The 72089-nt window shown below is 38.2% G+C and overlaps 1 protein-coding gene across 1 annotated transcript; it reads left to right on the forward strand.

The window, feature by feature from the left end:
- Positions 1-30329: 30329 nt before the first annotated feature.
- On the forward strand, positions 30330-56892 carry SLC38A4 (solute carrier family 38 member 4; the record flags this gene model as incomplete). Its single annotated transcript, XM_081084261.1, has 15 exons — positions 30330-30500; positions 35222-35312; positions 35825-35940; positions 38677-38750; positions 39208-39300; positions 43145-43226; positions 43317-43399; positions 43497-43555; positions 44430-44705; positions 44838-44917; positions 46172-46272; positions 48140-48264; positions 53762-53906; positions 55239-55336; positions 56791-56892. Exons 1-15 carry the CDS (start codon positions 30382-30384, stop codon positions 56890-56892), a joined length of 1644 nt encoding a protein of 547 aa, XP_080940387.1. The 5' UTR covers positions 30330-30381.
- Between the last annotated feature and the right edge of the window lie 15197 nt (positions 56893-72089).

The raw sequence follows: 72089 nt of genomic DNA on the forward strand, positions 1-72089 counted from the left end.
TTCAGAGATGTATTGTCAATTCATGAAATCATATCAATCAGTCTGGAGCCCTTACTAGACCCAAGTCTAACCGAAGACACTGCCCTAGTCTTCATTTTAGTGATGTTTGTTATTCGAAAAATGGCGCTTGTCCCAGACCCTTCCAGAGGATGGAGGGTAGGTAGGGGAAGCTGGTCCAAAGTCTAAACATTCGAAGAACTGACATAGCTAAAGTAATTTATAACTCCTTTCATAGGCAAAATTGCTTCTCTGAATCTTTGGAAACGGAATAGAATCATATGTGCTGTCTGTGTGATTTGTTTTGTGTAAACATTAGACACCTCAGGTAACTTTGCAGGCTGTTCTGGGTCCTCTCCCCCGGCTGTGGGGTGTAAGATCCCTCAGCATGTGGTGGGGCAGATGACACAGCCCTGTCATCTTGAAGGGCTGAACAGTTCTCTGTAAACCGGCGACTGAACAAAAGACCCCCTGAATTTTGTGGACCTCGCTGATGTTATGCTGTTTACCTATTTGACTAATGGTGATAGTCAATAGCGGGGGTGGGGGTGGAGGTGGGGGAGGGTGACAGGAAATGTAAACATACTGGTTATGGCTTCCAACCTCACAGGCATTGTTTTTGTAAGGGGTAATGAGAAGGTTTATTTGCCTTTTGAACTTTTTCTTTAATGAGAAGAAATAGAGTTTTTCTGAGAGAAAAGTGAACTAGAAATGCCTTATGTACTATATCAATGTAGACAAAAATCAAGTCCTAGCTTTACTTTCAAACAACTGGGTAATATTATAGCTGTATTCACACTTGCAAGAATGAAACCAAACACAATGCTTAACACTATTTTTTTTTAAATACCAGAATTCCATAAAGTTTAAACTCGTTTACCTGGCCGTCAAGGTCAACCTCAGCCAGACTCTCTACAAACATGCCATCTGCGCTAAAGCCAACTCTAGTTGTTTTGTGGCCAAACTTCTGCTCCCGTTTCTCCTGCCCAGAACCCTCTCCTCTCTCTGAAGTCATACCATTCTTCCTCCATAAAACCTGCTGTTTGCCCTCGCTCTCACGCTGAGCTCTCACTTCACTCCCATGTCTCCCAGGTGGTGCTCCTGTTAGGAACCATGTCCAGCACAGAGAAGGTTCCCAATGGTAATGGAATATCATTAGGAGGGGGCTCTGCAGTCAGATATGGGGGTGTGAGTCCTAGCTCAGCTATTCGTTCACCAGCTTTGGTTTTCAGGCAAGTTACTCAATCTTTGAGGGTTAGTTGCCTCATTTGAAAAATGCGGATAATAATTACACTTCCCCGAAAGGTGAGGGTATTACTGATGTGATACATGTGAAGTGCTTGGCACAGTGCTGGGCTATCATGAATATGATGATTACTCAAGAGAACTTTAAAAAATGAGATTTCAGACTTTACAAAATTAACAGCACTATGGTCTGAGTGGAGGATGCAGATCATAAAACTTGATTGTTTAGGCTTCTCTGTGTCTGTCAACCCTAATTGCTGTCATAAGAAGGGGCAGGGTCCTCTACACCCATCGACCTGGAAGAGAGAATCTCCAGTTGCCACCCACTGAGATTGGACACAAACAGATTGAAATGGAATGATTCTTTCCAAATTAGACAGAATAGAAATATGTGTGGCTTGGCAGCGATTTTATTTTAGTAAGAGGTAATCAAATGATGAATGAGTTTCTATAAAGAAGGGAACAAATGCTAGATATTAGCATCTAAGAGTAATTAAAATAGCTTCATGATGAATCCTCTATCCTTGAAGTATTTACAAGCACAACCTGAAGGCTTAGGAAAGTGAAAATGTCACTTAACTGGTTGTTTGATCTACAAATACAAAATCATAGGTTTTCTGCGATTTCCCTACAAACTGGTTGATGTTTTACTGAAGCATGGCTTCAATCAAACCAAGGGCATAACCATTAGCAGTTTTTTGGTAACACTGATGTCTAAACAAATCCCTTTTGTGTTTTGAATTACAGATCTAAAAATGATTGTCTGGGCCACAGCATGCAATTGCAAACAGAACAGGCGATACTGTAAATAAATAGCGAGGCGGCTTGGGTTTGGGATGAGGCGTGCAGTCCCATGCAGCTTCTGATTTCATCCTGTCCCAAGGCCACCCTTAAACAATCACTCTTTGTTAGATGATTGGAGCTTTATGAGCAAGTGTTTCAGAACTTTTCAAAATTTCAGTGAGGTGCACATGTGCACATGGATATGTATAAATTTTACAGGCACAGAAAAGGGAAATTCTGCTGAAAAGTCTCCCTTGTCTAGCTGAGGATATAGAAAAACTCGTTGTTACATAATTTTTGGAACACAATTTAATCTTTTGATGTTTCAGAGTGCCTTAGGTTCACCATTGTTAAAGTCAACTATAATGGCAAAACTCAAAAGTGCTTGTTAATAGAAACTTCTAGTTGGCTGAAGGAATTTATAGGATCTTCCTTCTGCTTTTAAACTTTTGGGAGGAATATGAAGAAATATATATGCTCTAAACTAGGAAGCTTAAACTTTTTTAATATGAAAAATTTCTAACATACTCCAAAGTAAAAAATGGTATGAGACTCCATCTTCACCCATCTTTCACAATTATTAATACTTGTCTGTTGTATTTCTTCTCTACCCACACCTCTCTTCCCTGCTACTCCTATGATAATCATTACTAGATTATTTCTAAGTCACCATATAATTTGATCCATACATGATTCAGTATGTATCTCAAAAAGGTAAAGAAGTCTTGAAGAATATGTAACTAAAATATTATTACACCTTAAATAAACCAACATTTCCTTAATGTTATCACATTTCCAGGCAGTGTTCAAATATCTCTGATGCAGTCTCTATTTTTTTTTGTTTTACACTTAGTTTGTTTGAATCAGAATCCAAACAGGGTTCATAAACTCATTGGTTGATATGTCTCTTTTTTTTTTTTTTATATTTTATTGATTTTTTACAGAGAGGAAGGGAGAGAGATAGAAAGTTAGAAACATCGATGAGAGAGGAACATCGATCAGCTGTCTCCTGCACATCTCCCACTGGGGATGTGCCCACAACCCAGGTACATGCCCTTGACCGGAATCGAACCTGTGACCTTTCAGTCCGCAGGCCGACGCTCTATCCACTGAGCCAAACCGGTTTCGGCGATATGTCTCTTAAGACTGTTTTAATCCGAAGGTTCAACCAACCACCCCTCCTCTCTCTCTCTCTCTCTCTCTCTCTCTCTCTCTCTCTCTCTCTCTCTCTCATTTTGTTTTACAATTTACTTGATGATGAAACCAAGTCATGTGTGCTATAGAATTTCCCATATTCTGAATTTTTCCTGTTTATACAACCTCTAAAATGTCATTCTCAAACTTGAATATTGTGTTCTTCAATCTCATAAAATTGTTTCTCTTTTAGAGAAAAATTGTACCTTGTCATTCCTTTACCTGTGTCCTTGAGGATTTTCATTTTCTTGAGGGCCTACATTTTGCCCAAATATCCTTCCTCCTCAGTAAATCTTCCATGACTTACCTAACAGTTCTTCCTGATAGAACCTGACTGACCTGGAATGCCCCTTCAGTCAGGTTTCAAAATGTGAACTGGTCTACCCAGTGCTTACTCAGCTTTCCCTAAGATTGAAAGGCATCACCAGTAAACAGTAGGGTTGTTTTGATTTTAACAATTGTGCCACATGACTACTTTTTAAAAAGTACTTTTTTGTTCCTATTATATAAGGATATATTTGCTAGGAAATTATATATTTGGAATTTGCTTTAAAATAATGGTGGGAGGAGTGGTAGTTTAGATGTAATAAAATTGCCATGGTTAATAATTTTGAAGCTAGATAATACATATGTGAGGTTTCACTATAGCATTCCATCTACAAATTTCCATAATAAGGAATAGAAATGAAAATCTGAAAATATCCATAATAAGAAATAAAAATGAAGTTTATCATTCTATCTAAGCTAAGTAATGAAGCATTTCATTTTGGGGTTCTATATTGTAACACTTTTGCCAAGGATCATCATCAAAAAATTATGTCTAAGGTGGTGAACACACAATAAAACATACAGATAATATATTATAGAATTGTACACCTATATAATTTTACTAAATGTCACCCCAATAAATTCAATAAAAAATAATAATGTCTAAGGAACAACAAAGCACTTGCTTTTCTCATTTTGTAATTCTGGTTTGCCTAAAAACAAGTCAGTTTTGAAGTAAAAAAATTCAGCATGCAAATAATATTTTATGTTAAATATTATTTTCATTATTTTATATTATTCTTATTATTATATACGAAATATTTAATATTTGGGGAAATGGTTTGGAATGATTGAAAATACCAGCCTTGTAGAGGTGCTTCATAGGTTTTGTGATCTACCCAGGCTGCCTTTAAGGTTCTCATGTGGCAAAACTCATTGACATGCACCTGTAGTCTACCCATAGCTGACAAGACTCCTAGAAGAGGAATGACCTAAACCCATGGTCGGCAAACTGCAGCTCGTGAGCCACATGCGGCTCTTTGGCCCCTTGAGTGTGGCTCTTCCTAAGCCTTAGGAGTACCCTAATTAAGTTAATAACAATGTACCAACCTATATAGTTTAAGTTTAAAAAATGTGGCTCTCAATAGAAATTTCAATTGTTGTACTGTTGATATTTGGCTCTGTTGACTAATGAGTTTGCTGACCACTGACCTAAACCATTCAGTTATCTCATAAGAAAATATGCTAGGATGGACTATGAAGGTCATACCTACAAGCATTCCCTGCTGTTCTGTCAGATGAACATGCAGGCCCTATTTTCCAAGGTGAAAGTCTACCAGCTTTTAACTGTAGTCTGAGTTCTTTTTATTCTGTTCCATCACTGAAAAGACAGGAGAATTTAATGACTTATGCTTACACTAGCCATAATACTAGAAAATAAATTTTAAGGATCTTGACCTTTGTGAATTATTTTCTATTATTTCATTAGTGTTGCATTTAAGTAATTTATTTAATAGTAATTAAATTTTAACTGCAGTTAGCTATGCAACAGCAAAATTTAAGACTCTAGAAACATTTTAGTAAACTAAAGGTGAAAAGTTGAAATTTAATTGTATTTCTTATTACCAATTTAAAATATGTAGCAATATCATTGGTAATATTTTTCCTTCTATGAATGTAAAAATATTTTACAGATTCACACAAGCTTAGCCCCAACCCTATAACCATATCTCCCCATAAGCTGTTAAGTTACTCAACCTGGAATTCTCTTGTCATGGACTTTCAGGAATTTGATCCTCTCATCTGGTGAGAGGTTATTCTATATTCCCCATACCTTTGAGCTATTATTACCTGCACATAAATTTTGATCAGAATTGAAATAAAAAGTTAATTTGTGCCACTTTGTATTTTTTTCAATAAAACTAATATTATATATACATATATGAATTTCTGAGTTTCTAAATTTGTATGTATTTTAAGTTTTGAAATATTTAGAAAAGCAATTAAAAAACACATGTGAGTACTTTTTTTACTCCTTCATTCTCTATCAGAATTAACTGAGAAAAATAAATGAAGGCAGCAACTTCTTGAATAGAAAAAGTAAGGAAATAGTCAAGTGTGGTGAGCTTCAAATTTCATGGGATTTAAGCCACCAAATATACCAAACTAGAGGCCTGGTGCACGAATTCGTGCACCAGTGGGGTCCCTTGGCCTGGCCTGGGGATCGGGCCTAAACCAGTTCTCTGACATCCCTCGAGGGGTCCTGGATTGCGAGAAGGTGCAGGCCAGGCTGAGGGACCCCACTGGTGCATGATTGGGGCCGGGGAGGGACGCAGGAGGTTGGCCAGCTGGGGAGGGACCACAGGAGGGCTCCAGGGCATGTCTGGCCTGTCTCGCTCAGTCCTGATTGGCCAGACCCCAGCAGCAAGCTAACCTACCGGTTGGAGCGTCTGCACCCTGGTGGTCAGTGCACATCATAGTGAGCAGTTGAGCAGCCTTAGCATATCATTAGCATATTATGCTTTGATTGGTTGACCTGATGATTGGACACTTAGCATATTAGGCATTTATTATATATAGGATATTGAGACTGAAAGAAGACCTAGTCACCTGCCCACCTGATAATAGAATACTAACCATTTTGCACAATAAAAATAGAAGAAATGTTTCATACTTGTTCTTTAGAAATAGGTAGCTCAGAGTGGTTTTGTTTCAGGTTCCTCAAGGTTCAATTTTAACAAACATATTCAGAAAACATTAAGCAAAATAAAAATAAGGCATTATATTTACATATCATCCTATCTAATAATAGACAAACATGGTAATTGACTGTACCTTCACTACACCTCCCATTGGCTAATCAGCACAATATGCAAATTAACCCAACCAAAATGGTGGCCGGCAGCCACGCAGCTGAAGTGAGCAGGAGGCTTGCTTGCTCCAGTGATGGAGGAAGCCAAGATTCCCTGCCTGCCGCGGCCCAACTCTGAGCTCCAAAAGCAGCAAAGTTTCAATTATAGACGCTAAACAAACCCCAGATACCTGCTTTCAGCAGGCCGTGGCCTCAGAGCTCGAGTGAGTAGGAGCCGGCTCTCAGCTCCAGTGACGGCAACAAAGTTTCAATTATAGAAGGTAAATAAAGCCCAGAATTAAAAAAAAGAAAAAAAGGAGAGGCTGGGAGCTTCAGCCGCCAGCCAGCCTGAAAATGGCCCTCAGCCCCTCACCCAGACTGGCCAGGCACCCCAGTGGGAACCCCCACCCTAAAGGTGGTGTGGCCAGCCTGAAAACGGTCCTCAGCCCCTCATCCAGGCTGGCCAGGCACCCCAGTGGGGACCCCCACCCTGAAGGGGGTGTGACCAGCTGCAAATAGCCATCAGCCCCTCACCCAGACTGGCCAGGCACCGAAGCAGGACCCCCACCCTGATCCAGGACACCCTTCAGGGCATACCAGCCAGCCCCCAGGCCTCTTTCCTATATAGTAAAAGGGTAATATGCAAACTGACCCTAACAGCAGAAAGACTGGGAATGACTGGTCACTATGACACACACTGACCACCAGGGGGCAGACGCTCAATGCAGGAGCTGCTCTCTGGTGGTCAGTGCACTCTCACATGGGGGAGCTCTGCTCAGCCACCAGCCAGGCTGATGGCTGCCAGTACAGCGGTGGTGTTGGGAGCCTTTCCTGCCTCCTCAGCAGCGCTAAGGATGGCAAGTGGACATCCCCTGAGGGCTGCTGGGCTGCCAGAGGCATGTCTGATTACCAGCTTAGGCCCAATCCCCCGGGGAGCAGGCCTAAGCCATCAGGTGGTCATCCCCCAAGGGGTCCCAGACTGTGAGAGGGACACTCCCACCCCAAGTGCACAAATTTTTGTGCACCGGGCCTCTAGTATTTTTTATAAAGTGACAGTCTTTAACCCACATTCTTACTTTGCTATGGTTGTGCATTCTTTGCCAGAGTCACTGTTATGCATCCTTAAGATTCCTTTTGTAAATAATAATAAGTACTTAGAAACATTATATTTACAAATATTCTTATGGTTTTTTATGGAAATGTTATTACCATACACATTTTCATTTTGCAGAATATCTAATTTGTACCTTTATAATTAACATATTTCTGTATGTTTCTGTTTTTAAAAAGGTTCTTTTTAACTGAAAAACACATATAAGCCCATGTGGCAGTGGTTGCTATGGCAAGTTTGTATATTTTATTGAGTACCAGACCAGAATCAACAGACATTGCATCAGACTGAGGTAGCACTGGAGGTATCAAGACCGTATCATTATTTCTGCTATAAATATGTATATTTTCAGGATTCCATATACATGGAATGGTAACTTCATAACAAATTAACACAAGACAACAAATACTAATGTCCATGTGGATGAATATTTTAAGGGGCCCACTAAAGGAAGCTATATCTCCTGGGAATCTGTGAATATTGCAAATAACAGAAGTTTTGGAACCATTCCTGGAATGTTTGCCTAGGAATTAAATTTGTCATCTAGTTTTCAGCCAAGAATACAAAATGAAATTTTTGAATTGTGGTTTAGTTAATATATGATAATTATTCTTCTGAATAAAAACAACTCACTGTTTAAGAATAGGTTTTCATAAAAATATTAAGTATCTAGGCTATTTCATGCGGTTCACTGATTTAAAAATATACATATAACCAACAACAGCAATTAATATTACTTAGTTCTTACTATATCCCAGGCCCTGTTGTAAGCTCTTTACATGTACTATCTGACTTGCAGAAAAGGAAATAAAGAATACACTTTCCTTCTTTAATATGGTGCTTTTCTGTGCAAAATTAAGAAAATAGGAAGGTTGAGGACACATTTGTAATACCTTAACTAATAATAAAAAAAAGAAAATAGGAAGGAAAGGAAGGAGGGAGGAGGGGAGGCAGGGAGGAAGGAAGAAAAGGGTAATAGAATAAAAAATAAAAATAGGCCTTAATTTATCAATCTACTCAAGATTCATAGAGCCACATATAGAGAGTGAGACAGATACCTTCTATCTACTTAAAATTCTTGAAAAGTTATCCTCCCACCCCACCAAAATGTACTCAATACAGGTATACCATCTCATGTACATCTGTGTCAATTATTCTCAAATAATTTCAGCGGTAACAACATAGAATACCTGAGCGTGATTAGATCATGCAGAGCTTTGAAAGTTATTTCTTAAACATTTTAGAAAACTCATGTGCCAGGGTCATGTGACCTCATCTATTTCTACACATTGAAAAGAAATAAATATATACTTAAATATTTCTCATGGGTATATCTAAATATTTGTGATAATACACATGAGCACTTTTATTTGCTGAAGTTCTAGGGCAGTGATTGCGAACCTATGACACGCATGTCAGAGGTGACACGCGAACTCATTTTTTTGGTTGATTTTTCTTTGTTAAATGGCATTTAAATATATAAAATAAATATCAAAAATATAAGTCTTTGTTTTACTATGGTTGCAAATATCAAAAAATTTCTATATGTGACATGGCACCAGAGTTAAGTTAGGGTTTTTCAAAATGCTGACATGCCGAGCTCAAAAGGTTCGCCATCACTGTCCTAGGGGAAAAAGAATAAACAGAGCCTCAAATTTTTCACTATAGCTGGGGTGACTTAGTTTACTGAGGTAATCCTGAGGTTTCTCTGTTGAGAGGACATCTTAAGATGTGTCTCATCTTTTTGCCACATATTTCTAAATCCTTATATTAATGTGATAAAAATTAGTAATGCTGACTAATAAAGAAATATTTAAATAATGTTTCCTGTGACCAAACTATGACCAGATAACATGGAGGAAAATCCTAGGGGGTGTTTCAAGGGCCCACTGAAGCTCATTTTCTCTATTTCATACGCAGTTCTTGCTCCTGTCGATTGGGAGTAATAAAAATCTTGTTTACTTAATGATTGCCTCAGGAAAACTAGTCTAGATGATTACACACTAGACAATTGAATAATTCATCAGACTAGTTATTATTATCCAACCACCAAATCGTGTTACTGACTTTTTGAAACCAAATTTGCCTTATACCAATTAAGCTGGATTGTTGAGACCATGAATCTTAGTACTCTGGATAGGTACTAAGCCTAGAGACATCTGTATCTCCGTAATAAATGTACTTCAATATTATTCTGTTTAGGAGGAAAACAGGCACTTATTCATGTCCGTATATTTACACTCCTGAGAGAACAATTCAGCATGTCAGCAACTACAAGACCAACTGTTTGAAAGGGGAAGAGATGAAAATGATGTAAAATACCAGAGTGGACATCACCAATGTCCATCCGCATTATATTTATCCCCATTTTTACCCATACCACCTAATAGGTAAATAAACTGCTATATTTCTCAAATAGCATAAAATATTTTATAACAACACTAAAGGTTTTTAAGTAATGTTATTTTTAATTTCTATAAAGCTTCCTATTTGAAAACACCTGCATATGTGTCTCCTCATTTCTAAATTTTAGACAATGAATCGTGCTGGACCTAATAAAGGATTTAACACTACAGACTTTCAGACGTCAACTCGAATTCTAAGCAGTGTTGTCCAGGTTAACCTCAAATTAATGAGAAGTAGTATATATGCATGCTCATAAGACTTCCTTATATTTAAGATACCTAAAGATGGAAAATGCCCATCAATTATACAGTCCTATTTGATCAGCAAGCTGCCTCAAAGAGAGCCAGTCATCCATTCATATTTCCAGTTTATCCATTCACTAATCCATGGATGATTCAAAGGGTTTTACACTTGAATAAACTATGATTAGATCAAAATTATGTGGCTGGCCAAGTTGAGAATGAGTACTAAAATGCCCCGCAATCTGAAATCCTAGAATGTAAGCAAAATGTAGCTCACTTACTTTGGCATTTGGAAAATGTGCCTTGGTACATCTTTGGGTCTTCGTGTTTGTCAATCTGACTGAAAAGAAAAATAACCATAGAGAGCCCAACCAAATCCCCCCCGAATCTGCCAGCACATTTTCATGTTTAAACACTGGCTCTGAGGACAGGTTCAGGGGTAAATATGCACCATGGTGCTGTTCAACTTCACAGTTTGGTTAACGTTAAGCAAACACATTGCAAACCATGTCTTATTACGTGGTTGTTTTCTGAGATTCCATGGGTCAGGGTCAAAATCTGTCGTTTTTCTAGCCTTTCTACAGCACTGGTCAATAGTTTAACAAATGAAATAATGGTCCACTGAACAGTGGCACTACACCTCCGGAGCAAAAGGCTTTGAAACAAATTTAATTCTATGACCAATTTTGCTAATGTCATAATGCCCTTATGAATGAATGGTAATGAAAATACCTTTTATGTTTACAATGCGTAAATGTCCATGATCTCATTTAACCCTCACAGTAACTTTGTATAATGGCTTTTATTAGACCCAATTTTAAAGAGAAAACTCAATTCCAAAATATTTATATGATTTTACTTACTCAACAAAAACTTACTAAATCGGAACCATAATTAGGTTTTGATGTTAGAGACAATTCTTTAAATACACACGTGTAACAAATACATAATGTTTACTGTGTGCCAGACACTCTTCTAAATGCTCTACAAATATTAACTTAGTTAGTCCTCATAATAGCAGAGTGAGGTAGGCACTATTATTATCTTCTTTTTACTGATGAGGAGGACACGGATGTGCAGAGATGGCAAACAACTAGCCCGAAGCCAGACAGCTAATAAGTGATGGGAATCAGAGTTAAGTCTAGTCACTTGAGCTCCAGAATCTATACTAGTTGACCCCGTGCTATACTGAACAAGACACGGTGTCTGTTCCTGAGGACTTCAAAGTCTAGAAGGCAGACCTATAGGCAAATGTTAGTTCAGCATGTTGCACAACAGCAAAGCGTGCAGGGGAGGGAGGGATTAATTCTGTCCTGTTTAACGTCTCTCAGTAGGCAGCAGGATGAGAGTCACATCTGTACCCTTGAGTTTGAACTCCAATGTGCTCTCCATTTCATAGGGCAGCCCCATATTTGATAAAAAGAATTTGGAATCATAGTGAGAAAACAAACTGCACTTATTGGAACATAGCATATGAACCAAAGGATAAAGGCTGAGCTTCTTTGAATAGGAAAGTCCCCCACTATGACTCCTAATAGATATAGATGTAGACAACAGTACAAGTATGCAGATCTCTTTCTTCATATATGTAACATATACTATATAATATACTGTATACGTATGTAGATGTGGACAGAACTCTTTTGTGTGTCAAATCAACTTATAGCTCCCCAGTTATTCTAAAGCTTACGGCCAGTCAGAAAAAAACAGAGGCAGATGTCTCCAAGTAGAAGGAAATCCTGAAGTCATAGAATCATCATACCGGACATAATAAATGCTCAGTAATTACTTATGGTGATTACTTGCTTGATTAACTGATTGAAATAGGAAAGGGAAAGAAAAAAAGACTAAAGATATTTCAGTCCATTGTTCACCTTTTAACTTTGGTGAAAATATTGATGAAGAAATATTTAGAATCAGAATTTTATGACAGTGTTATCAGAAGTGTATGTCCAACATGCCTCTATTGGACAACCACTTTGCTGATTCTTTTACCACTGTTAAGTGTAGCTATCACCTAATTACATTTTTAGATTTTGTAGTTAAACAGTGGCAGAAGAAGCTCTGCATGAATACAGAAATGACTATTTTGCCAGTTTGACCTATATAGTGTTTATAAGTGTATTTTTTGACACATAGTAGATCCTCAGTAAATGAATGAGTGAATTTCATTTCTTTCTCCCAATGGTCCTGTTTAACCTAGGAATTATATACTCTATAAATAATAAAATGAAGGCCCAGAGAGTTGACCAAATTATTGATAGTTCCACAGCTAATGAGTGACGGAGTTAGAACTTGAACTCAAATCTGTGGACTGGCCATCTACTGCTAAATGTTAGCAGAACAAAGGACGAAGGCCCTGTTCAGCCACTTAGAGCCTTTGGGTGTTGGAAGATATCGATTAGAAGGGGTGAATAGAGAGACTTTCAATATGGAAAAGTGAGCTCTCAGGCTTCCTCTGAAAAAGCTAATGTTAAAAATCTTAAGCAAGCTTCAAAGGATGTGCCATCAGCCTTTTAAACTCTAGGCAAGGGCATTAGCAAAACTATGTGTACCAATAAGATTGTCTTATGCACATGTAAAATCATACATCATTATAAAGCAAATACCTTTATAATGATGTATGATTTTACATAAGCATCAATCAGACCGTCAATCCTCAGAGGGAAGGTAGGGGAGGGTGGGGCTAAAGGGGAGAGATCAACCAAAAGACTTATATGCAAGCATATAGGCCTAACCAATGGACACAGACAACAGGGGAGTGAGGGCATGAATGGGGGGGTGGGGGGGTGGGGGGTAATGTGGGGATAAGAACACATATGTAATAACTTAATCAATAAAAAAATAATATAAAATAAAGCAAATACTATTTTTCCAATTGTGACTTCTACTACATTAGACATTATAAAAAAGGTTTAGAGACTATAAATGCTTGCAAATTAAGACATTAATGTTATTCAGTAAATTACTCATGATTTACTTAAGCATCAATCTTTACTTAGATGTATTTTAAATCATGAAGAAAAGTTTAAATATGTTGAACCTGAGAGTCTAACTTAAAAATAACCTTCAAATATCTAGGAAGGACTAGAGAAAGAACCAAGATTTTTGTAGTTAAAAATTCATTTTTTTTTAGTCTTGTAATTAGCTCCTTTTTCATGTATTTTACATTATTTGAAGCAAAATACCTCATGACTTGAACTTTTCTGTCCGTAGCTAAATTATAATACAACAATTCTAAACGGCAAAGCACAAAGTAGAGACCCGGCCCATATAGATACTCTCTCCAAGGACTCGATGCAGGCAAGAATTGCCTCTTGCTACCCTGATAATTTTTAGTTTGCAGTATTGTTTATTATCACAGTTGTTAACAAATAAGCATTCTCTTCACCTATCTGAAATTTGGAGCTCTGTGTGGCACCCTAGCCTGGTCTTTTTTCTGAACTGATTTGAACTGACAGAACAAAGACAAGACATGGCACCCAAACACCCCGTGGTCCCGCCAGGGACCTCTCCAGTCGCGTTTCTCAGCATTCCAGGAACACCAGGTGGCCAGGAGCTGCTTCCTTCTTCCTTGCCTTTGCTCTGCTGTCCCCCTAACATTTGATCTGCTCCCCACCCCTTTGCTCCTGGCCAGCTCTGTGTATTCTTTTAGTCGGAGCCCAGCTGTCACCTTCCCTGCAGTCTTCTCTGCCCTGTTCACTCCGAGTTGGGTGCCACACTTCCTCCCCGACAGTTCCCACAGGCATGTCACCCACCACACTCCAGCAGAGTGAGAGACCAGAGTTTCTTGAGAGCAGAGACTGAGTCTTATTTTTTTTTTTTATTGTCTATTTTGCCTTAGCCCCTCCGGTAAAGCCTGACACATAGGTGCTCAATAATACGTATTGAATGAATAAATGAGGATTATTCCTTATGCTATCATAAAAATTGATGATCTCACAGCATTATGAACAAATATTGAGGCTCCAAATATATTTTAAAATCTCCATTTTTCTCAACAATATTTTGAGATCTATTAGAGTACCTCTTGCTGATGGAAAAAACAATCCATCTTCCAGAACAAACTGGACATATATAATTTTATGTAGATTTTAAATAACTCATAAGTGCCCACTCAGAATTGAAGATGTTTTAAGAGAGCTGATTGTTGTTGGTCAAACATGTGAAGCATTCTCATTAAAAATAGGGATTTAGCTATTTGCTCATGTCTAGGATTGATTAACAGTTGTTATAAAACCTAAGAGAGGAACTCTTTGGTTTTGCTACTTTAAAAAAAAATAACACTGTGGTTGTTTTTTTTTGGAGTAAAAGCAATTGATACTTTTTAAAGGTTAGTTGACAAATAAAGATGAGAAAAAAATAAAAAATTATCCACATTTCCACAATCTGGAAATAACCACTATTTATATTTTGATATGTGTTCTTTCAGGCATTTTTCCCTTTGCAAATGCTTTTATATATCATATGCATAATTTTAAAAACAGCACAGCAAAATCTATTACTATTAGATTTTGTATCTTGCTTTTAAAATCTTACTATAATTATAATTTTGCCATGCTTTTGTTATTCTTTGAATATACTTTGAACACGTGATTGGTAATTACTGTTTAGGATTTCGGGAAGGCAGGCCTCTATACAGGCACTAATGGCTCCTTGCATGCAGCATGAACTTTCACTTTACCATCTCACAGTGGGCCCTGAGCCTAAGAAGGGACTACTTATACCAGGCAGGATCCACCAATTGGGATACTTATTAGAATGTTTCTTGTTGAAACCCTTAAATAAGTTCTAAAGAATTGTTTTGGAGGTACAGGTTGAATCGGTGCCTTTATTAAAGACTTTCATTATTCAACGTTTATAAAGTACCTACTATGAACCAGACATGGCCTAATGCTAATCAAGGTAAACAGACAAAAGATATTATTCACCACTAATCTAAATGGGCTGTCTGGAATGCTTGGATCCATCCCAAACCTACTAAATATACCCTCTGCCCAGACATCCCCCCTCTGCTGTGGTCCTCCTGAATGAGGTCAAGACATTTACTTTTTCTGAGTCAGCTTTTCTATATTTAAAGAAAGAGTGTGCTACCGACTTTATCCCCAGCCCTCCAGGAATTGTACTTCCCAACTCGTGCAACCCATAGGCAACACAAGCTCAGTTAACCTTGCCATGCTGGGCACTGCTGACGCTTGTAGCAAAGTGCCCCGGAGCTCTGACTACAGCAGGGCCCAGCCTTGGAAGTGCTTACAGACCAGCAGGAGAGGCAAGCACCCCAGGCGGAAACCTACCTCCTCATTTGGAGACCTGACTCAGGAATCCTTCATTGCAGTCACCAAAAAGTCCATTAAGAAGTGTTCATCTCTAATATATATATACTATCTATTATATATAGCTCACTCTGCTCAAATTCCTTTGAAGACCACTTTACAGTCGACATGCATTCCTTATTTCAACATTCTGAGCAGGATACTGAACATGCCAGCCTAGCAGACCACTCATTATCAGTGACACCGCTTCCTTCCCAGCATAGGCCTGTGGTATCACCTCCTAGGAGCGCCTCCCCTTACAGAGCCTGCTGAGTGCTCTTCGCCCTCGCTTGTGCCCTGTCTCATCCCAGTCTACCCACTCAGCCTAGTGGGTCACAGCTCAAGATACTGTTGGGGGTCCGAGTTCAAGCAAGATGACAGGTTTACAAAATACAATCACTGATGAACCTACAAAATCAGAATGCAATGACACCATTCTGCTCGGGAATTTGTTTTTAAAGGAAAGGGATGGGTAGCAACATGAAAGAGAGCAATGGAAATGAATGTGCCGTGGCCCAAAAGGAGGTAATTTTTTAAAAAATCATCAATTGCTATTATGAATTAGTAAGGCAGTTAAATCAACCCAGCACTGCATTAATATTGCATTTTATATGAAGAACTCAACAAGATGATTTGATTGTTTAGGAATTTTTGTTATAGTTATCATTATAATTATATATCTCTTAGTGGTGCTATTTTCTCAAGCAGGCATTTTATTTTATTTTATTTTAAATGAAACATTTTTTAAAAATATATTTTTATTGATTTCAGAGAAGAAGGGAGAGGGAGAGAGAGCTAGAAACATCAATGATGAGAGAGAATCATTGATTGGCTGCCTCCTGCACACCCCCAACCGGGTATCGAGCCCGCAACCAAGGCATGTGCCCTTGACTGGAATCGAACCCGGGACCCTTCAGTCTGCAGTCCAACGCTCTATCCACTGAGCAAAACCAGCCAGGGCTCAAGCAGGCATTTTAAATGGTAGGAATCATTCTTTAAAGCAAGCTTCTAAAAGCTCTAATTTAGCGTTTAGAATCAGTACATTACTTCAGCCATGAGGCTTACAGACCTTGTTTTCCTTCTTCACCAGGAACTATCTGCTTAGGCAGAAGTTGGGCATGAACTTGTGATACTCATTCCTCTCCATCCTTTCGTTGTGGGATCAAGAAATGGAATTGACCAGAAGGATTTGAGTTGCTTGAAAAGGGAAAGGCAGAGAGCAGAGTATCATCAACAACATGAGCTGTTTTGTTTGTCAGCTGAGGCTAAAAGAAATTTTCTATTTAGGTCTGTGGCAAAGTCAGTAAGTTTGTCAACCTGCACCAAACTTGTTTGCTAATTGTGCAACATAGCAGTTGCCTATCCAAACATTTCCCAAATGCACCATTGTATAACTGTAAAGGTGGTGTGGGCTGGGCTACAGGGATGGGATGCCATCAACCTTGCAATGTCCTCAGCACCCCTGGGTCATCACTTTCTCTTAGGGAAGTTTACAGAACAGAAAAGCAGAGCCTCTCCCAAGGGGCCTGGGCAGGGAACCCCTTTGGAGCCTCATATTCAGGAAGGTCCCAAGTTTAGACTTTTTGAAAGTATCATCAAATGAGGTTATTCATAAAGTCATTTGTAGTATAAGTGTGTTAAGGTGTTGTTTTGTTATGTAAGAACATTGAAAATGTACTACAGCTTAGCAACCCTGTTTTGGATTTTCCCCCCATGGATTTTTAAAAAGAGTGGGAGGGAGGGAGGGAGAGAGGGAGAGGGAGAGGGAGAGGGAGAGGGAGAGGGAGAGGGAGAGAGAGAGAGAGAGAGAGAGAGAGAGAGAGAGAGAGAGAGAGACATCTAGGTGAGAGAGACACATTGCCTCTTGCACTAGGCTGGACCTGGGCCCTGGGGTTTGAACCTGCAACCCAGGTATGTGCCCTTGGCCAGGAATAGAACCTGTGACCTTTTGGTGTGTGAGCTGACACTCTAACCACACTGGCCAGGTCTGGATTTTTTGTTATGTAAGTAGTTGAGGTTAATACCTACATAATCATGAAGAGAGATACCTCTTAGCATACTAAGCTTTTATCACTCTGAAAATCATATAGTAACACAAGTATGTAAGTACTCAATTCACTTTCAGAATAACATGGGATTCTGCTATTTGAATGATTTGGGAAGATTTCTGTAATATTTCTGTATGGATTTTCTCCTCCTCCTCCTCCTCTTCCTCCTAGTCCTTTTTGCCCATATCCATATTAAGAGGGATAAAATAAAGGATTTGGAGTGCCAAAGTAGGTCATTAAAAGAGATCACAAATTCTCTTCATCACTGTAAGTCTGAAACCCAAAAGGCCAGAGGGTAAATCCTAGGATAACAAGGAATCATCAAAATATTGTTCTTAATTGCAGTTGTGCTAGTGTCTTCCAATTTTAGGAGTAACTTGGTAGGTCAGATAGACATTTACCTATCTATACTAATAAAAGGATAATATGCTAATTTGGGCAGACGTCTTCCAGGCGTCCATCCGGACAAAGCCACAGCGGCTGCGAGGCCTGAGCTCATGGCAGCCATGGGCTCAGGCAGCTGCGAGGCCCGGGGCTCAGACCTCACAGCTGCCGTGGCTGGCAGTGGCAGCAGCAGCAGGGTGATGGGGGTGACGCCTTCCCCTGATCAGCCCGGTCGCCTCCCACAGAGACATCAGGAGGACATCCCCTGAGGTCTCCTGGACTGTGAGAGGGGGCAGGCCGGGCTGAGGGACCCCCTCTCCCCCCGTGAACAAATTTTCATGCACTGGGCCTCTAGTAATACTATAAAAACAGTTGGATCAATGTAAGTGTTTTTTATATTGGGAAGCACTAATAGGCTATAGGATGAAGACAGACATATACTCTTGGAACTTGATTTACTTCATTAGATTCTGAGTTTATAAATCTGAAGGCTGAACATGATAAAAGGTAACTAACTCTTCTTGGAGAATAAGGCATAATAAAAGCAGGGTAGTATAGAAAGGTTAAAAAGAAACAGAAAGGAGAAAAAAGGAAGGTGACCTAACGGGTATTTGAAGTGGGAACAAAAAAATAAATAAAAAAGCAAGTGAATGCAGGTACAAAGGGAATATGAGATTTCTAAAAATTAGGGAATTTGGTTTCTTAGTTATCACTATTTCTACCTGTTTTCTTCTAATTTGCCTATAACTAGATTCTATTTCCAAGTATTATTTTGTCCTGTGACTAAAATTAGAAATTTGGGTACACTCATCATTAGAACAAGAGGTTATCTTTCCCTGTGTCATTGCAAAATGCCATGATGGTCTGGCTAAGGGATTTTTTTTTTAATTGTTGACTCATTTTGACTTGGTCCAGCTGGCATGTTCTCTTTGAGGACATCATTGAAGGTAGAAATTTTAAACAAAGATGATTAGTAATTTTTAAATATGGGCATAATTATGATCTGAATCACTTTGTTTATTTTGAGCAAACAATTTTGTACATTCAATAGATAGTATATTGGAATATACCTTCTAGGACCTTCTCTGGACTATGTGAAAACGACAGCCACAGACAGAGGAATGGGGTGATGAAGTGCAGGAATCATACCATATATTCTCTTTCTCTATGTCAATAAAAATGAAGGTCTTATTGCAAGTTTCTGTTTCTCATTGAATGATTACATAGAAGTTTTTATAGCATGTACTAGTATTGCTGGCTAGTGAGAGTGATAAACAGAAACAGTACTACAAGAAAGAATCAAACGACCTTTGACCCCAATTAAAATTCTTTCCATGTGCCTTTTCCTCGGCCCGTCGTTCTCAGACAGGCAAACATTGCCAAGGCCAACCATCAGTCAACCTCCTCACTGTCCTCCTTATCCCGGCCTTCGTCTCGAACCCATCATCCCACTTGCACTCCTTCCCTGCTGATTTCCCCTAGAAGCTTTCAAGAAGAGATCCTCATGACTAAACACCTGGGTTTCCTGGACTTAATGCCTTTTATGGTCTGGATGATTCCATTTGGTTCTGTTTTGGTCCAGAAAGTCTCCACTGCAGCCAGACTGGTTCTCTTTGTTGCCAGAATATCTTTTTAGCATATCTGCATTTTTCACCCAGGATGCCTCTCTCTTTCCTCTCTGCCTATCGGAATTTCACCTGGACTTTAAGGCCCTCCTCAAGGTACATGGTCTCCCTGAAGGCTTTGTGAATGGCCTCAGCCCCTGGGGACTCTTTTCGAGTCCTGGGCATATTGTGCAATTCTACTAACATTAATTGTTATAGTTTGAAAAGCCAGCTATCCCTGTATGTGTATATCTCTTACCCCCTACAACCTACTGTGCCCCTCTCTGGACCAAGTCTCATATACCTATTCTTGGTGGCACTTACATGAATGCCTTATATGAAGGATCAGTTAAAGTGTTGTCATCTCATTGCTCAGACTTCCTTCTTTGTTCACTACTGACGTATTTTTCATTTTGTAATGGACGTATTCTGGTCCATTACCTCTTTCTACATTTGCCATGTTTTAAGTATCAAAAGAGCATACACCTATTACCAAATGTATATGAAATTACATTATGGTATAATTTTAAGAAATATTCAGAACATTAAACTATAATGTTTTAGCTTGTGTTTTCCTTATGGAAGGAAAATTACTGTGAGTTTTGTCAAGACCATACCTTTCTTCATTAATTTTGGCATATCTAAATAAACAAGTTCCTGAGCTATTTTAATTGAGCTAACTTTTGTCAAGATAGTTTTCATGTGTATATTCAATTTTTGAGTCAGAATTAGGCAAGTTTTATGATAAAAATTTTGCAATTAGAGTAGGTTCAAAAGAAGTAGAAATCCCTTTGTGTGCTTTTTATTTTAATCCAACATGCCAACTTACTATAATTATTTAGTACACTTGAAGAAGATCAGAATTACAAGGAATTTAAAACTTTAAAGAGGTAAAATTTGAGGTATATATACATTTATCTCCATCCTATTTTATATGAGGGTATTATAGTATGAAATTCACATTTTGTAGTACATTCATTCTTTTTCAGTCGATCCACTATCAAGTGGGATTTTACTAGGATAAAAGTATTTAATTTTCTAACAATTATTTCAGGACTGTGCTTGATTAATCGTATACTCATCTGGTAACTTTGCAAACAGAAGGACATTTTAAGTTGAAAAGATCACAGTTAAATGACAAAAATTATTTGAAAAGAAATATTCTTCAAATTTCCTATATATTAAAATAGGATATTTGTTATTATTTTTCCCTAGACCATAATACTTTTCATCTGATAAAGAACAAAACTACAGGATAACTCTGAAAAATAAAGAACAAGTTAACTAAAAGACAAATAAAAGGAAATATATAAAACTTAAGACCAAATGGGCACACTTGATAAGGAAAAGAGAAATGGGTACTGGGCATTTTGTTTACTGTTTAATATCTTGCATTAACTTAATAATTTCTTGCTCTAAGAACAATGTTTAGTTGATTTTTTCTAGAAACAGGGGATTAATACAACTCTTGTAATGTAGCATTTCTTCTAACAGCTTATCAGATTGTTCATTCATGTTATAAAAATTGATTTTCATTCTATATATTTTCAATTTTTAAAATTGAAAAAATATAACATTTTTCAACATACAGTATAAAGATATATTGAAAAGGCAAAATTTTTATCATAAAACTTTCTTAATTCTGGATGATTTGGGGGTGTTGTTTTGTTGTTAATCCTCACCTGAGGATATTTTTTCCATCGCTTTTTTTTAGAGTGAGTGGAAGGGAAGGAGGGAGGAGAGAGAGAGAAAGAAACATCAATGTGAGAGAGACGAATTGATTGGTTGTCTCCTGCACTCGCCCCAACCAGGGCCTGGATTGAAACTACAAAGCAGGTACCTGCCCTTCGCTGGGAGTTGAACTCACAACCCCTTGGTCTATGTGTGGACCGACACTCTAACCACTTAGCACACTGGCCAGGGCACAGATGATTTCTAATACGTTTTTCTCACTTTACTTTCAGACCAAGTCTATTTGATCCTTTTTCATAACAGAATAAATTACTTGCCAACACATTTTAATTCTTTCTCTGATAGGTGGAAAGCTAAGTAGTTTTTTTAAAAAATGTCTGTTAAAAAATTCTTTAAAAACTCCAAGTAGAGTTTTGCTTACTCAGCACACTTCCTTTGGAATGGTAGCAGCAGTGACAGGGCTTACTTCCAACCTCAGGGCACCTTGAGTGATTTGGTGTGAATTGGAAGTGTCTGTCATTCTACTACATTTTCTCTAAATAAGTCAACCATTCAAAAGAAAACAATTCTTCTGCTGTGTAATTAATTTTTTCTGTGTATTCGGATTATAATATTTCATTTAACAGTCTAACTCCACAACTATAATTAGTGTGTTGTTTTACTTTGACTTCAGTTCACAAACCTTTTGAAAAATTAACATTGCTAGATTTACCAGTCAACCAGAGTACAGAATCTTGATACAGAATGACACCGATCAAGGTAGAACTTTTAGTAAATGGGTATTTTGTTGAATAAAAGCCAAAAATCCTAAAAGCAAATAGAAATTGGTGTAACTGATGTTTAATCCAAATGAAAAACAGTAAACTGATTTAGCTTTTCTTTTTTTTTAAAAAAGAACTGACGCAAGTTGGACAGAGGGAGGTGTTGGGGCAAGGTGGTGGTGGTGATTGGCTTGTCTCCTTTACGCCCTCTGGTCTTTAAATCATTGTCTAGATGCCCAAAGGTTCATATAAGTCAACTCTGTTTCAGGATTCTGCATTCCAAACAATTCTGGAAAGACTGCCCAGGACTGGATGAATAATTAAGGTAAAGCTGTTTTTACATGAATATATGCAGTGTTGAAATAATGCTGCCTTTCTTCTTTTTATAGTGTTTATTGTTTACTACAAACTTAAAAGTTTAAAAATACTATTTGGGTCGCTTTTTTCTCAATATGAAAAAAAGGACCAATTTAATATAATGTCAGACATTGGAATTATTTACTCGGATTCTGATTGCAGTTTTCTTTCACAGATAATTTTAGGTTTGAGCATAAAATCAGGACAGTGGATACTAGGAAAGGAAAACAGCCCAAACCCAGCGGTAGAAAGGCTTAGCTATTTACATATTTTGGTTAATCACTGAATAAAGTGAAGGGTTAACATAATTTGTTTTAGGAAAAATATAAAGTTTTAAAAATATGTTCTCAATTTATAACATTGAAGATTTTATCTTGAAAAACAAAAAGAGTAACCGAGAAGGAACATCACATGCAGCAGATGGGAAAGGCTAAAGGTTTGGGCTGTGTCACTGTTAAGTATAAAAGAGAGAGTGTGTCTCACCTTGTCTTCTTGTGTGATCATTTTAATATAGTATTTTTAGAGCTATTTACTGGAGGAAATGGATAAATTGAATAGAATAGAAGCACAGCTTTAGATTGTGAAGGACTGAAATTAATTATCTAAAAATAGAGCTATATTCACATTTATTAATTAGACAGGGGGAGGATTCTCAGGGGATGTGGGTATCCTTGCATTTGGGGCATCTTGCAGTGGGTATCCTTGCATTTGGAGCATATGGTGATGGTTTTTATTAAATGCCCAGGTGATAAGATGAACAGTGCTTTATAAGTTAGTGAAAATTTAATTTGACTGATGACATAGATCATATTCATGGACAGTTGGTTGAGAGTTTTATTTTTGACAAACTAAAGAAATTTAGGTGTGTGTTCTAGAAAAAATTGGCATTTATTTTACAGGTCAACCTCTTCTAGTCATTCAGATTTATATTTCAATAATGTTTTGTTTTTTTTCTTGACAGTCTTTCTATTTATATTTTTAAGAAGTATAAACACTTCAATGTTTAAGTACTGAGACATGTAGTATTGGGGCTAAACTCTTGAGTTTTCTTTAACCATGTTATTTAATTTATTTTCATAAAGAAAAAGTACCTCTAGGGGTGGCTCACTGTCAATTATATACAATGTACACATTTTGGAATTTACTGTACCCACAATTCATTATAAGTTATTAAATATCATGCATTAGCATGTATAGCATAAAGAGGTCACTATGTTAATATCATATATGCTACATATCCCTGTACATTTATGGAAACTACTGTTTGGGGTAATAGGAACTACAATTAAGCAGGAATTTAAGATGTTTCTTCATGTTTAAGATGACAAGAGAATCCATGTTTCTGAAGAGCAGAGCTAGAAAGTTCGTAAGCAAAATAACATATTCAGATTTTATGAAGAGTCCTTTATACCTCTTCATAGGTTGCTTTAAATCTTATATTAGCAAGCATGTAATATTCTTAGCAAAGAGAAAAGACCTCACTATGGGGTTATTTTAACTTCTCTAGTTCTCCCTAGATATTATTTCTAAGCTGTGTCTAAGTAGAGGAAAGGAATGAAAATGCTATAATATTAGCACTCGCAATAGGGAGTAGTCAAGTAAACACAGTTCTGCTGTTACTGGCCGTCATTCCTTCTAAGATGTACCTCAGACCGACTGTAGTGAATGTTTCTCTGGAAGTTAATTTCTGTGAGAAATCATGCCAGAGACTAAGAAGCTATCTGATTACCAATGTGCGACTCGAACAGTATTGTTTGGAAGGTTGTTTAAGAGAATTTAATAAAAAATGATATTAGATTGATTTCATTGCCAAAGCTATGTTCATAGATCTCAGATACATTTTGTATGTGGATTTAAATCAGTTCCTTGGATCCAACATAGTTGGCTTTTAGAAGTTGCATGACCAGCTACACCCTGTTTGCTCAACCAAAGGGTACATGGCATGTGAGGCTATCTGCTACCTTAATCTAGATTTCAGAGTAGATTCGTCAGAGCTGGTTGGCATGAAAGACAGAACAGATAGGGATGGTGGGAAATGCTCTGACCATGTTAGCTCCCTTCTCACTCTCACTTATCAGGCAAAATAAATGTTTGCAGTAACTAGGGAAGGTCATAACTTTTGTCTCTTGACTCAAGGACAGTTTTGCTTCCAGGTTGTTGATGTTCTTCTTTGAACAACATAAGTAAAAATTAGAGAAATTTGCTTTTTTGAGAATCTTCTATACTGAGTTTCTTAGGTACATTTTCAAAGAACAGGATAGTATAGTGTTTAAAAAACAAGAAGTTGGATATAAGGAATTAGCTAGTTGGAATATTTAGACATCTCTTAATAAATGTCATGAAACAAGATCTTCTAATGCTGATAATATTCTAAATACTTTTTTTTCAAGTTTTGATTTTGCATCTTCGTGAATGAGTGAACTGAAGCAATAATTCTGCACTGGAATATGTTCTGCAAAACATCTTTGTATCACAGAATAACAACCTCATCAGAAAGAAAGGCTAGACTACACAAAGTTCCGTCAAATCAAATTTGATTTTTCTTTTAGAATAATTTTGAATATTCATTGTGCAACAAAGCTATTCTTCTGGTAACCAGAGGAACACTTTCCATTTCACTTTGAAATATTAACCCATGCATACTTGTATCTACAAAGGAAATCATATAAAGGTGCATTGGTCTCAGTAGAATATAACACCAGGCAACGTGGTAGATGTTGGGAATATGTAGAGTCTACAAACTGGACATCGTTTCCGTCTTCATGAAGCTTTCTGCCTACTGGAAGAAACAGTTTTGTTTTGGTTTTTTTTGTGTTTTTTTTTATCAAACAAGCACAACTAAACATGTAGGTGCAAAATGTGACAAGTACTCTGAGGCAGAGGAGAACATGCTGTGTGAACATGTAACAGGGGAGTTAGATTTCATGTGGGGCCTCTGTGACCACATGACATTTAAAGATTTTCAGGTTTTTTAAATTAACTCTGGGAGAAACCTGGGTTCAGAAGAGCATCCCAGGCAGGGGGGACAGAATGTTAAAAGGTCCTGAGGTGGAATGGGAAAATCCAGTTTCTGGCTCATGTTTCATTCTCAATATTTGTTGAATGAATGAATAAATGCCACCTGCAAAATACTTCTGCATTGAAGCAGAATAGTGTAATTAATCATGAAAATAAATTTTAGCCATTATGATGTAGTGTAAATGCTTCAAAGCATGTACTTTGTGCTGTAGGCAAATGGTTCAGAATATCTAGTTTCTCATAATGTTCAATTTTTTTAAATTTTGCTTTTAGCTTTTGTTCCCTTAAAATAGATCAGTAATAGAATCTTCAGAGCTAAATATGTGAGCTCTGCAAAAGTGTTCCAACTTTTGTGAGAAGATGTCTCTTGACTGGGGCCAAAATTAGGTTGAGGGGCCCAGGTCTTAATATACTACAAGGGTCATAACATCATGTTATATCACCTCAACAGGGAGTGGAATAAGTATTTTAGATATGGAAAAGTAGCTTTAAGTTTAGTCTCAATTTCCTTATTTGTGAAGGGTACCTACCTTTCCTACAATGTTTGCAGACTTCTGAGAACTATAAAGTTCTCTTTTGTAATTGCCTAAGGTATACTTATATGCATGTGTAGATATGGGTATAAAATACTGATTATTGGAAGAGGGAAAAGGGATTTAAATTTATTAAGGGCCCACTACACACCAAACGTTGACATGCATAGTATAATTTAAACCTTCATGGTACTGCTTCGTGGTAAATGGTATTTTCCTCATTTTACATGTGGAAAGACACAAGTAAGAAGTTAGCTAATTTGGCGAGGATTTATACCCACTTTTATCATCAAAACCAGAGTTTCTATTCCCCATGTGGGCTTGAGTTCTCTGTAGCAGAGATAGCAAGCAGTCCAGAGGTGGCAGAGCATGCAGGCTACTTAATCTCTCTGTGACTCCATTACCTCATCTGTAAAATGGGAATAAGGACAAAAATAGTACCGGCCAAGAGTGATGGTGGAAGGAATTCAAGTAGACTAATTTAAGATATACTTTAGTTATTTGTAAAGTCAATCAGACTTTGTAAAGGACTGGATGCCAAGGGGGAGAAAGAAAACATTATAATGGAAGACTGACATTTCTTGGTTTGAGTAGCTGGATAAGGGGTGACAATATTCTTTGGATAGGAAACATTGGAAGGAGAGGAAACTGGCACCAGTTAGATTTTGGACACATGGAATTTAAACTACCTTTGAGATATGCAAGTGTATACATCAGTTAGGCCACAGGACACATGGAACTAGAGACAAGAGTAGAGGCCTGGGCTGAAGATGACCTTGAGGAATCCTTGGTGTATAAAATCTTAGGAGTGGATTGGAAGAAGGGGGCTCAGGGCCTAGCCTTGAGGAATTCAAGCAGTGAAACTTCAAACAAAATGATACTTTTAAAAAGAAAAACAAAACAAAAGCTCTGAAAAATAACAGCTGTGTTATTAACAAACTGAAAATTTGAAGACTTCCTAGGAGCCAGAAAGCAGATAGGGCTGGGAAATCTATGAAAGAAAAAACCAGGGTAAACCAGGGTATGGAGTGGGAGGGACCGTGGGAGCCTGGTAGCAGTTCAAGTTAAGTCAATATGTACAAAGAGGAGGATTGGACCGCAGGCAACCAGTGACCAGTATTCACCAAGCAAGCTCAGTTTGGACATCTTGGTCAGTTTGGGCTGCCACTGGTGCCCATCGGATAAGGCTGGTTGTAAAGAAAATCTGAAGATGGACTCTAGAATAGGTCTAAGGGCCACCACAGCAGACAAAGATGGGTAACAAGCAGGACTGGAAGCTACGCCAAGAGAAAATACATCGCAGCATTTTGCTCCCAGAGGAACCTCTCTGTCCCAGAGGGCCAGCTGTGTCTGGGTGTGGGCTTCTCTGAGGGCACTCAGACAGGCCCTCCAAGAGAGCAAGCCATCAGTGACAGGCCTGCAAGACATCAGAGCAACCCTGAGAACTAGCTGTCGAAGTTAGCCAATATACTCTCCATTCGTAAATATGACTAAACAACTGAGGATTGCTAAGACTGTAAGGAAAACCAGCAGCATGAAAGAGAAGAGCCAAGAATGAACGAGCAGAATAACTAACTCCAGAGAAAAAATACATAATTTAAGGAACAAAAGGAACCCTTGAAAACTTCCAATCAATATTCTGAGAAAGAGTTAAGAAAATAATTACATCTGAAAACAAACAACAAAGGTAATACGAAAAAAGAGGAATGGGAGAGGAACACATTATTAGAAGTTAAAATATGATTGACTAATTAGTGGACAAGTTGAAAAATAAAATGGATACAGGCTAAAAGTAAATAATGTTTATCTACTCTATTCTCAATACTCCCGTCTGATACTAAGTGTGTGTGTGTGTATGTGTGTGTATGTGTGTGTGTATGTGTGTGTGTGTGTGTGTGTGTGTTTTCCCACACTCACCAATTCTTCAACACCAGCTGGATATCCTACAATTCAATTCAAATCTGATACTATCTACTAGGCGTTACTGTCAGATCCCCAGGTTAAGGGCTCAGTTCCACAAGGCTGCCCCTACGTCAGATGATATGGCAAGTCCAGACATCCTGTACTTCTGACAAAGTAAATTGAATGGAATAATTTGCTAGAGTTGCTTACAGAAACTCCGGAAAGCAGTTTACTTACTAGATTACTGGTTTATTATAAAAAGATAGAACTCAGGAACAGCTGGATGGCAGAAATGCATAGGAGAAGGCATGGGGAAAAGGTGTAAGCTTCCACACTCTCTCCTGGTGTACCACCCTCGCAACAATTCTGTTAAGATTTTTATGGAGACTTCATTACTTAGGCATGATCAAATCATGGACCACTAGTGATTAACTCAACCTTCAGCCCCTTCCCGCACCCAGGAGGTTGAGGGTGTGGTGCTGAATGTTCCAACCCTCTCACTTTTATTCTTCTGGGTGGTTTTGAAGATGTTTCTCTATACCTTTGACGTCTTGAACTACCTCATATTAATGAATATATTCATTTTCACTCCTCCTGCTTGAAGTACTATGCACTTTTTTGAAACCCTAAGAACTGCCATCTTTTTTCCAGTTCCAGACAATTCTCTACCATCATGTCTTTCTATTTTGTGACTCCCTAGTCTCACAATTCTCTCCTACTAGAATAACTATTACAGTGTGTTTAAACTTCTTATTCTTGTTTCCCCCCCATGTCTCTTAACGTCATATTTTTCTTTATCTCCTTGTGATATAACTTGAGTGATTCCCACAAATCTATCTTCCAGTTTCATTACTCTACCTTCAGTGGAATTTTCTTTATTTCAATGACTATGTTTTTTATTTTTAGAATTCTCTCTTGGCTTTTTAAAAAACCAGCCTGGTCTTCTATTCTAAAGATGCTATTTATTGTTTTGAATCTTTTTATTATATTAATTTTAAAGTCCCTTTTTAATTGCTTTGCTGTAGTTAACTCAGGTGTGAATGTTGTTCTCATGCCTATGACACTCTCCCAAGGAGTTTCCATATGTGTTTGATAGCTTTTGTAATTTGGAGTACAAGTTGCCTTCCACAAATATGATGCATCAACACCGGATTGTGTAAGCCTTTCCATATATATATATATATTTGTAAGGGGGTTTATGGATTTAATGAGTTCTGAAGTATTTTTTTGTTTCTTTCTCTGCTCAGGATTTTATTACCAAGAACCACATCTTCCAAGAGTGATAGTATTTCCCCCAATATGGTTCAACAAGAAATGAATGATTCTAATATCAGAAATTTCGTATGAAATTGTATTGATAACATGATGGATTCATAGCATGTTTTCTTTTCTTTTCTTTTCTTTTTTTATTCAATGCCAGTCCACCCTTTTTCAGTTACAACTGAGAAAACTAAGGGGCAAATAGTTAAATAACTTGTGCTGAGATCTCATGAATTAAAGATAGAGGGGAGTCTAAAAGCTAAATATCTTCGTTGTTAAAATGTATTTTAATTTTATGTAGATGGTGACTGATACTGATTCAAAGATAAACCTGAACTTCCTCTTGTTTCTATTCTTAGCATTGGCTTTATGATCCAAGTGCCTAGAAAGTAGCTCCCTGAGCCCAATCCTACCCTGGGTTGCACGTTATCAAGCATTTTGGTGGTGTTAATTCTTTCATGCACAATTAGCAAATTAAAGTGGTAAGATCTTGATGTTACTCCTAGTAGAGACCCTGATAGATTCTGCATTGGTAGATCTTATTTATCATCAACTTACTTTTGTATCCCTTTCTTTTAAGTCTTGCAATCTGCTTACAAATACCTAAAGGTTTGGAGGTAGAAGAGGGTTAAGGGAGGATAAATGGTGACAGAAGGAGCTTTGACTTTAGGTAGTGAACACACAAGCAATATACAGACGATGTATTATAGAATTGTACACTCGAAACCTATATAATTTTATTAGCCAATGTCACCCCAATAAGCTCAATAAATATAAAAAACATAGCTAAAGCTTCTTGAAGACTGTTGCTACATCTTAAGATTAATTTTTTTCTTCTCACGGTTACTAGCAAAGCACCTGCTAAGTTCACATACACAGGAACTATATAAACATGTGCTTGCCCTAACCCATTTGGCTCAGTGGATAGAGCGTTAGCCTACAGACTGAAAGGTCCCAGGTTTGCTTCTGGTCAAGGGCATGTTCCTTGGTTGCAGGCACATCTCCAGTAGGGGATGTGCAGGAGGCAGCTGATCGATGTTTCTAACTCTCTATCCCTCTCCCTTCCTCTCTGTAAAAAATCAATAAAATGCATTTTTTAAAAAATGTGCTGATTTGGCAATTTACTAATAATTTTCTTTCTTCCTGCAATTCAATTCAGTCTTTCTGTGAATATTTATGTGAAGTTTTCAGGAGTTTATTTCCTTTCCATGTTTGTATAGAGAACATATACAAAATAGGTGGTTCATATTCGTTTATCATTTAAAGAAAACTATAATGATTTATTTTATGTTCTATTTGCAGAACAGAGTGTACTGAACACCAACACAAAGTGGAAGAGCCTTGAGCTGAAGGTACAGTATACTGTTTACACTAAAGGAGCTCGTGTGTGGACAAGGAAGCGCTGACGGCTCAAATGGATCCTGTGGAACTGGCAAATGTCAACATGGGACCCGATGATGAGAGCAGCAGTGGAGAAAGTGCTCAAGACAGCTACTCCGGGATGGAAAACTTAGAAAAGGCAGCAATGAGCAGGTATGAGGTTAAAAATGGCCAGTTTCCATGGGAGAATTAGACAGGTTTGTGGACATGGACAACAAGGAGTTTGTCGGGAAGAATTGAATGCATTACCTGTTTGAGAGATAACAATGATATTGATGTTAGCACATCAACTCCCTGATCCTGAAGTACTGATTATTACACCATTTTTATATGTCAATCCTTTGTGTGGCTAATTTAGAATTAAAGTTACATTGTTCCCATCCTCATTAATAATATAGAATAACTGAAATGACATTAGCCTATCACTTCTCTTACCTATCGGACCATTCTATCTTAGAGTCTTCTTCCTTGACTACCTTTTAACATTTGCTCCACCTCCAGAGTGCTGTAGGGATTCTTTTCTCACTAAAAGTGCCCTATCAGGAAGCTCATTCATAACTATCATGGTTTTTACCCACTAAATATATGCTGTATCTTTAGCCTGTTAGACTTCTTAACTGAAGTCCAAATCATTATATGCCCTGTCTATTACACATCTCGACTGGATGGCTCATGTATCTGAACTGCCTTATTTATGAAGTCAAAGTTGTAATGTCTAACATGGAACTCCTGTGATTCCTTTCAAACCCTGCTCCTCTTCCAGTAATTCCCACGTTGGTGAAAGTCCCCACTGTCATTCAATAACTCAACCAAAAGATCTCAGTTGTAAAACAACAATCTCCTACCCCAAACGACACATCCAGTTGGGTCCACCTCATTAATGTTTCAAATTCACTCTCTTCTCTGTATGCATTTTATTGCTACCTACTACAGGCCTTCATCCTCTCTCACCTGCCTATCACCTGATTGGGCTCCCTGTTAATACATTTTGTTCTCCTCCAACTAGCCCTCCACCTTCTTGCAAAAGTAATCTTTTTTTAAAAAAAAATATTTTTATGATTTCAGAGAGGGAGAGAGAGATAGAAACATCAATGATGAGAGAGAATCATTGATTGGCTGCCTCCTGTACATCCCCCACTGGGGATCAAGCCCACAAGCTGGGCATGTGCCCTTGACAGGAATTGAACCTGAAACCCTTCAGTCTGCAGACCAATACTCTATCCACTGAAGCAAACCAGCTAGGGCAAAAGTAATATTTTACAAATGCAAATTGACTCATGTTCCATTCTTGGGTAAAATCTTTCCATGGCTCCCCATTAACTATAAGATAAATAGGAGACTATACATTGTTTGGCATATAAGCCCCTTCATGATCTGCCCCTTACTTCACTCTCCTGTCCTATCTCTTGCCTGCTCCCTGTGTTACCCTCCTATCTTGCCTTGATGAGCTGCTCACAGATCCTTGTGCCTTCACGCATTCTTCTATCTCTCTGGAATGCCCTTTTTTAGTGTCACCTACCCACCTTTCCCTTTCTCTCTAGCGACTCCACTCACCTCCAAGATTCAGCTTAATGGCAGGTCTCCTATGAAGTCTTCCCCTGGGTAGAAGTGGCAACCCCTCCTTTGCACACCCTCTCCCTATCCAGATACTCATCACGCCACTACAGCAGGCTAATGGCTTCTGTGGCCCCAGCATATGTCCCACTGCCTGGTACATAGCAGGTGCACAATAGTTACTTGATAAGTAAATTAGTTTCTCACACAGTGTTGTATAATACAAGTTATGCATGACTTAAGATACCCAGAAGGGGATTTTTGAAGTAAGGAATAATTATCTTCATGGGGCTTGTCCTGGAGGTGGGAGAGGCCGGGGGGAGGGGGTGTCAATCGGGGAAAAAGGAGACATATGTAAAACTTGAAACAAACAAACAAAAAGAATATTATCTTCAAACAAGGATGCCTCATTTTATTCACAACACCCAGGAAGGGCCATCAGGAGGGAGCACTGCTCTTCCTCTAAGGAGTCAGTACAGTGAAGTTTAGTTGGTGAGCTAGAAAGGCCCTGGAACCCTGGCCAGTGGGACCAGTGGTTAGAATGTTGGCTTGTACACCAAAGGATCTTGGGTTTGATTCCTGGTCAAGAGCCCATACCTAGTTGCAGGTTCTATCCCCAGCCCTAGTCGGGGCATGTGCGGAAGGCAATCAATTGATGTGTCTCTTTCAAATTGATATTTCTCTCACACTCTCTTCTCTCTCTCTCTCTCTCTCTCTCTCTCTCTCTCTCTCTCTCTCTCTCCCCCTCCCTCTCTCCCCATTCCTCCCTCAATCCCTCTCACCCTCTCTCTTTTCCTCTCTCTCTAAAAATCAATGGAAAAATATCCTTGGGTGAGGATTAATAATAAATAACTAAAAAAGAAAGACCTCAGAGATGTAAATAATGGTATTTTCTACAGCAGGAAAAACAATGTGGTAAAACATGGGGCTTTGAAGTCTGCATAGTAGTTGCCTAACACTGGAGAAGGTATTTTCTTCTTTGGGTGTTAGTAGAAAATGCAGACTGGCAACCCAGCACCCACTTTTCTGAGAATAAAATGATTCTCAGTAAACGTGTTCTTTCTCCTCTACTGCATCACCCTTGGTAAACTGACCCAAGTCTGAGGGCTCTTTTGTTTCTGAGAAGGATGCACACAGAGAGGAGCTCTGCAGAGGTGGCCAAGCTGAGGGAGACACCGTCCCAAGATCAGTCCTGTGGAGCCATTCCATTGCTCCTCTAAACGCCATAATGGAAAGAGAAAGGACGCTTTTGTTAAGCTTCACGCAGCACGTTCTGGGCCATTCCCAGTGCCCTACCTTTCACTTCTGACTCAAACATGGGCCATTAGTTTCCAAGTTTATAATCACCTTAAAATGGGTTTTGTTTTTATTTGGTTTGAAATGTAAATTTTTGAGAAATTCAACATAATGCATTGATTTGGAATCACTACACTGTGTTTTTAATACATGCTGGGTTCAGTATCAAAACATTGAAGACACTGGGGACATTCCTCATATTTTGTACAATCTTGGCATCTTTCTTGAGCACAACTCATCCCATGCCAAAATAAGAGCATGCAAATGCCTTGGAGAAAAATCTAATTACTTCCACATTCTAAATTTTAAAAACTACTCATGGACTAAAGGATGCTAGTTTATTGACTAAGGTAAAAAGTAGAATGCTGGGTATTCCAGAGTTTAAATCACTTTTGTTTTTATCCTTAGGCCCATTTTAGGCTCCACTTCATCTTATTGTCTCATATTCCAATTATGAATATTATATGCCAGTCTCCACATAGCAAGTATATTAACTACAGACTAAATAAAACACAAAGGCGTGCAGTGCAGAGATGGAAGAAGGCGGCACCTGAGGGTATTACGCTTCCTAAGGGAAATAGGAGGAGAATGGCAGGAAATGTTCCAACCTGGATGTACACTTGAGGGTCTTGAAAACCCACACCTCAGGTTCTAGAAAGCACATAGAACTTTGTGATCTTGTCTGCTGGTTCTGTCGACACCTGTGAGAACTGTTCTCTATTCTCAAAAAGTAACCTCGTCATCCCTCTTCCTCACAAGGTTCCTTTCAGGATTAGTTCCTATTATTAAATATAATTGGCACAGATCTCCCATATTAATTATTTTCCACATTTTTATTTATAAGGGTCATTTTAATAAAATGCCCTCCACCAATTGTTTTATCTTACTCTGTCATGTAAGAAATGCCCTAAAAATTGCAATCTATCTCATTATAAAGCACTTTGAAGAAGCATGCGTAGGTGAGCCTTTCATATGACCAAAAGAAAGCCTGTGTGATACTGTGCAGTGTCCATAGGCAATGGTGGCAGCTGGACTCATTAGTCAAGCCTTTGGAAATGGGGCTGGTACTAGGTTCATACCCTCAGAGCCCCTGGCCAGCAACTACACGAACCAACCAGCACAGTGAGGGGTGTGTAGCTTCCAGCCTGCGCACAAGTAGACCATAATCACATGTTCTGTCAAGAGTGACATTTTAATGTCACGCTTTCCTCTCAACTCTTCTCATAAATCATTGGGTTTCTTTAATGTTTTCTTAGTTTCATCCATTGTCTAATCACCCAAGCCTATTTGCAGAGTGACTCAAATAGACAAACTCACACAACAAAAACAACCAAACACAACATCGAGCTACCACTGAACTACTTTCTAGAGAGGGTTATGTGAATAAACAGGTGGAGACCAAAAAAAAAAAAAAGAGGAAAATATCAGCTATAGGCCCCTGCCGGGGACGGCATGTGGAAGATGCTGGACTTGGGGTGTGGTGGGTGTAAGCATGTGACTTCACTTATATGAGCCATAGTCTCCTTGTCCTTAGACTCAGGGCACAGAAGGCCCTCTCATGGGGATATTTGAGCATCAAGTGAGATGAGGACCACAGTGCCTAGTCTGTTAATAAGCATTTATTGAATTAATAAAATTATCTGATTATAGTGTGGGAGTAGTTGAGATATCTCCAAGACGAGTCTTTATCTTTCCTTTGGAAGAGCTCTAAGTGGAAACAAAATGAGCTCTAATTATTCTCTTTATTGCATAATTAATATGAGGAGAAGAAATGTGGTTTTAAAAATTCCAACTAAAGCGCCAATACTTTCTTCTTTCATAACTTCCTCCTTCCCTCCCCTAACTGGAGCTCAGTCACTGGGCTGGAAGGGACACTCCTATGGAGGAAAAGAGAAAAAAGTTTTAGGCGTCCTGTTTTTTCTCCCCTTATTCCATCACTTAAATCACCTGAAACATAGATATAATTCAGAGCCTTTGCTTAGATGTATTTACTTTCTTATTTTCCTTTTTCTATTCTCGTTCAGTCAATTTACTAATGAAGATGATGAAAGTCAGAAATTCCTGACAAATGGATTTTTGGGGAAAAAGAAGCTGGCAGATTATGATGATGAACATGTAAGTGAATCTCTGCTTTCAGGCAATAAACAGGACTTGAGGGTGTCTGATCTACCCAGGTCTCTGTGGGAAAACAGTGTGACTGAAATTTTCCAAGCCTTGATCAGCACATTCTCTGTTTATTCAGGCCCTTACTGGAATAAGGGCTTGTTTTTCCTGTTCGCCATATGGCTACATAAATCATTTATGAAATTTATTTGTTTTTTGGAGAAATCATTCTAACCCAAATGCAATCTGCAATCATACATGTTTTCCCTTCCTTGTGATACTCAACCTGTATTTTTTTTTAAACCGAGATCCTTGCTAGAGCTAAGCACTGAATTCCATTGACAATTACATGCTTTTATTGAAGTTGAGTCAATAAAAAAGCTTTTATTCACTGTGATGTTATCTTAGTCTTCAAGCTCAGACTATAATCTCCTCCAGTAAAGATAATGTGAAAATAAGAATAATCCCCAACTGGCTCATTCTCTGGGAGTTATTTGCTGGTAATGTGTCCCTTTTTCTTCAAGCATCCTGGAAACACCTCGTTTGGAATGTCTTCATTTAACCTGAGTAATGCCATCATGGGCAGCGGAATCTTGGGCCTGTCCTACGCCATGGCCAACACAGGGATCATACTGTTTGTGTAAGTGAACGGACATGTCATTTGGTTTGAAGCCCATATATACCTGATGTTCTTTTAATTAACAATCTGAAGTTTGATCTTTGTGAACAGAAATAATCTGAGACCATAGCATATTCCTCTTGCTTTTAGATAAAACAGCAACCTGAGGAAGAATCAGAGTAGTCAAATCATAGTACGTGTTCAACCAACTGTCCCTAATCAAATGGCAGAAACTGTATGCTCTCAACCAACCACAGTGATGGAGAAGCCCCCCACCACAGCCTATAGGACCATTATAAAAACACTAATTCATTATTTAGTGGATGCTTAAAATAATTGGTGTTTAGTAGTCAAAAGATCTTTCTCAGAAGCAAAGCTGACTTTATAACACTTTTAGGGAAAAAGACCCACTTTAAACCAGGGCCCTGCCTACCCTGGTTCTGTGTCACACCTCATCTCTCATGTCCCTGGGCACCAGATTTACTGGGCACACTAGCCTTTTCTCCATTCTATGAAGGCGCCATGTTTCCTCTTACCACAGGGCCTTTGCACATGCTCTTGGAAATCCTCTTTCCTTTTCATGTAGTAACTCCTGATATCTCAGCTCAGCCTCACACCTGTGCCGCCTTCCCTGACCTCCATGACTGGGACAAACCACCTTACCACCTTTATTATGCACTTACTCACCATTTTTAATGTTTCAGTATAGTTGTGTGACTTATTTGATAAATGTATATCTCCCTTGCTACACTGTAACCTCCAGAGAGTAGAGTCCAGGTCTGATTTTACTCATCACATGTTTGTATCCCCAAGACCTAGCACAGGCTTGGCACAAGGAATATTTGTGGAGCGGCCCAAGTCTATTCCTAAACCTATGCACTGTAATCAAATGTGGTCAAAAGCTGCCTGAGATTAGTAACGTCACACAGCTGACCTGGAGGAAGGATACTGCATTGTCAGTGACAGACAGCCACAGGTGCTTGTGTGCATTACGTCCTGCCTGGTATTTTCCAAGACACAGTTGGCAGCACTGGAATTCTTCACAGGAATCAAGTCTGATATTAGTCAGGCATCAGTGTGAATGCAGATCACAATCTCTAATGCAATGCTAGAGCATTAAATAACTGTCTAAGAATGCAATATTTATATTACAAATATATGCTATTTATGTTCTGAACATCACTTATGATTAGATAATCACAGAGCTATTTGAGGGCTAAGGATCAAGCAGGACTATAAATATTTATATTGAGTTAGTGCTTTCATTGAAGTGTTTTAGCTATAAGATTTTTTAGCTGAATGGGTTTTTATATCAACTTTACTTTTATAAGCCATGTTTGAAATAAACTCATTTGTTAAATTCTCTGAATCTTCCTAGCTAGAGATGTATTCACATATGGAGCTGCATATGCAATGTCTTCTCATTAATTACACATACTATCAATAATTAGGAAGTTAGCATAGATCACTGGTGAACAGAAAAACTAAACATTTTCCCCAATGCTGGAGCCACAGGTCATTTCCAGTTTTAGAACCAAGGGCCTCACTTCAGGCTTACAAACATGCGGCAGGTAATCTGGCCAGAGAAGCTAAATTGCTCTACATTGTGGGTATGTTGTATGTGTGAGCAGCTCAGGCTGGAGTCAGCTCTCGCCCTTAATTCACAGCAAGTGACACAGCGTTTCATTGGTTTTACTGTTTGCCAAAGCAAGCTTGTGTTTAGAATACTGGGAATGTCCAGTATTTTTCCAAGTGACAAAATGATGTCATCTGAAATATATAATTCTTTAAGGACAGGTAAGCTCACGAGGCATGCAGAACGCATGAACAAGTCATTGATTAGTCAGTTCTGGCACAACGAAGTTAGAGTCATTATAAAATTAGTAACTTGTGGTCCAAATGTACAGTTGCAACACTGACTGCAGAGGGAGCTACCAAAGGACATGATCAACTGTGGGAAATGTTTAGTGTGCTCTCTTCATGTGAAAACAGACAAAGAATGTGATTTTTTGTTTTTAAATGTCAGGCAACATTTAATATTGCTCTTTAGGTTATTACATAAATGCCTCTATTCTTGTTTTTCAAGTCTTGTTTTTGGAGAGACACTGATAACTAGCTAGGTAAAGAAATCATATATGCATGTAGACATGTGGAGGGTCCTGAACCAGGAATGATTTTTGTTTTAATACAAGACGGAATTTCCCTGCACCCTACACTTACCTTTCTGTTTCTCTATTGCCTGACTCTCTCGTTCACCGCTTGACCCCTAATGTGCTGGGATAGTAGCAATGGAGCTCAGACTCTGCTCGCTTCGGCTTTTCTATTTCTAGGTTTTAGAATAAGGTTTAGCGCGACTACTGAATAGCCCTATCTATGTTGGTACAATTATCATGCAAACATGATGTACACAGACCCATGTGCTGAGTAAGCAGATGTGGTATTTGCTAATTTTGTTATACATTTAGCACCTAAGTTATGAACCAGATTTTACTACCGGTAACACACACACAAAAAAGAAAGAGAGAGAGAGATTAGGAACTCAGGTAGTAGGTTTTGGTGCATAAATAATAGCACATTCCAGCTCTGTAGCATTAAAGAGTATGTGTGGAGTTCTGAAAAGAATTTCTCAGCTTCCCCCAAATCCATACTTTTGGAAAGTTAATGATTGAAAAGACCAATGTGATCATTTATTGTAACATCTGTTATTATGTATTATGTATTATAGAAACTTATTTCTATTCTCTGTTCCCCTCACAGAATCATGCTGCTTACTGTGGCAATATTATCACTCTATTCAGTTCACCTTTTATTAAAGACTTCAAAGGAAGGAGGTATGCTACTCATTAAGTCCAAATGTCCTATTTTTATTTTCTTTAAAGGGTATTTCAGTCTATAGCTCCATAACTATAGGATGATTTTGGTCAGTTTCACATTTTATTTTCTTCTGAGCCCAATGATATGGTCTCTCAATATTTTTAGTTATTTGAGCAACTAAGAGAAGTGAAAGTCAACTGGCTCAAGTTGAAGCCAAATAGATTAAAAAGATTTTGGTAAATAATAAGAGTTTCAACTTGCTGCATGGAGCTCACATGAATGAAGCCACTGCTTCTTGTGTAGGGAATATTTTAACATATTTTGCATTGGTTTTTGATATCGCATCTTTTGAGTTTATAATTTATATATGGTTCTTATTCATACATTTGAGACTCCAGTGTAGAATTATATTACAGAAATATTTTAGTCATTAAAACAATCTTTTTAACAAGGTTATTTTATCTTTGATTGTAGGGTCTTTGATTTATGAAAAATTGGGGGAAAAGGCATTTGGATGGCCTGGGAAAATCGCAGCTTTTATTTCCATTACAATGCAGAACATTGGAGGTAAGGAGATATAGCCTTCAACAGGCTACTTAAACTTTCTAAAGAATGTTTAATATATAAGAAAACTCTTAAACAATACATGAGCACTTTAAATACAGAAAAATAGCTGCTTTGTAGTTTTTAAATTAAAAAATAAGTTTTAAAAATAGACTTGCTGCCCCTCTTTAATTAAAAATAACAATACGTAACAATGAAATACTATATAAAACCCTACCAATGACTTCTAGAATTAAAATATAGAGTAAAACCTTCCTTGAAATCTGGGTGTCAGCCTAAATTTTCACTCTCTCCCTAACCCTGAACATCCAATCAAATACCAACTGGCTCCTGTTCATGTTATCTCTTACTTACCTCTTCAATCTTTCCTCTCATTCTGTTCTCACCACTACAGTGATAACCTGAATTTGAATTTCCCCTGCTCCTATCTCTAATTCATCCTACAGATTAACTTTCTCAAATCAAATCTATTCTTGCTTCTACTGTGCATAAAATTCTTCCTTATTATTTTCAAGGTAAAATTTAAACTCTTTGGCCTGATATGTAAGGGCCTTCATCATCTTTCCTCCACCTACCTTTCTGATACCTTTCCTAACAACCCCCTCAAATCTATCTATCTATCTATCTATCTATCTATCTATCTAGTCATCTATCTGTCTCACCTATCTCTCTACTATGTGTCCTGTGTCATCTCATAACGAATTATATTCAGTTCCCCTGTTCTTGTAGTTCTCCACCCTAGCAAACACAATTACACAGATTTGCTCTCTCTCTCTCTCTTTCTCTTTCTTTCTCTTTCTATCTATCTCTATCCCTCTATCTCTATCTCTATCTCTATCTCTATCTCTATCTCTATCTCTATCTATCTCTCTCACCTCCCACAACCCACCACTTCTCTCGGCTTTTAGGAACTAGTGTTCCCTACTTCCTCTGGGCTCCCTTAGACCTCTTTGTAGGTATCTTGTCTGTTACTATTTTTAAAAGGTACTTAAAACCCTTGCATGGATGGAAGGCTTTTAGATTCAGATGCACCTCAGTTTGAGTCCATTTCTGTCACTATCTGTGACCTTGGGAAAGTCACGTTGCTCCTTTGAGTCTAATTTTCCATCTATGAAAGTGGGAGTAATATTCCATCCTCACAAGGTCGCTGCAAGGATGAAATAAGACAACATATGGCACATGCTTCCTTCCGCCCTGGCTCTCACATCCGATGTCCATGTCTCTGGAGCCCTTCTGATTATTTTTTAAATGGACACTTTTATAATTATAAGACAAATAAATGCTAACTGTGAACAACTAAAACATTACTTAAAAATATAGATGACAAAGAAATGTTTATGTAAGTCACCCTTAGAAATAACAACTTCAGGTTTTTCTCTGCCAAATTTAATAAGTATATTTTTTTCTGTTAAAATTGGACCTTCTTTTAATACTGATTTGCAGTTTGCTTTTTTAAAATTTAACAATATGCCCTGACTGTATCCACGCATTGTCCTTTTTAATGGCTTTTGCATTTTTTATTGTGCCAGTGTAGCATAATTGGCTTACTGAATCCCTTATTGATAGACAGTTGGATTGTTTCCCATTTTTCATTCTTACAGACGATGCTGCAGTAAATAAACTTGCACAGAGATCTTGCAAATAGGTAACCCTTTTTGACAAATAAGATCACTGGAATTATCTAGGATTTCTGGAATGCAGGAATTCTTTTAATAACCTTATCTAACTATATCTGCTCCTGATGATGGATAGTTGTTAAGCAGATAAAATTCAGGCATATATGGATTTATATTTGTTTCTTCTTGTGTTTTTATATGTTAAGACTACAATCTTGGGCAGAATTTGGCAGTATTGACAGGATTGCTTCATTCATTTTACTGGTTTGGGGTCATAAGCATGTCAGCCCCCATCCTCCACCAAATAGACTGCTCTACATTTGGTTCAAATTTTCGGCCTTATCAGGATTTAAAGTATCAAGCATTTCATAGGATTATCTACAGTTGATCTATTTTGTTTGGACAACTGAAATGACCATACACATATTTAGCCCTGACTACAACAGGCTAAGTGGCAAGAGCACCGTCTATTGTTCAAAGTATAGCTGCTATTACGCTTCCAAATAATGGCATACACTATAAAGTGGTGTCTCGATGAAGCCACACACATGACAAGAAGTGTGGCTTTAAGGTAGAAAGATAAAATTTTATATATAGTTCCTAAAAATGCTCTCACTTTGGTTACTCTACTTGATGAGTGGTTATTTTGCCCTAAGGAGAATCACTTGTATTTCTGTATTTAGCAACTCCACATTTAGAATGTTTAATTTCCTCAGTCCCCTGAAAATTAACATTTACCATGGATGTTTCAACACTGGCAGAATCATGTTGACATTACCCAGACAGGTCGGGATCATTCTGAATTTTTGAAGACCAAACACATTAACAATGGTAACGTCACTGAAAGTCAGCAATAATAGCTCTCTCAAATTGAATGGTACCGCACGAAGCCAGCTAATCAGAAATATCTCGTCTGTTTACTCTCTGTAAGATTTTGCTTTAGCCAAGCTTTGTAAAGATTAACCAGATAGTGTTTGCAGAAGATACAGCAGGTATTGTAAGAATCACTTCACTCCACAAGAGAGGAGGAGCACTGGCCTGAAAGCAGGGAACGTGCACTTGGGATGAGGTCTGTCATGGTCAAGCTGCATGATCTCGGACATGCCATGGAAGCCCTCTGCCCTCAGCTGAGGAATGAAGATAATAATGTAGCTCTTGCTGTTTAGATGAGTGATGTGCAGAACTAAAAGTGTGGGGGATTATTATCACCGTTATTACTTCCATTTGAGGTTAAGGAAACATCTGTAATATTCATTAGTTTAATGTTAATAGTTCAACTTACAACTTAGTATCTGCTTTAAAATGTGTTAGCAAAAATTCGCCGGGAGGATGTAGCATTCAGCTGAATTCTACATTCAGTTTCAATGTAAAACCCGCCAGTTTATTTTTAATTGAGACTTTTGACGGTGTATCAAATAACAAATCACTGAGTGGATGGAACTGAGAAAGGGATGTTGCATAAATCCCTACAGTTGTTGGCAAAATTATATATTATGCATATATACACATATACTGAATGTTTTTCCAGGAATTGGGTTTATAGATTTCATCTGGTTTTTAGAAGAGTGCATGATAACACATCTATCACTTATCTAAATGCTCAAGAAATGTTGCCACTTCGTATAATTTCTTATTCGGCCAAAGGAAGGCCAGGAGGCAGAGGAGGAAAATTTTCATTGACCATGGGAGGAGGAGCTATCGACTCCTGTATTCTTTTATCAATCAAGTATGACACCAGGTTAGACAGTGGTCTGAGATTTTGTGTGCCCCTCAGGGAGATACAGAGGACTAGACTGGCCCCCACCTGGAGAAAGCTAGAGGGACACGTAACCTACCCTGGTGCACCCAGGCCTTTTGTTGCCAGGCCCTTCCTCAAGTTATAGACACTAAGACAGGATCACCCAGCACAGTTCCTGATGACTTATAACTAATGAGGGGAAAACATTCAAAGTGCAGCTTCACTGAAAACCTCAGAGCAGGATTGAACACAGAATCGGTATTGATACTGTTAGCGAAGTTCCAGATGCAAGAGCCAGAGGACCAAACGGCTATTTTTGGAAAGAACTTGGAAGCAGTACAGAATACACAGTGGGGAACTTTCCTTGCCATTTGGGGGACTAAACGTGCACCTTCCTGGGAAGAATGTGTATCTCAAATGCAAGGACTTCTCACAACTTGCCCGTGACTTTATTGCTGTGCACTCTACTAAGCTGTCATGCTTTTCATTTTAGCAATGTCAAGCTACCTCTTTATCATTAAATACGAACTACCTGAAGTAATCAAAGCATTCATGGGACTTGAAGAAAATACTGGGTAGGTCTTATGTTCTTTCTGTAATAGCAAGTGACTCATTCTAGTTGGTCTTTTCCAATCCCAATATTCTGGTCTGTCTTTCTCTTCTAGAGAATGGTACCTCAATGGCAACTACCTCGTCATATTTGTGTCTGTTGGAATCATTCTCCCACTTTCTCTACTTAAAAATTTAGGTAAAGTTGTTTTTTATTTTTATTTTTGTTTTATATTTATAGTAAGCTGATTGTAGATGCCATATTCACCTTCCAGAATTTCTCTGCTAACTTCTAGGTTACCTTGGTTATACCAGTGGATTTTCTCTTACCTGCATGGTGTTTTTTGTCAGTGTGGTAAGTGATTTATTGACATGATTCTTATAGCATGAGATGCGTTTAGTGACTGAATTAGTGTTCTTTTTTGTTGTTGTTCAAGCACCTCACTAGCATGAAATAGTTCTTGCATCACAAACAATATTTTTTTTTTGTATTCTAATTTGGAATGAGAAAAGAACAGTCATGAGTTTAAAAATAGTTGAGTTAGAATGTCAAGACCATTGCTAATAGTATGTTTTAGGCGCACACAATATATATTTGGACCAAAAGAATACTTCAAGTGGGAACATGACAATAACCTAGTATTTAGAAGGTGGTAGAAGAAGATAAGATTCCTAGAAGAGAAATGAGTAGGCTACCGATTAACCATATCTGCATGAATTGGCCATTTTCTCTTAATCATTCTACCTATGAAGAGAGGGCAACCACAGTGGGATTAAAGAAGAAATCCCTCCCCTCACCTGTCCCCAATCCCCACCAAAAAGGAATTTCTTGTAATATCATGGGTGCCAGATTTTATACAGCATTTCTCCAAAGAGGTAAAGGAGAAGAAGGGAGTTTTTAATAACCCATATTATTATTAGTGTGAAAAAATAAAAGACATGAGGCAGAGCAAGGAAATGATCATCTTTTAATGGAAGAGTATGAATGAAGCTTAGGATGGATTCATGCAGAATGCTGTCTTGTTGACTTTAAGGGGTAGGGCTTCCAACTCTAGCTCCAGTTCTTTCCTTAGAACAGAAGCTAGATAGAGGGAGTCTCCATTGTCCATTAGTCTAAAAGGAATCATCAGCAGAGGCCCCTCACCTTCATCCCATAAGGCACACATACAGATTTTCATATCATTGTATTCAAAAGGCTAACGCTGTTGTTTTTTTATGACTGGGTCTAGGTGATTTATAAGAAATTCCAAATACCCTGCCCTCTACCCAATCTGGATCACAATGTTGGAAATCTGACATTCAACAATACATTTCCAATGCACGTGGTAATGTTACCCAACAACTCTGAGAGCAGTGGTGTGAACTTCATGATGGATTACACCCACCAGAATCCTGCAGGGCTTGATGACAACCCGGCCAAGGACTCTCTTCATGGCAGCGGAGTAGAGTATGAAGCACACAGTGATGACAAGTGTCAACCCAAATACTTTGTATTCAACTCCCGGGTAAGTGCGAGGCCTGGGTCTCTAATGAGCCTAGTAGTGTGGCCTCTGAGCGTTTATTTCATAAGCTGAGGTGGCCAGGGATTGCCATCCGTGTTGGAATGCTAAACATGCGGTGTTGTCTTTGTTTTTCAGACGGCCTATGCAATTCCTATCCTAGCATTTGCTTTTGTTTGCCACCCTGAGGTCCTTCCCATCTACAGTGAACTTAAAGAGTAAGGCAGCCATCATTTTAGCATTCTAATTTGCTTTGAAAATGGGCTCATATGTTCAATGGTGCTTTATTCAGTAGCATGGTTTATAGCTTTCTCTTCAGAGAATTTGTGCTGTAACTACTCTTCAGTAATGTGCTTTAACCGGAAAGGTGTGAGTCAGACCCATCACCGCACTACCTTCTCTACGTCCGTCTCTTCTATTCCTCCACCCTAATGGTCCAGGGGAGGGTCCAGGGAAGGGGAGAAGCCAGTGGCTGTAAGGATTTTGGCAGACATGGAGGATTCAAATTTTAATTTTGGCGGAAAGAAGTGATGTCACTTGAACTGGAAACTACCACACTCATAAAGATAAAAAATTATGGTTAGGGTGACCTTACTAGGCCACTGAGGTCTCCTGTAGTCAGTCCCTAACCCTTGTCTAGAAGAATTGACCACAGAGATGTGCCAATATCTGACCTCCATTGCCTTACCTGTACAATGGAGACACTGGCTAGACAATCTTGTTTCTTCCAGCTGATATTCTATGTCATTAATACTCTTTGCCCTTTGAGGTTGTTGCATCTACTTGAGGATGAGTTGGGTCTGAGCCCACTACAATAGCAGCTTCCCTCTTTGGCCTTAAGGGATAATGTCATATAATAAGTTCAACTTCTTTAACACAGACATGAACAATCTCAGTCTTCATTTTTATTAAATAGCAATAACTTTCCCCATAAATTCTGATTTATTTCATAAAATTTTTTTGGAATTTTAAATTATTTTTATGTCTTGGAAAATCACATGTAGCAGTTATTCTAGAGGCCTGACAATTGACTTCAAGCCACTGTGTGCCTTCCTGGTTTCTAGAAGCTGTCCAGGTAATAATATCAAGTATCCTGGTAATAATAGAACTCCTAGAGGTAGGGTTTTGCTGATTCATGTAGGTACCTGTCCTCATTAAACCCACCCCACTATGAAATATTAAGGCTTTCATGTTAATTACATTGTTAAATACTCAGTAGACAAGCTTACTTGTCAACAGGAAATAAACTTGTCCTCTTTTAGGAAGGTAGTTGTTTCTAAGACTGAAGGAGTAATGTTTTAGAAAAATGGGAACAAATCCTTTATAAGACAAATTTAAATAAGCTATGCTTTTGCATCAGGAATGAGGTTTTATAATGACATCCATCCTTTCATGATTTTCTTATTTTCATTTTAAAAAGTGACCTGTTCATAAATTTACAGAAACAAACTCAGTGTTCATTTTATTTCCAGTCGGTCCCGGAGGAAGATGCAGTCAGTGTCAAATATTTCCATCACGGGGATGCTCATCATGTACCTGCTTGCTGCCCTCTTTGGTTACCTAACATTTTATGGTAGGCCACTCTGTCAAAGTCATTCTCTGTGCAAATCCTGGCTGAACTGATCATTACCCCCAGTAGGTATCATTCTTTTAGTTACCCTCTTAAGGGTAGATACAAGTACTTGGTTAACATGCTCTCTTAATCATGTCACTTGACCCAAGAAAATAGGACCTGAACCAGCTTGGCTAACAAATTACAACAATTTGTAAATTCACACTTTTTAAAAAATATATATTTTATTGATTTTTTACAGAGAGGAAGAGAGAGGAATAGATGAGAGAGAAACATAGATCAGCTGCCTCCTGCACACCCCCCGCCGGGGATGTGCCCGCAACCAAGGTACATGCCCTTGACCGGAATTGAACCCGGGACCCTTGAGTTCGCAGGCTGACACTCTATCCACTGAGCCAAACTGGTTAGGGCCATACTTTTTTTTTAATTCCTCAAATTTAAGTATTTTCCTTCTGGGATAGGTGGTATTTCTTTGGCTTGACTCCCTAGTCCATCTCAGGCTAGAAGCAATGAGAGTGAATCCAATTGCGTGTTGTAAAGCTCTATTGGTTGAAAACTACCTACCAAGCAAATGGCAGAAAAAGTACAACATTCTAGAGTTAGAACCTGTTTTTTATTTACCAGTTAAGTCGAATCTGAGGGCTTGGAGCATTAGGCAACATTTTTTGCTCATCCTATTCTATTCTGTTAAAATGAATGGTTTCCTAAAGAAAGAAAAGTACATGCCAGAATTCCCTTCAATCTGGGAATGTACTATCAAAACAAAATGTGACATGGCCCCATTAGATTATGTGTGCCTAAAACACTTCCTCTATGGCATCTTAACGGGGCACAAAAGGAGTAGGATTGCCATTCCCTTCTCCGAAGCATGGCCCTACAGACAAATTTCAGGGAGTCAAACATTGGCCTGCTAGTATTTGTTCACACTCATCATAAATATACTTTTTGTATAAACTTAACTTTTTGCATTTTTCTGAGTGACTTGGTAAATTATATTGTTTGCAAGACAAGTTGAGGGGAAAGACTGGGTGAGGGAGAGCACCATTTGATTGACTTTTATTCCATTTGACCAATATTTGGCTATTAACCAAGTACTTGCTTTAGAGTGGGCATTAAATCCTTGCTGGCTGTGAGTTAATGAAAGTCCGGTCAATACCACGGAAGATATTTTTTTATCCTCTTTGTCTGATTTTGAGGGGAGTAATGGGACAAACAGACTGCATCTGATTCTATTAGCACCTCCTTGTCATTTGTGCTTGAAATTCTAAATGACTGTGTTTTCCAGGAGGGCAGCATCTTAGTCTTAGCACAATATTCATTGAGAGACCCTGTAAAACTCATACTAACTCATCCTCGCATGTTACTTATATTGACTCTGAGTTTCATAAGACAAGCAAAACTTGAAAAATCCAAATGTATGTGTATCCGTGTTGTCATGGAGTCATAATCGTTGAGCTTGAAAAAACGTAGATCAATTGTACTAGGGCTTCCATACTGGATTAGGAGAAGCTGCCTCAGGCTGACTGGGCAGGTGCGGGTAGAGGGGGTGGTGGTGACAGGGTGTGAGGGACAACTGGTGGTGCTTGGGCCTTTCATGACCTTGAACCAGGGCACCTCAGTCTATCATCTGTTTTGTGATGTTCAGAGGAGCAGAGATAGATGTATCACCATGCATAATAGCCTCTGCAACGTGTAAGCTTCAGGGCCCCCTTTGTTCAATGGTCACACAGCTAATAAGCTCAGAGACATAGTGAAAACAGAAGTGTCTGGATTCACCGACATGAGTTGTTTCTACTGTACTATGTTCCCTCTGTAGAATGTTGCCAGAGGTAACCAAATGGACTCTTTCTATTCTTCCTCTTTGTAGGAGAAGTTGAAGATGAATTGCTTCATGCTTACATCAAAGTGTACACATTTGACACCCCTCTCCTCATGGTACGCCTGGCGGTCCTTGTGGCAGTAACACTAACGGTGCCCATCGTCCTGTTCCCAGTAAGTACATGGAGCTTTGAGGAAAGAATCCTGCTTGAATCTGTAGATTAGTACATATGTTCTGACTTGATATGGGCTTAATTATAATGTGAGTTTGCAATTGCAATGCCCGAGGAATATTATTATTTTTTATACAGCATTTTGGAGTCACTTAAAATTGACTATAGAGCAAGTATTTTTAGATGTTAGGTATTTTTAAAGTGTAGGGGGAAAAATTATGAAATTTATTTTTATTTATTTTCCAGCCTTATTGAGGCTGAAATTTATTTTTAAATTTAAAATTAAAAAACAGATCTTGAACTTCTATCTTGTGCATTAGTAGAAATGAGTAGAAGTTCATATAACTTCTGACACTTGAAAGCCAAAACCACAATAACTTTCAACTCATATTACATTTCACCACAGTTTTGAAGGTATTTCATCCCCCCACCCCAGTTTATTGTGCCACAGTAACATCCAAAAGTCGTATTATTTAACCTAATTTCTTAAAGACTAATTAAAAGGGGTTCATGTGAAGTAAATGGCATCCTAAAACCAAATTTTTGGGAAAAGTTACATTATCCATCATATATCTCTTCTACTGCCCCCCAAGCGGACACATGCCCTCATTGGCGTGCCCCTTCCTGGCATTTGCATTGGCGTCAGTTTTGCTGGGATCATAGAGCGGGGCTGGTTGTAGAGATTTGGGCTGCGTGAGTTAAAACCACCACCTATGGATAAACATAGGTCTGTGCTCTCCTGCCAACTCTTCTCCTTTCATAAACACTGAATTTACTCATTCATTTTAGGGGGGGAAATAAGCGACACAGTAACCGGCACTGTCCTGTACAGAATGTTCCATACAGGGCCAAGCAGAGGAGGACTGCTCATGTAATGACTCTGTGGTCACTTTAAATGCAGTGTGTGTGCTGAAATATTTTTTGGCACATTCCTTTTTCATGAGTGCATGAAATCAGATCCTTATTGCTATGTTGGCTAATATTTACTGTTAAATAATGTCTTGCCTCTCATATATCTGAAAGTATTTCAAATGACATGTACACAGCTTTAGCCTAAAATCAGCTCCAGCATGGATACAAGGCAGAAGACAGCTGTAGACAGAAAGCGTATTATAGGGTAGAATTTCTAAGCAAATCACATCACTGGGAAAAGAATATTGGGAGCCCTTCTTTTTGTATGTAAAGATCACTAACTACATTTTGGTACACCGTAGGCACATCACTGTTGAATCAAAGCATTTTGTAAAAGAAATCTGGTATGTGCTTCTGTATTGCTTTATTCATAAACCCTGAATACAGTGCTTTTAAGTCTTGGTGTCAGGGGATTAACAGAGTTGGCTGTGGTCACACAGCTAATCCGTACCAGGTAAACTAATGTAGCACTCATAGCATGACAGTGATGGCTGGATCATGGCAATGGAAAGTTAAAGTCAGCTTTTCATATACTGGGGACCATTTCACCTTGACATTTATAATCCCAACATCCCCATGGAAATTCTCCCTCTAAGTGATAGATACGGCACCACTACCATCAGGAAGGGCAGTAGGTTGGAAATACCCTCCATTAGATGTCTGTTAGAACCAAAGTTGACCATTAGAAACAAATTTCAGAAAAATAACTGCTATCCTTCACTATTTATTTTCACTCAACCTTTGCATTTATGAAACACGATGCCTGTAATTCTGTTTTGCCCTTACAATGTTACAATGAGATGATCTGTACACTTGTCCACCTTTCTCCTGGTTGTAAACCCCTGGAGGTTAGGGCATGACTGGCGTAGGACAATATCAGCAATGTTTTCCAAGGAAAAGCGTCTTCAAATGAATCTGCCTTTTCCTGAGATGTACAAGCTCCCTTTTCTAGCAAAAGTGTTAGGCCAGTCCCCTTGCTGACATTTGTCAGCAATTCCAGTTTGGGTGACGATCTGGGCTGAATAAACCCAGCTCTGTGGATATGATGGATGGGTCAGCCTGCTTGTCCCAGCCAAGAGTCACAAGGCAACATTCACTTCCCCCCCAAGGTGACAGAGGACGTTGTTAGTGTTGTTTTTGTTTGTTTCTTACAATTTAGAGCCAGGATTTTCAATGTGTCAAATGCCGAATCTCAGCATGGTTCTCTTGGCAGGTTTCTATGTGTTAACAGACTCTTGGCCAATAAGAAGTGTATTTAGTTTGCCTCAATATCCCCATATAAACAATAAAACAAACAAGCAAATAAAACCTAATCTGGATTAAAATATGTCACTTTTAGGGGTTGGGTTTTTTGTTTTTTTTGGGTTTTTTACTCTTTTTCTTTCAATAACTGGGCTCTCTTTCTTACAAACCCAGGAAGATATGAGAATGGTTTTGTTGCTGTAAGATGGTTGGATGGTTTTTCCTTTGATTAATCCATTTATTATCTTTCTTTTCTCCAGTAAGATTAGTTTTTTCCTTCTTAGTCAAACGCATATAGTGAGAGCTTGCAATGTTTGTTGGGCAGATGAATAAATGAAGTGAATTAAGATGCGAGCTTTTTCACTGGCAGCCCAACATTTCTCTTTCTTAGTACTAGAAGGGAGATGATAGGGGGCAGGGGTGTCTGTTAGTCCTCCCCAAGGACTAATAATGCATATTAGCTTATACTTCCCTTTACATAGTACAATTCACACAACACCATGAAAAACAGAAAGGCAAATAATTCTAACAGGTTTATCAAGAACACAGAGACTCAAATTCCACCTGCCACACCTTACAAAAAAGAGATCAAGTCCCAGACTCTCTAGCTATTTCTATTTCATTATATCACAGTAAAGTCATTCTTTTCATGTCTGTTGCCTTCAGATGTGTTTTTAAGTGTATGTAGAGGTAGGCATAGAAATAGGCAGATGTTGCTATGTAAACTGGAATAGAATCGTGATCCATAGGTATTGTCCTAAGCAATCCTACAAAGTGAAACTGTAATTTACTCCTAAGCAATAGAATTCACTTTTTTTTTAGAATTTAGACCTAAGGCTCCCACTTTCTCCTCTCCCTCTGCATTTCTGACTTTCACGTTGGGTCCTACATTAGAACATAGCACCTCCTAAGTAAGGCTCCTGTTCAGAACACGCTCTCTGGAAATAACAAGTTTTCTCTAGAGCTCTGGAACTTTTCTGGAATCATTCAGAGTTGGAAGCTATGGCGGTTGCTGGGGACTTCCCCCTCCCACAGCATCTGACCCACATTTCCAGGTTCTTATCAGCTTATGTCTGTAGAGAAAAGGGCGCTTAGATAAGTGGAACAGCAGGCAGTGCTTTGTGGGTAATAAGCCAGAGTGATCTCTGTACTGACATAGGTAAACAGAGTTGCTGAGGATCTTTTGATCCCAGGCTCACATCTCAAGGCTGCATTTTAACATGGAATGACCAGCAGGTTTCCTTCCGTTCTTTTCCACCTCCCCCTACCATCACCAGCAGCCTGCTGACTCCCTGCTTGCCCTATCGCCCTCTTCAGGAATACACTGGCAACTCTAAACATCTTCAGTTCCGTTTGGCTTTTGTGATTCCTTATTCACCATGAGGAGCAAGCTTTCACCATTTACTCCAACCAGTGCTCATTATGCTAAACCTTCATCCTTCTGGGAGCCATATGACCTTAAGAAACCACTTATACTGTCGATACAGGATTGCCTCTAACTCAGCTTATTCAGTTAAATGCGTTATTTTAACAAAGGACTAAAAAGCACTTAGATGTGACCTCTGCCTGGAAATAACCTATATTCTAGTTGTTTATTCTATAAATGCAGCACTTCAGACAAATGAACCCTTCAGCACTATGTATGTACCATAGAAAGCTCATTTCAAGCCCACTGATGAGACCAGATTGGACAGCATTAAATAGGACATAATGTAGAATTTATAAGCTGCTGGGAAAACAAAATAAAGGCATTTGCTTTCCTCAGTCCTTTTCACAATGACTTTCATAATTTTTGCTAATCCAATTTTTAAAATCCGTTACAAAGTCGCTCTTAAACCATTTCCAGAGACTCTCTGGTTTGCCATTCTGGAAATGAAATTGCTTTATAAACCTGAACAGATGGCTTTAATTTTGGTGGAGTGGTATGAAAGGAATGTCACATTAGAAACTGCAAGCAATTCAGTTCGAAGTTTTTGTCGTTCATACATGTGTTTCAAAATACTATATTTTACATTTTCTCTTTCAAGTAAATTCCCATCCCCATGCCATTAAGAGACTTCAGAAGTAAAATTTTAAAGTGCAAATCAATCCCAGCATTTCTAAAAATGTGATGTCCCAGCTTAAATGAAGTGCTCACTTATTGCAAAGCCAATAGACTAATTCCATAAAGTCAAAAGTGTCTTCTAAGAGTCCAAAGATAAGAGTATTTCCAACTTTGTTAAGCTGTTCAGACATAACTGGCGTTCCCTCTAGTCCAAAGGACCTTTCCATCCAGTTACATCAGAGTAACTTGAGCAGCTGCTGCCAAAGGAGCCTCCCCTGACCCTTCACCGACTTATTTCAGTCACTAAAATAGGGCTGAAATCTGTCAAGGACCCTGAAGGGAGGGAGAAGATTTGTTCTGTTCCGTTTAATTCAACATTTACTGAGTGCGTGCTGTGTGCAAGACTCTAAGCTAGAAACTCTGAGGAATGTTAATATTATTAGGCCCTGTTCTTTGTCTTTTGTGTATTTATAATCTATAATTGGCGGCGGAGGGGGCGGGGAGGGACTAAACGGGTAAAAAGAGAAAGGAGTAAACACAGTATCATTTAAAAAAAATCAGGTGGGAAAAAAAAACACGTTAAGTACAAAGCAAAGTTAAGAAAAACCCAGGTTTGTAAAGATTCCATTTGCAATCCCATGCAAATGAATTCAGTGCTCACCCTTAATGCTTGCTCCAGTCTGACAAGACATAATTAGAAATCAACAAGGGTTTTACTGTCTCTGATTTATATCTCTTATCTGTTATTTTATCTCTTTCTGACAGATTTTAAGAAAAAATTATTATACTGTATGTACATATAAAAAATATGAATTTACTTATTACCACTGAACTGTACACTTAAAAATGGTTAAGATGGTGAATTTTGTGTTATGTGTATTTTATCACAGTAAGAAAATGCTAAAAAAAAAAAAATCAACATCAAGGTATTTTCTGGGAGAAAAAGGAGAAACAAAGAAAATGCTCCAGAGCAATGAGAATATCTATACATATCAAAGCTGAAGTGATGGTTACAACTGGTTGACTGAACGACCAGTCGCTATGACACCACCAGGGGGCAGATGTCCAATGCAGGAGCTGCCCCCTGGTGGTCAGCACGCTCCCACAGCCAACCTCCCCCAGCCAGTCAACCTCCTGCAGTCCCTCCACCTGGACTGGGCAAGACGGCCCTGATTGGCCTCGATTGCCAGCCAGGCTGAGGGACCCCACCCGTGCACGAATTTGTGCATCGGGCCTCTAGTTTTAAATAATAAAGTAAAAAACAAAGCAGTGACCTTGCCTTTGAACTTTCTTGTTGCAGATTCGTACGTCAGTGACAACACTGTTATTTCCCAAAAGGCCCTTCAGCTGGATAAGACATATCCTGATTGCAGCCATGCTTATTGCACTTAACAATCTTTTGGTCATCCTTGTGCCAACTATAAAATACATCTTTGGATTCATAGGTAAGTTTCAGAAAGGCTTTTTTTTCCCATCTACTTTTTAAAAAAAATTTTGTTGTTCAATTACAGTTTATATTCACTGTTAATTCATATTAGTTTCAGGTGTACCGTATACTGGTTAGACAACCATATACTTTATGAAGTGTTCCCCCTGAAATTTCCAGCACCCGTCTGAAATCATACATAGTTATCACAATATTTTTTACTTTATTCTCTAGGCTGTACCTTACATCCCGGTGACTATTTTGTAACTACCGACTTGTACTTCTTAATCCCTCCACCTTTTCATGGAGTCAACTCAAGCTGATAGCCCCTTAAATGGCAGACAGGGAGCCTCTGCTGGGAGGCCGAGAATCCCCGTCTGTCTGAGGCTCCCAGGCTTCCTAATAGTCCCATGGGGCTCCAGCTATCACCCTCCCTCTCTCCCAGATGACACTGGAAGTTACTCACACAATCCGAAAATGTTAGTGCCGAAAGCTACCTTACAGGTCCTCTAGTCCAGCTGCCTTTTCTGACAGACGAGGAAACTGAGCCCCACAGAAGTCAAGTCCTAGTCCTTGGAGTAGACCCTGGGTTTGCACTTAGGTCTTAACTCTGCAGCAAAAAATAAGGGAGACAGATTTTACCCTCGGGATGCTCTCTCAGGTCTGTGATTAGCTGAGAATTAAGGATATCTTTGGAGGAGGAGGAGATTGATTTTGTAAAGCATATTATTTCCCTTTACTGTGTGGCCTGCTAATATATTTAATAGTTTTATTCTGCTGATTTGGGGGTTTACTACAACTTTAAATACAATACTGTATAAAACTTCTAAAACTTAGGTAAAAGCAACTTGAAAAGTTAGAAGTAAATAGGAAGGGTGTGTGATGAGTTCAGCCTCCTTAGTGATGCTTATTGTATTACTAGAGGCCCAGTGCACAAATTCATGCACTGGTGGGGTCCAGTTGGCCCGCCCCAATGGGGGCTGATTGGGGGTGGGGCCAGCCAGGGTGAGGGGCCTCAGTTGTTCCTGTCCTTCTGGTCATTCTGTCATTCAGTCGCTGGGCTTTTATTATATAGGATTAATTTCCTGTAAATTTGTAACATTTGGTCGTTTTATTATTGATTATAGGTTATGTGTACTTAGTATGCAGCTATGATGTTAGGTATAGTTTAATTTTCCTTATAAACATATCTTCTTTGAATAAGCAACACAGAGGATCTTATAGTGGATTTAGTGCTAAGATTAGGGCAGCTTTAGATCTGGTGTCTTTAAAGTGCATGCCCCCGGTCTTTGCTTTGCTGAGTCAGACCTGCTATGTAAGACGTTGACCTGTCTGGTGTTTCTCTCCTCAGGGGCTTCTTCTGCCACTATGCTGATCTTCATTCTCCCAGCAGCTTTTTATCTTAAACTTGTCAAGAAAGAACCTCTTCGGTCACCCCAAAAGGTTGGGGTAAGTAAGACTTGCAATTTTCCCCATTATAAGTTGTTCTTTGACTACTCAGAATAAACCAGAAAATACACATGGTTCAAAAAAAAATATGAATTGCTGAACAGGAATGAACAATCAAAGATGAATTGGAATTCTCTGGTGGAGAGAAAGAAGGCTGGAGTTCTGGCTCAGATGATTCTGGGATTTCTTCTCTTCAAATACCTAATATCTTGGGCTGAGTTCTTCCTACCTGTCAGAGGCTAATGGAGCTCTCCCACAGGCACACATGCATCTTATCTCCCCCACTCAGCGTTTGTGGCACTATTTTATGGGAAATTACGCAGGAAGGACAGTGTTCATAAACACTTTGGCCATATTCGTTAGGTATAAGGCCCAAAGAAAAGATATTCCTTTTGTTTTCCCCTCCGTAGGAGCTTGCTGTCCTCTGGTGTGGACTGACATCCAGAGCAGAAGCACTCCTTTCCCAGTTAACCTCTTTAGATATGAAGTATAGTTTTATGAAACGAGAGAGTATGTACTTCTCTTCTGTAATATAACTACAGAAAAATACACTAGACATAATTGTTTTTCCAATAATTACGTATTATCCATGACTGCTTAATAAAGTCTTATATTAAGACTTGAAAAGAAGCCTCTTACTGAATCACACTGAATTTTGCCTGGGAGTCATTCACCTCTTGGGGTTTTTCGGGACAATTTGGTATCAAAAGCTCCTCCAATCATCTCACCCGCAAGTTTCTACTCTAGATAGTCTTCCTTGGGCTTTATAGCCGTGCGACCTTAGCAAGTTCCTTGATCTTTTTGTGACCCATTTTCAGTTTATCAGATGTAAAAATGAGTAAAATTATATTCTAGATTCTTTCAAGTTAAAAAGAAATTAGCAGCTGCTTCCTAGTATGTAGAATTGGGAGATTGGCCTGTGTGGTACTAAATAAGGCTGTTTCTGGTGTTACTATTCTAAAGCATTGTATTACACACACACACACACACACACACACACACACTTCGTTTTTCCCCCCAAGGAATATGCAACATATATTAGGATTTTATTTTTGTTTGCTTTATAAATTTTCATCACACCTACTACTCTCTTATGACTGCTTTTTTTCACCTAAAAGACTGTGAGCTCTCCCCTGGTCATTAGATTGTCTTCTGTTGCTTGGCTTTTTAATGATTCCAGGGTATTCCATCGTTTTGATGTACCAAATCAATGAACCATTACCGTATTTTGAACATTTGGGTTACAATCTCTCTAATGTATTCACCCTCTTTCCTGAACTAGGCTTCTAAATTGACTGAATTGCTAGGCATGGATAGCGGAGCTATAAGAATAATACAATTCAATAGGCAAATCAGATTGCTGACTTAAACAATTTACTGTTTACTGACTTAGCACAAGCTTTGCTAAGTAAGGATGGTGTCTGTGTTCCTCACAAGTTCTCTCTGACTTACAGGCTTTAATTTTCCTCGTGGTTGGCATCATCTTCATGAGTGGAAGCATGGCGCTCATTATCACGGACTGGATTTACAATCCCCCGAATTCCAAGCATCACTAACCCAAAGAAAAATACTTTCTTTTTCTACTGGAAGTGGTTACAAATTAAGCTCCAAAGGACATGTGAGCTATTTTACCCCGATGATTGGAATGTTATTCATTGGAAGTAACAAGAAGATTCCAAAGATATTCACCAGTAACATCACCAGGCACCTTCAGAAGAGAAAATCGTCATTTTTGTCAAGAGTGGCTGTTTATGTGTTTAAAATCCGTGGTACACATTTCTACGCAGGTTTTGCCAGAGGGGTATAAGATGATGTAGTTTTGCTGTTGTACAAACAGAATAAGGGTAGCTGAGTGTAATGGGCATCAGCTAGCCCCCTCCCCCTTTCCATAGTACCAAATGCTTGTATTCTCAGAATATCAAATGAAATGCCCTGGTGGCAAAGCTATCACCACTTAATGCCTTCCCCTAATCTTGCACTAAACACTTTGGATCTATTTAATAACAGAGGCAAAAGGCATGTCTTACAAACTTGTCCCTGTAAGATACATGAATGATCAGACACCAGGCTAGAATATCTTATTGTCAACAGTAAAAGAATATTTTGCCCATCCTATTTGTGACATTGAATTAATGACTTCTTCATTTAGACTTTTTTTAAACATTATGAGAGGGGTCTTATTTAAATTATAGAGCAACAACAAAAATAATGCTTATAGCTAAACTGCCTGTTCTGGAAGCATTTGCTTTTTCATATTAGTCTTAGTCCTCTTATCATGCTTCTATTATTGAACAATGCTCTCCCTCTCGTCTTCCATTCTCATTCAGAATTTTTAGAAGACCACAATTCATGTGGAGGTACACTACCCAGTATTGTTTGATACATTTTTATTTGATAAACATTCAGTGCAGGAAACTGTGATTGCTATATGTTTGTGTATATAATCTTATTCTGTAGTCACCAGAATTTTAATGTATGGTACATCTGATTTTTATTTTTTACATGTGTAGTTTGTCTCTCATTACAGTCAAAACATTTATATTATTTGGGGTGAGGGCAGGGAATTAAGTTGATGGGCTCAAAAATCCATTTGTATGTATCTGTCTATTGGGGATATTTTAAATTTGAAACCTAAGTTATACATAGCTCAGTAATGTTCTTTTTCAATGTTTACAGTAATATCATAATCACCTACAAGAAAATAAGTTCTTATTTGCAAATAATTATTAATAATACTGTTCATTTGATTTAGCATAACTACAATAGCATTTAGTTCATTATATCTTAGACAGGTGTTTGCTGACATTTATTTGCCATTTACTACAATGTTGAGTGGTTCTCCATAAAAATAAATGCTAACACTACAAGGAGAAGCAAACTATTATTTTTGCTCACTTCTACAACATACATGAAATGGATTTAAAAAATAGTACTTACCGCCTGGAATTTCTGGAGTTTGCTACTTTTTTTTCAAATCAGTAGCAAGAACATTTATTCTATATTTTATATTTTAGTAAAGCCAAGTATGAAATACAAGTATCATATAAGTATGATAATATTAAATCATATTCTAATAGTTTTTCTGGAATGTGCTATAAGAAAATATATTTGTTTTATGTATTATTTTCTAGAGGCACAATACTGTAAAATGGTGCACTTTTTTATGGAAATTGAACATTACTAGAAACTATCATAACTTTTAAGTTACTATTATTGGAAAAAATTTTCCAAACAGCATCTTTAAGATGTATTTTCATTCATCTAAAGAGATAGCAGGTGGAAAAGTTGCTTTCTGAGTGTTAAAAAAAAGTTTAATCTGAATGTTTTTAAATGTAAATATCAATAATTAACAAAAAAGTGGAAAACTGTAAAATCTGTATATATTTTGAATGTTTTACATTTGAAATGACTAACTTAAGAATGTCAACATATGTAATTATATAAATACTCAAGAGCAATACTACAATGCCCCATAATGAAGCACCATTTCTTTCTCATGGCCATTTCGGGATGAATTCAGACTGCAGGGCAGACGTACATATGGTTAATTTAACCCCATTTGTAAACAGATAAAAATTTTATTTTCTTATTTCATTTATAAGATGGTTCAATGTATTGGGAGGCTTTTTTATTACAGAAAGTGTATATTGGTATATAATAAATGAACTTTTCAAAATGACTATGATGTGATTTTTTTCCATTGCTAAAGACTCTGAATTATACAAGAAGAGAATTTTAAATCTAAATATTGTCTTTCTTTGTTCTATTATCATTGTTACTATTGACATAGAACTAACATCTGTAGCTGTCAAAAATAGTTGCCATCTTATTTAGGCAAAATACACAACTAATCCTAAATCATCTTTATTTTATATCATCACATATATACCTCTTAGAATAAATGTGGAAGAAATTAATCCCTTTATGGTTAATTAGGGAGAATTCATTTGAGATGGGAAAAAAAGAGGGACTAGAAGAAACATGAGAATAGTAAGATAAAGACATGGAAGATTTCGGAGAGAAGAAAGCAACATGCTCGTGTTGAGGATTGGGCAGAAATGGACTCTTAGTGGGAATGACGGGTCATATGGTAAAGTGTTGGCTTAATTTTCTAAGAAACTTCCAAATAGTTCTTCAAAGTGGTTCTACCATTTCATTTTCCCCAGTAAGTAGACAAGCTCCAGTTGTGCCACATCCCTGACATTCGCTGTTGTATTTTATACTTGATAGCCTTTCTAGTAAGTGTGAAATATAGGGTGTCCCCAAAACATTTTTGGTATTTTAACAGCTGATAGTTAAATTGATGTTTCTTTATTTTCAGCCAGATTAAGCTTTGAACAAAGGAAATTCATCCTAAAATGCTACTGGAAGTTTGAAAGCACAGTTGAAGTACAAACACTGCCTTTATAATTATAACAAATGCTGATAACTCACTCAATTTTCACTCCTTTTCAGGTTTAACTGGTTGAAATAATGGGGGAAGCTAGACTAAGCTTTGAACAAAGAAAATTTATCCACTAGACTTTTTTATGGGGATACATAAAAGATAAAGTTTATGGTATAAAACTGGCAACAGTTGATTAATTGAGGGTCACAAATACCAAAGGAAAAGATTCTTGATGTTTGCAATTCCATTGATTTACGTTATTTGCAGTGCTTGGACCAGAGCGGTCCTCAGTTTGAAAGCAGACATTAACAAAAAAAAAAAAATTATATTCATTACTGTAGATTCTTTTAAATTTTGAAAATGAACTATATGTTAATAAACACTGACTATATAGTCATTCAAAGTGTGTATACTTTTTGGGGGGACACCTATAGTATCTTGTGATTTTCATTTGCATTTCCCTGATGACTAGTGTTGGTAACTTCCATGTGCTTCATGCCCACTCATGCTTCCTTTTCTAAAGTGCCTTTTCCAATATTTTGTTTATTTTTAAAATTAGGTGGCTTGTCTTTTGATTGTTGATTTGCCAACGTTCTTTTTATATTCTGGATATATGTCCTTTGTCAGACTGCACATATATTTCCTCAGTATATAGCATGCTACTCATTTTCCTAATGTGTCTTAATTACATCTTTCTGGAGCTAGGCGTTTACAGCTTAGAGCTCTACAATTCCTGCCTAACCAGGATACGATTAATTGGAATGGTATTGTTGTAATTAATGTTGAAATTTTCAAATTTGGAGTGTAAGAGTCTTCTTTTTTCTGTTGGTTTTTCTTTTTTTGCTTTATTAATTTATGGTAATATAACTCTTGTCTTATGCAGATATTTCATTAAAAGTAACTTTTTCTAAATCACTTTGAATCTTAGTTGAGATCTAGTACTACATAGACAGGCCCAGGATAGCAAAAAACCTTACTGGCTGCTTGTAATCAACTTTATTAGCTTTCTCAGCCTTTGTTGCAGATACATATAAATGAAACAGGAGAAACTGTTCCGTTTGATTTTTATTTACCAGATTGGAAGTTCTGCCATTTTCTCTTGACTCAGCATTCTGCCTCCTGTGCAGAAGCCGTATGTACAGCCTTGGCCTCGTCAGGATGCACCTTCCTGACTGTCTTTTCCCAATAAAAATTTTGCACTAACTATTTAATGGACAATATTGAAGAAACTGATTGAAAAAGGAAATAAGTTTAGAAATAAGCTGTTGGGGCCTGGAATTATAAATATATATTATATTTTAATTGTCTGAGATTATTTTGACGTATTTCTTTCATATGGAAAGAGGTGCCATTTTCTCTTGCATCACACACCAAAATGAAAAAATTCAATATGAAAGCCAAAACATAACCAGTAGACAGTTTAGAAAGAAGTATTCGATAGGTACCTATGAAAGTAAAACACTGTGGAAGAAGTCACAGAAGTAATTATGAATACACTTGTCAAAATTAATAGGATGCACTTTATGCAGTGTTGAGAAGGAAATTAAAGCACTAAATGCTAACATTACAAAGAGGAAAGCTCTCAGATCCATATTTTAAATTCTTACAGTAAGAAACCAGAAAAAGAACAAGATAAACCCAGAGCAAGCAGAAGAAAAAAATTAATAAAGATAAGAGCATATATCAAGGAAACAGAAAATAGGAAAACAACTGAGAAAATCAATGAAGCAAAAGTTTTCTTTGTAAAACTTAATAAAATTGATAAACCTCTACCAAGACTGACAAAAATAAAAAAACAGCATTTTATATCATTTTAATTGGCAGCAGTTTTCCTCTTCTAGTGGCATATAAAATAATGGTTCATCTTAAAATAAAAATTCTTAAAGTCAATTAAAAAACGTATTAGCTTTCTGTGGTCAAAAGAATATGGGGCTCATTTTTTCTAGAGTTTCTGAGCACAGAAATACAAAATGGTATGGTAACCATCACCATATGCCACTCTAATTCTAGAGTGTGTGTGTGTGTGTGTGTGTTGGAGGTGGGATTGAGGAGGCCAGGCAGACCAAAGGAGGGTTACAGAAGGTAACCAAATAAAACACGAACTCACTGCAATTGGGATTATTTTCCAAATCAATCTGATTTCAGTTTAATTGATTAGCATAGTAGAAATAAATGATTATATCCATTAGGAAGAAATTATTATATCCATTTTATAAGAGGGAAATAAAGGCCCCAAAATAAATGGTCACCACACTGCAATTGACCTCCTGGTCTCCTAAGTTCAAGCCTGGCCAGGGCAGCGGGTAGTTCTAGCCATAGGCTCCTCAGAAGCAATCGTTACTCTTAGTTTTGTTACTGGATGGGGACGGGACCCAGAGCAGGAATGCCTCGGGCCGGCCAGCAATGTGTGGGTTCTTGACTTTATGCAGGAAAGATTTCATAAGATGAGTCCATGTGATTTTGAGAGGGTGTTTATTAAAGCTGGGGACAGTGAAACAAAGAAAAGGCTTAAGACAAAAGAAGCAATAGGGGAGACCCTAGGCAGGGCTGCTTTGGCTCACTGAGAAGTAAAAGTCAGTGAAAAAAGTGAGCCAAGGCAGGGCTGCTGTCACCTCATCGGAAAGTCAGAGAAAAAGGGGGCCTTGAAGACAGATTCACGGGGTGAGCCTGGATGAGCTGCTCCCCTGGTTGCAAGTCTCATGGGGCCCCTTAGAGTTCAGGAGAAAGAGCAGAGATACAAGGTGGATGTATCACTAGTGAGAGCTACACCGTGATTCTTGGTCTTGAGGCCTGTGGGAATCCTAGGGGAGGTGGCAGGGAGGTTTTAGCAGAATATTCATTCGCTTTTCAGGTGTGTCCTTTCATATGTTGATTCATTATAATGTGTGCATAGAGGGATCAGGATTATTTTTTGATTAGTTTTTAAAGAAGGATACTGAAGAGGGACCTGACCAAGGCTGGCCTGCCCTGAGAGAGTCTGGAATATGTAAACCATTTGCTCCTTATGTCCTTGGAAGATAAAACCCTGTGATTCATTTGCAGGCTGTAAATTGCTCAAATTGTTTGGCTTTGTTTAATTATTTTGTCTCAGTTTCTCTTATTCCAATGTCAAGAAATTTTCCTAGCTTCTTACTATCCTGCCTCAGTTTGACGTTAAGTTTGTGTCACTAAGTTGTAGTTTTTCCACCAGCCCTGGAGGGATAAGAACAGAAACCCAATTCTTTCTTGTCAAGCTTCCCTGGCACAGGGTCATGGAGCATTTTATCAGGATTATCTGTGAATACGTCACATGAGAGTGATTACTTTATAGTCAGGTTCTGGTATTATCATCTCAAGAGGAAAACATGACTGTTCTCCTTAAAGTGATGGGCATATTTCTTCCATTATTGTCAGCTTTTTAACTTAACATTTTGGAAACTCACCAAGTTTTACTTGGTGAGTAAGAGGTTGTCTAAACCTGGTCTGCAGCCCATACCTCTGTTCCCAGATGTATAATCAGCATTTCTTTCAGCCTGTGTGAACTCGGCAATTTAAAGAAGGCCCAAAATAGTTGCCATTTGGCATTATCGTTTTTTCTAAAACTACAAATCTTGGTCAGCCACTGATAGGTTGTTGAAAGGGTATAGTTGCTAAGATGACTAGTCCTCACCTTGCCTTGCAGGAAAGAAAGGATAAGACAAGCTATGTCATCAAATGATTGTATATCTATGAAGGATGCTTATCACATGGATCATTTTCTATTTAATAATGCTATTAAATAAAGTACTGTTTAGTAGAGTGTTAGGAAGAATTTGGGCTATTTATTTAGCATGATCTAATCAAATTACATTATTTTACTTCCAACCCCAACTCTCATGGGAGAGTTGCAAGTTTGAGAACTATCTATCTATCTACCTACCTACCTACCTACCTACCTACCTACCTATCTATCTCTATCACTCTCTCTCCTCCCTGCCAGGTGACCTGGGAGAGGCCCTCCCTGCATCAAAGCCCTTCCCACAGGAAACACAAATGAACTGAGCTGGATCCTCCCTAGGAACCCTCTGAGTCAACAGAGGAGCCTTCAGCTGGAGGAAAATTTACCAAGTGACAGTTGTAAAATTGCTGGGTTCTTGTGATATCAAAATCTCCCTGAAAGACAGGTGGCCCCACAATTTGGGCAGAATCTTGTATTAAAGTCAAGGGCCAGGATATAGCTTCCTGGTTTATACAACTCTTCAAATCCCAGTCCCATGTTTCTTTCATGAGCAACACACACACTGCTGTGGACTGAATGTATCCCTGCCAAATTCACATGTTGAAAAGCCAACTCCCAATCTGATGGTATTTGGAGGTGACACCTTTGGGAGGTAATTAGGTTTAGATGAGGTGTTTTGTATTGGTCTCAGCCTATCAGTAACCACAGTAGTGGCCAGCCCAGCCCTTGTGATTCTTATTATGACTGCAAGATGCCTTTCAGAAATAACCATCAGGAAACTTAAAAAAAAAAAAGGTTTATTATCATGGGATCTGGAATATACATAGCACACCTGGGGCCACACAGTGAGGGGGCAGGGAGGAGGGAGAGTGATAGAGATAGGTAGGTAGGTAGGTAGGTAGGTAGGTAGGTAGATGATGATAGATAGATAGATAGATAGATAGATAGATAGATAGATAGATAGAACATGAGCCTGGGATTCTGTTTTTATTAGGGTGAAGGGTGGAGAACTAAGTTTTTGTGAGGTCACTCTCTATTGTGAATTTAAAACATAAGAGTGGGAATTTAAAGCATGGGAAGAGAGAGAAAACTACACAAGTATCCATATGATCAGTTATTTTTTTAAAAAAATGTATATTTTATTGATTTTTTACAGAGAGGAAAGTAGAGGGATAGAGAGTTAGAAACATTGATGAGAGAGAAATATCAACCAGCTGCCTCTTGCACACCCCCTCCTGGGGATGTGCCCGCAACCAAGGTACATGCCCTTGACCAGAATCGAACCTGGGACCCTTCAGTCTGCAGACCGAGGCTCTATCCACTGAGCCAAACCGGTTAGGCCGATACGATCAGTTATTGAAATTGTCCAAGATCTCTGAAACAAAGGATCCTCAGTGCAGGGAGGTAGCCTGGCTCTTTTGTAGTGCATGGCTTGTGTGTGTTTGAGATACCTGTCTTAGAAGTGGATGCCTCTTTTAAATACTAGTAGATGCTTTGGCAATTAAAGTTTTAAATCAGCCACTTGCATTACAAAACAAACAAACAAACAAACAAAAACAACTTTCAGGCTTACACTACTGAGGTCATGAGGATGACCTCATTACACCATAAAGAGATTAGTGCCTTTAGAAGAGGAGATAGAGAACAGGGCTCTTTCTTTCTCTCTTACATGTGAGGGCCCAGCAAGAAGGCAGCCTTCTGCAAGCCAGGAAGAGGGCCCTTCGCAGATACCAAATTTGCAGAAACCTTGATCTTGGACTTCCCAACCTCCAGAACTGTGAGAAATAAATGTCTACTGTTTAAGCCACCCAGTCAATGGTATTTTGCTAGAGCCAAGACACACACACACACACACACACACACACACACACACACACGTTACTGTACCATGTACACATACATTTGCCACACAACACCCATGCATATACATGCACACAGGTACATACATGGACACACCACACCATGAATGTGTACACACCACACTGCACACAACACATACACACGTGCCCCTTCTCTCCCTGACCCACACATACATACTACTCAGTACTCTGCCCTTGGTCCACACTGATCCTCTGTAATTCTCGAGTGTGCCGTGCCCTCTCTCACCTTTCAGGCCTTGACACACGCCGTCCCCTCTATATGGAACATTTCTCTGTGATTCTCTTCATCTGGTTTATTCTTCCCCATCCTTCAGTTCTCACCTTAGATGGTTCTACCTCCGGGGGGCCTTTCTGGCATCTGAAATCCCTCTCCCCCACCCCAACTCATTTAGATCCAGTGGAGTAGTGCAGTGGTCTTGTGCTGGCTTTCAAGGTCTGTACCTCTTTACAATTCCATCAGTTACATCATTATGGCTGCTTGAAACTGGTTGGAGTCTTTAGACCATGGAAATTGACAAACACTACAAATGATTGGGGGCATTTGTTTTGTTTTGTCTTTTTGGTAGAGCCAGATGTTAAACACCAGCACAACACTGTTTAGATCCCTCTGTGGTCTTCCCATAGCACCTTATAATTTCCCTTTATTTGTACTTGACACGTATTACTCTTGTTGTTTCCTTGCCTCTATATCTCATGAGACTATAAGCTCTGCGAGAGCTGATTCTGACTGTCTTGTTCACTTCTGGTACACTCAGTGCCTTGTATAGTGTCCAGCTACATTGACCTCAACAAATAGTTTTGAGTAGATGACTCACTGACTTCTTGTCCCTCCCCTCCCATTTGATATCTGACATGGCCAATAACTAACTAACTGTGGCTCAGCAAGCCATGGGAAAGTGGTTACAGTATGCTTCTGTTTCAGGTAACAACGAACACCTGTCAGAAGCTCAGAGCCAAGTTCTGGGCAGCATCCGTGAATGGAGAACTCAGTCCCTGCAGGATAATATTACCCTTTTATCCCCAGCCAGCTTTTAAGAAGGTGCAGGAGGTGAAGCACTTAGAAAACCATGAGGTGTGACTCCAACGCAAAACTCCGAAAAGCACTTTCCCCTCTGGTTAGTGCCCGAACTTGTCTTAAGGAAGATAAATCATTTCTTGCCACAATCAGAGAGAGATGTAAAATGTAAATGTTCCATCAGAATGGCTTATCTTGTTTCAAGTTCACAATTAAAGTAAAAGAATCCTATAAAATCTGCTTAAAAGCTAGCTTTGATGGAGATACAGGGGAAAGTTAAAGAGCCAAGAACTGGAGGATATTAACTTCTTAAAAGAGGGAAAGGAAAATATGGTAGATAGTCTCCAAAGATGGTCCCCATGAATTCCACCACCACCACCACCACTGCCCATATGCTTGCCACTCCTCCCATCAAGGAATGAAGTCCCTTTGAATCTGAGTTGGCCTTGAGACTGTCTTTGACCAATAGTTGAAATGACCCTATGCCAGTTCTGGACACTAAAGAGACCTGGGAGCTTTTTTTCACATTCTCCGTGAATCTTTCCAGACCTTTTTCGATATTTTTATACCATAAATAAAACATAAAATTCTTTTGTGTCCTTTTAAAATGTAAGTTTATATGATATATTTATTCTATAACTTTTTATTATTAAATATAATTTTTTAAAATATATTTTATTGATTTTTTACAGAGAGGAAGGGAGAGGGATAGAGAGTCAGAAACATCGATGAGAGAGTAATATCGATCAGCTGCCTCCTAAACACCCGTCACTGGGGATGTGCCTGCAACCAAGGCACATGCCCTTGACTGGAATCGAACCTGGGACCCTTCAGTCTGCAGGCCGACGCTCTATCCACTGAGCCAAACTGGTCAGGGTCCAATATAATTTTTAAGATATATTTTGTTGATTTACATAAAGATTTCATTTATTGCTTTAATTATGGTAACTCCAGTGTATGAATTATCACATTTCATTTAACTACTCCTCAAGTCAGAGTCATTTGTTGTTTCTAATATGTTTATTACCACAAAAATGCTGCAGTAAATTATGCAGCTATCATTCACATCTTCTCATATACATATGCAAATATTTTTCTAGCTGGGTCATCCAGCCTGCACATTATTAATCTAATAGAAACTGTAAATTACTGTCAAAATCACTGCATCAATTTATTTGCTCACTGGTAGTACACAAGAGTACTCATTTTCCTATAATTTGATAACTTCTTGATAGTCTCATTATTTAATAATTGCCTTTATGTGAGAAAATATAGTATTTCATTATTTTATTTAGCATAAATCTGACTATATATTTAGTGATATTCTTTTAACCTTTGGATGGTTGTTTGCTTATATTCTTTGCCCATTTTTGTGAGAATGTTTCTTTTTTACACATTAATATGTATTATCAGTTTCTTATAGACATTGTGCTGATGTGAACCCTAAATGACCTGAACAAAGTCTTTTGATATCAGATATCTCAGCACCAGTAGTCACCTGATTTGATAACAGGGAGAATATATTTATAAAGTAAATATTCACAATAACAAAAAGAGGGCAGACCACATAAGCAAGACCCTTTTGAAATAAAATGTTACTTTTTGAATAGTTTGTTCTGAGGTATTTAAAACTGGTAACTTTTTGTAAAAATAATTCTGCTCCAAATAAAGTTACAGCTTAAACATTTGAGTGTATTTTTTCATAATCTTTCATCAGATTATAACATTAGTATTTCATAATTTTTATAGTTTATTTGGAATTTTCTCCTTAGTGCTTAGTGTGATGTTACTGTCTGTGAACTTGAAAATACATGGGTGAAGTATGAAGTAATCCTACAATACGGAGGGTTTGTTTTTTAAAAATTTAGCTTTTATAAAGTTAGGTGACTGGGAATATAAAAAAGAAAAGCAGGTCAAAAGAATTTCATCATGATTAAATACCAATCTTGCATAGTTTTAGCTCTTCGCAGTACATTCGCATATACAATACAATCTGCAAAAGAAGTTCATAACTTCATGAACTACACACAGGATTCCACGGGAAATTCATTTTCCAAACATTCTTTGACTTTTTGAAAGAATTTTGTAGGAACATACTCTACAAGCAAACTTGTCCTGCTGAAGCCCTAAATGTGCCCCCATCATCGGAACACCCGTCACATTTTTGTCTAACATTTTGGCATCACTTTGTCTCCACCTTCAGAAACCCCAAAGACTGAAGCCTTTCGAGAAACCTATCTATCACACAGGCCCACCCACTATAGAGCCAAGCCCCAACATTTAAGGAAAAAAAAGCCAATTAGTGGAATAAACAGAGGAATTACTTTCAAGGGAAGCACAATTAATGCAAGAAATTAAGTAAATGCTAAAAAGTTATTTACAGAAATGTCTTCTGAGAATTCAAGAAAATCATATCTATTAAATGATAAAAAATAGTATGAAATTCAAGCATGAGAACACTAAATAATTCTTTGGAAGTTAAAAAACCTGGTTGCTCAAATGAAAATTCAGTAGAAGGATTGAATAGAAGAATGGAGAGGACTAGAGGCATACTTAGCAACCTGGAAGTTTAAGATAAGAAGTTTACCAAGAACACAGAAAAAGAAAGAAAAATGAAAACAATGAGAGAAGAGTTAATAATTATGGAGCTCTATCCAGAGGACTAATATTTACCCAATAAAATGAGAGAACAGAGAGCATAGAGGAAATATAATATCAAAGAAAAAATGGAAGAAATTTCCATATGCTGAAGAAAGATATGTGTGTTCAGATTAAAAGGGCTGATCATGTGCTTTATAAAAAAATATTAAGAAACAATGCATTTTGGTGATTTTTATGACTTCCAAGGATAAAAAGAAAATGCCACAAAGTTTCAAAATCAGAGAGGGTGGAAGGAAAGAAAAATTAGAAATTAGAATGAGTCTGGCATCAGATTGATTGGCAAGAGGAAAAGCTAGAAAGCCATGGAGAAATAGCCAAAATATTCTGAGTGAAAAGCATTTGGAAACTTCTCCTAGGCAAATTACCATTTAAGTATGAAGGCAAAATGAAGATAATTTCAAATATGCAAGCAATTTAAAATTTTTTTCCACCCACATAACCTTCTGAAAATATTACTCAATGTAAAGATGTAATTCAAGAAACGGGATGACATAGGATACAAGAAACAGAACAAGACTAGAAGAAATAGAACAAGTAACCAGTAAAGCATATACTTAAGACAATTTCTAACATGCAGCTGTATTATGTATTCCAATTCTTGGGCAAAGATTCCTAAAATAGAAAGTGCAATTTAAAAACTACTAGAGGAAATCGGTGTGAGAAATCCCCTTGGTCTTGCTCCCTGAAATTTCAACAATCTGAACAGCTATAACTCAACAAGGATCCCCTGCTCAACATACAGGTATGCCTCAGAGATCCCTGCACTGAAGCATCTAAAAGTGGGCAAGGGAACAAACAAGGGAGGGAGACAGGGAGGAGTGACCAGACTAGCCACAGATGCAGCCCTGCAGCCAGGAGCTCATGGCAGGACTCAGCCCAGAGACGGGAGGAAGCTGGTTGGGGCTGGTGCTTCCTGCAGCCAGGAAGAGCAGAAAACCTCAATGAGCACACCTACAGGAGTGAGCAGTGCAAGGTGCAGTTGTGTCCTTGCCCAGAGACCTGGGCAAAAACACAGGACAGGGGTTCTGCCGTGGTTGTCGAGTGGCATTCCGAACAAAGAAAAAAAGCCAGGGCACCCTGTCATCCTATAGACCCCCAAAACTCACCTCCTGTCACCCTCAGTATTGGGTTGTAGAGTACGTAATCTGCAAGCCCAAGAAGTGTTACTACAGAATCACTATTTTCCCTGAGCAAAGGGTCCACTCTTTGACTGATCCTTGGTTGGGGCACATGGGGGAGGGAGGACCCCCACAGAGCTCTAAGATCACCATTACTGAGAGGACAAAACAAAAAGCAGCAGGTTCCCCCCTCCCAAGCATTGTGGCTACACTGACCATCGATAGCAGTCAATTGAGGGGGGAGTCTGTCAGCTTTTGGATTTCACAGAGCTAAAAAACTGTGATTCAGTGCCACTTTTTGAAAAAGAATAGAAAGACCACTTTGTAATAATCTGCTAGACTAATGCCACTTATACATAGATGCCTAGACTGAGAAGGAACCCATCAAATATCATGAATAACCAAGGTAGCAAGGCAGCTCAAAAAGAAAATGAAAAGTCTCCAGAAAGTAAATTTGAATAAATGGAAATATGTGATATAAATGACAGAGAATTCAAGATTGCAGCTCTGAAAATACTCAATAAGATGTGATAAAATACAGACAGGTGATTTAATGTACTCAGGAAACAAATTAATAAACAAAATGAGTACTTTACCAAAGATATTGAAACTTTAAAAGAGAACCAAACAGAAATTGGGGAAATGAAGAACTCAACAAAAAAGATCAGGAATGGACTAGAGAGCATAGGAAATAGAGCCAGCCATATGGGGGGAAGAATTAATGATATTGAAGATAGGAATCTAGAAATGATACAAAGGGAATAAGAGAGAGAGTTGAGCATAAAGAAATGTGAACGAGCTCTATAAAGAACTATCTAACTCCATCAGAAAAATCAAAATAAGAATAATAGTCATACCAGAAAAAGAAGAGAAGGAGAAGGAAACAGAGAGCTTTTTCAAGCAAAGGGTGGATGGGAACTTCCCAAACCTATGGAAAGAGTAGATCCTCAGATCCAAGAAGCAAACAGAACACCTAGTTACCTCAATCCAAAGAGGCCTTCTCCGAGGCACATTGTATTAAAACTGCCAAAAATTAATGACAAAAGAATTCTCAAGGCAGACAGAGAAAAGAAGAAAGTAACCTATAAAGGAAAGTCCATTAGGTTATGATAGAACTTCTCAACAGAAATTCTACAAGTCAGAAGATAGTGGAACCAAATACTGAGAGAAATTACAAGCCAAGAATAATATATAGAGAGTAAAGTTATCCTTTAAATATGAAGGATAAATAAAGGTTTTTTCAGACATACAGACACTGAGGGGATTTATCACCAACAGACTTCCATTGCAGGAAATACTCAAGGAGGTTATTCTATCTGAAACATAGAATGAAAGGTCACAACACTATAAGTAAGACTACCAACAAATTTACAAGATAATTTGTGACAACAAAAACATAAAAGGGGAAGGGATAAAGGTCAGAATTTGTAAAGGAGAGTGAAGATCAGATGCATTCAATAGGAAAAAAAAAACTACTGTACATGTGAAACTTCTTTTTCATAAACCGAATGGTATCCACACACATAACACCCAGAACTGAGAAACAGCTTTAAAAAAGAGGGAAGGAGTATGGAATATCACTAAACAAAAATTACAGATAACAACACAAAGGAAAAGAACCAATGAAGGCACAGAGTTACCAGAAAACAAAAGATACAATGACTATAGGAAATCCTCATACATCAATAATTACCCTAAATGTAAATGAACTGAATACACCAAGAAAGAGGCATCAAGTAGCTGAGTGGATCAAAAACAAAACTCCACCACATGCTGTCTTCAGGAGACATATCTAAGTTACAAAGACAAAGGTAGATTCAAAGTGAAAGGGTGGAAAATGATTTCCTAAGCAAATAACATCCACAGAGAAGCAGGTGTAGCCATACTTATACCTGACAAAATAGAGTTCAAGATAACAAAGGTAGAGACACAGATAGACATTTTATAATGATAAAGGGAACACTACATCAAGAAGACATAACCATTCTTAATACA

Source organism: Myotis nattereri (assembly GCF_964212035.1).
Source record: "Myotis nattereri genome assembly, chromosome: 2".
NCBI classification, from domain to species: domain Eukaryota; kingdom Metazoa; phylum Chordata; class Mammalia; order Chiroptera; family Vespertilionidae; genus Myotis; species Myotis nattereri.